The sequence below is a fragment of the Cynocephalus volans genome, unplaced genomic scaffold, assembly GCF_027409185.1.
Source record: "Cynocephalus volans isolate mCynVol1 unplaced genomic scaffold, mCynVol1.pri scaffold_199, whole genome shotgun sequence".
NCBI classification, from domain to species: Eukaryota; Metazoa; Chordata; class Mammalia; order Dermoptera; family Cynocephalidae; genus Cynocephalus; species Cynocephalus volans.
Window position 1 is genome coordinate 118452 of NW_026902449.1, and position 72089 is coordinate 190540.

Consider the following 72089-nt stretch of genomic DNA (forward strand, 5'->3'; position numbering starts at 1 on the left):
TATATATTACAAATACATAGACCTTAGAACAAATCTATCTACATTACTATATTAAATGAATATTTAAGTATATGGGCTAGCACCTTATATTTAATAGTCAGTGGAATTGAAAGAAATTAATGTACATTATAAACTTTTACCTAATGGCAATTATTTCTGGTAGATAAAACAAATATGTCTGTTCCCATTTAACAGATGAGAAAACTGAAGCAAAGACAGATTCAAGGATAAGACTGAGTTCATGTAGTCACTTGGAGTGGAAACAAGAGTGTAATACCAGGCTCCCTGACTACCTGTGTGATCTTATTATTAACTCTTTACAGTCTGCCGTCTCTTGAGCCCCACAGAGCCAGGCTATGCATACCACTGTAGTTTCCAGTAAAAAAAAATATTTTGCATAGTTACCCAGGGCACACTCACACAAACAAGAGTTGTATGAAACAATATTTAACTTTGCCAAAAGTCATAAACTCTGAAATGTTATTTTCTTGTTATATTATTCTATTCTACTCTATTTTACTCTAGTCTACTCTAGACTATTCTAGTTCATTTAAAAGAAGTGCTGGTCATGCCCCACTAAATTGATTTCTTGACTGTATTAATTTCCTATTGCTGCGTGACAAATTACCACAAATTTAGCAGCTTAAAACAAAACCCATTTATTATCCAACAGTTTTGTAGGTCACAAGTCCAGGCAGAATGTGGCTGGAGTCTCTAGAGTCTCAAAGGCTGGAATCATGGTATAGACCAGGACTGTGGCTGGTGAAAGAATCAGTTTCCAGGCTCATACTAGTTCTTGGTTAAATACCAATCTCTGCATTTGTAAGACTGAGGTCTCTGTCTTCTTCCTGACTGTAGGCAGGGGATCACTCGTAGCTTCCAGAGGCTGCCCACCATTTCTCTACCACATGACCTCCTTTACGTTCAAAGCCAGCAGTGGAGAATCTCCTTTGTGTGGAATCCTCCTCACAGTTCAAATCTTTGACTTCAGGAAAAGCCCATTCCCTTTTAAGAGATAAACTGGTTAGGTCAGGCTTACCCTGGATAATCTCCCTTTCTTAAAGTCAACTCTGCCTTATTACATAACCTAATCACGAGAGTGATGTCTTTGATGATGAGAATGTTGCATCTTTTTGTTGTTGTTGCTTTCTAAATGTCTTTCTTTTAAAAAAAATTTTAAATTTATTTATTTATTTATTGAAAAATAATTGATTGTACATATCTGTGGGCTACTGTGTTGAATATCAATACCTGTGTGCAATATGTGATTCTCAAATCAGGATAATTAGTATATTCAACATTACACAACTGTGAAGGTTAATTCTGGGTGTCAACTTGATTAGATTAAGGAATGCTGAGAAACCTGGTAAAGCTATCTTTTTAGGTGTGAACCACACCAGAGGGTGTTTCCAGAAGAGATTAACATGACAGCCTGAGTCGACTGGGTGAGAAAAATCCACCCTCAATATGGGCAGGAACCATCCATTCTGGGGGCCTGAAGAGAACAAAAAACAGAGAAAAAAGGTGAATCTATCTACTGGATCTGGGATACACTCTTCTCTCCTGTCTGTGGACTCTTCAGCTTTTGGGTTCCAGAAATTACACCAAGGACACTATCGGCTTCCCTGGTTTTTGAGGCCTTTAGACTTGGACTGAGCCATGTTAACAGCATCCAGTTTGCAGACAGCCTATCATGGGACTTCTCTTCACAATTGTATGAGCTAATTCCCCTGATAAATCCCTTCTCATATATTTATAACATATCCTATTGATTCTGTCTCTCTGGAGAACCCTGACTAATACAATAATGTAATCATTTTTTGTGGCCCTTTACCAATTTCTTGCTAACCCCCTTTCCCACCTGTGCTAACCTCAGTTCTGTTCTCTCCTTTCGAAAGTCTAAGAATGTTGCATCTTTCACATAAGAATTTTATCTTATGTTTTTAAGAAACAGCGCGAAGGTCATAACGATCTTTTTGCACCTGCTGCTTTTCATGTCCTTTTAACTTAAATAGTCAATATGACAAAATGTTATATATTTTTGACTCCTTCAAAGGCAATATAAGCTGTTACTGTTTACTCCTCAAACTTCTTCCAGCCTCTGGCCACTGCCTGATTCCATAACCATAAACACATTTTTAGATATTTGTTACAGCAGCACTCCAATTCCAGGTACCAAAATTTGCATTAGTTTTCTGTTACCAAATAACAAATTGCCAGAAACTTAGTAGTTTAAAGTAACATCTATTTCATATCTCACAGTAGATCAGAAGTCTGGGCACAATATAGCTGGGCTCTGCTCAGGTTCATGAGGCTTAAAGTCAAAGCAACAGTCAAGGATATAATCTCATCTGAGGTTTAGGGTCCTCTTTCAAGCTCACTGCTTTGTTATTGTTGTTACTACTTTTGTTTTGATAAATTCAGTTTTTTGTTGTTTTAGGATTCAGGTTCCAGTTTTCATGCTGGTTGTCAACTAACTGGTGCATATTCTTGACTCCTGAGGTCACCCACTGTCCCTTGCCACATAGCCCTTTCTAAAGCAATGGCAATTTTCTCCTTCAAGACCAGCAGGAAAATGTCTCTGGCTTTTAAACTCTTCACCATAAAGAGCCCAGTTGGGCTAAGCTGATTAGGTTAGGCTCGACCAGATAATCTCCTTATTGTAAGGTTAACTAATTTGGGACATTATTTATACATGCAAGATTACTTCACAGCAGGACCTAAATTAGTGTTTTAGTAAATAACTTGGAGAAGGTGTGTGTACACGAGTGTCCAAGAATCTTGTGAAACATCTTAGAATTCTGCCTACAACAATGACTGCAAACTATGGTTTGAAAAGTACTGATATACAAGATTAGGTGGGGAAGAGAAAATATGACATAGCAGAGAAAAGCAGCAGTGAAGGAGGAGAGGGAAGGGGGAGAATGGACATTTAGAAAAAAGTTTTTATGGTAGAAAGCCATAGATAAAAAAGAGTTCCCACCAATTGTATCAAGTGATACTTAATGATGGTACCCATTATCCTTGGGTTTCAGTCCAGTGATTAATAAGTAAAAAAAATTTTTAAACCTACTAGACTTGGGCTAAGTATACAAGGCATAAAACAAAAACTACAGATAAGGCTCAGGACAGCTTTAGTGGGTATTTCATTTTTTCCTTACATCCCATACCACTATTTACTAATTTCACTGCAGGTAGAAGTTATATTTTAGTTTGAAGTTACAGCCTATTGTGTTCAGGAGTAAACCAAAATTTTAGTTTGACATTGACTTGTACTGGAATGATAAAATACACTTCATCCTCTTACTAAGTTCTGTTGATGTTATTTATGCATTTATGTTTTTCTAGTATAGAAATTCTAGCATAGACTTTTAGATTTCTAAAAAGATGTACAGTGGTGGAACTAGTAATGCTGACTCTACTGGAAATTTTCTTTTAAAGTCTATTTTCATAATACTCGCTTCTAAAGACTTACAACTAGAAAGTCAGCTACTTAGGTTTTTCATCAAGCATTTCTGCATTTAAAAAATATTATCATTTGTGAATAAGACTATACAGTTAATATTCAAAATGGCAAGGATACTCCAGACCTATCCTGGAGTTGTGATTTGCACAAAACGAAGAAGGGTTTAGAAATTGTGGATTCACAGGGGTAGATAAGAAAAGTTTAGAAAGCAAATAAAATAATTTGCAAGTAATAGATACACACAACATTCATAATTGTAAATTAATGAAGACAAAATCCATTTTCTTAACCTTAATCAGGTATGATATGACTTATTTGTTTTCTTTCTGATTTTTCATCCCCCAGCCAATTTCTTTTTGTTTCTTTTTCCTTAGTTTTTATTGGAGTTTAGTGATTGCACGTGTCTGTGGGGTACAGCCTTGAATATCAATATCTGTGTGCAATATGTGACGTTCAAATAAGGATAATTAGTTTATTCCTCATTTACAATGTAATAGATCTTTGTGACCTTTTACCAGTTCCTCACTTTCCCACCCCCATGCCCTCGCCCCCTCTATTTTTCCTACCTCTGGAAAACTCAGTTCTGTTCTTTTCTCTTGAAAGTTCAATGTATCATTGTGATTGTTGTGTCTTTCTTTCTTTATTTATATAGTTCCTTTTTTTTTTTTTTAAATCTCCCACTTATAAGTAAGGACATGTGGTATTTCTTTTTCTGTGCCTGGCTTATTTCAGTTAACATAATTTTTTCTAAGTTCATCCATATTGCTGCAAATGGCAGTATTCATTTTTTTTTTATGGCAGAGTAGTATTCCATTGCATAAATATACCACATTTTCCTTATCTACTTGTCTGTCAAAGGACATTTAAGTTGGTTCTAACTCTTGGCTATTGTAAGTAGAGCTATAATAAATATGGGAGTACAGGTATCCCTCTGCCATAGTGATTTCCATTCCTTTGGGTACATACCCAGTGGGGTTGTTGGGTCATATGGCAATTCTATCTTTAGTTGTTTGAGGAACCTTCATAACATTTTCCATAATGGCTGCACTAATTTACAGTCCTACCAACAATGTAGGAGGGTTCCCCTTCTCCCCATCCTCACCAGCATTTGTTATTCTCTTTTTGATAATAGCCAGTCTATCTGGAGTGAGATATCTCAATGGAGTTTTGATTTGTACTTCCCAGATGCTGTGTGGGACTGCATTTTTTCATGTGTCTCCTGGCCATTCATATATCTTCATTTGAGAAATGCCTATTCAGCTCCTTTGCCCATTTTTTAATTGGGTTTATTTATTTATTTATTTATTACTATTAAGTTGTTTGAGTTCCTTGTATATTCTGGATTTGAATCCTTTGTCAGATGCATAGATTGCAAATAATTTCTCCCACTCTGTAGGTTGTCTTTTCACTCTGTTAATAGTTTCTTTTGCTATGTATAAGCTTTTAAGTTTGATATGATCCTATTTGTTTATTTTTCCTCTTGTTGCCTGTAGTTTTGGGTTCTTATTCATAAAGTCTTTGCCCAGTCCTACTCCCTGAAGTGTTTCCCCTGTTTTCCTTTAAGAGTTTATAGTTTCAGGACATATATTTAATTCTTCAATCCATTTTGAACTGATTTTCATATATGGTGAGAGGTATGGGTCTAGTTTCATTCTCCTGCATGTGGATGTCCAGTTTTCCCAGCACCATTTATCAAAGAGTCAGTCTTTTCCTCAATGTATGTTCTTGGTGCCTTTGTCAAACATCAGTTGGCTATATGTGTATGAATTGATATCTGGGTTCTCTATTATTTTCCATGGGTCTGTTTTTATGACAATACCATGCTGTTTTGGTTACTATAACTTTGTAGTATAATTTGAAGTTAGGTACTGTTATGTTTCTGGCTCTATTTATTTATTTATTTTTGCTCAATAGTGCTTTGGCTATTTGAGGTCTTTTGTTGTTGCATGTGAAAATTACAATAGTTTTTTTTCCATTTCTGTGAAGAATGTCATTGATATTATGATGGGGATTGCATTGAATCTGTAGATTGTTTTTGGTAGTATGGACATTTTCACAATGTTAATTCTTCCAGCTGAAGAGCGTGCAATGCCCCTATATTTTTGTGTCCTCTTTAATTTCTTTCAACAGTGATTTGTAATTCTCATTGTGGAGATGTTTCCCATCCTGGGTTAACATTATTCCTAGGTATTTTATTTTGGGGGTTGACTATCATACACAGGCTTGCTTCCTTGATTTCTCTTTCTGGCTTATTCGTTGCTGAAGTATGATAATGCTACTGATTTTTGAGTGTTGATTTTGTATTCTGCAACTTGCTGAAATCGTTTATTGACTCCAAGACTAATTCTTTTTTTTTTTTTTTGTAGAGTCTTCAGGCTTCTCTCTATATAGCATCATGCCATCTGCAAATGAACAATTTGACTTCATCTTTTCTAATATGGATGCCCTTTATTTCTCTTGCCTCACTGCTCTGGCTAGTACTTGCAATAGGAGTGGAGAGAGTGGGTATCCTTGTCTAGTTCCCATTCTTAAGGGAAAAGCTTTCAACTTTTCCCTATTTTGGATCATATTGGTGTGGGTTTGTCATAGATAGCTTTGACTTTGTTGAGATACTTTCCTTCCATACCCCATTTATAGAGTGTTTTGCTCATGAACAAATGTTGAATTTTGTCAAATGACTTTTCAACCTCTATAGAGATGATCATATGTTTTTTGTCTTTGATTTTGTTGATGGGGTTTATTGATTTGCATATGTTGGGCCAATGTTGCATCCTTGGGATGAATCTCACTTGATCATGGTGTATAATTTTACGTATGTGTTACTGGATACTACTAGCTAGTATTTTATTGAGAATTTTTGCATCTATATTCATCAAAGATATTGGCCTGTAGTTTTCTTTTTTTGTTGTATCTTTGTCTGGTTTTGGTATCAGGGGTTTTGGTTTGCCTCATAGAATGAGTTTGGGAGAATAGCCACTGTTTCAATTTTTTGGAATAGTTTGAAGAGAATTGGTATTAATTCTTCTTTGAAGGTTTGGTTGAATTCTACAGTGAATCCATCCAACCCTGGGCTTTTCTCTGTTGGGAGACTGCTGATAACTGCTTCAATCTCTTTGGTTGTTATTAGTCTTTTCAGATTTTTTGTGTCTTCTTGGCTCAGTCTTGGTAGTTTGTGTTTGTCCAGAAATTTATCCATTTCCTCCAGATTTTCCAATTTCTGTGTGCATAGTTGTTTATGGTGGTCTCTAATGATTCCTTATATTTCTGAGTTATCAGTTATAATACCACCTGTTTCATTTCTAACTTTTGTTATTTGTGTCTTCTCTCTTCTTTTTTTAGCAGGCCTAGCTAATGGCTTGTCTGTTTTATTAATCTTCTCAAAAAAACAACTTTTTGTTTCATTGATCATTTGTATTGTTTTTTGGGTTTCTATTTCATTTAGTTCTGCTCTGATCTTAATCATCTCTTTCCATCTACTAACTTTGGGTTTTGATGGTTCTTGTTTTTCTACTTCTTTAAAGTGAAGTGGTAGGATTTTTACTTGCCATTCTTCTGAAGTGAGCATTTAATGCAATAAATTTACCCCTTAGTACTGTTTTGCAGTATCTCATAGGTTTTAGTATGATGTGTCTTTATTTCCATTAGTTTCAATGAATTTTTTGATTTCCTGTTTAAATTCTTCTTGGACCCATATGTCATTAAATAGAATGTAATTTAATTTCCATGTATTTGTATAGTTTCCAGAGTTTTGTTTGTTATTGGTTTCTAGTTTTAATAAATTGTGGTCTGAAAAAATACATGGAATAATTCCGATTTTTTGAATTTGTTGAGACTTGATTTATGACCTAACATGTGATCTATCCTGGAGAATTTTCCACGTGCTGATGAGAAGAATGAGTATGCTGAGGTTGTTGGATGAAATGTTCTGTAGATATCTGCCAAGTCCAATTGTTCTAAAGTGTTCTTTAGATCCTGTGTTTGTTGATTATTTGCCTAGATGATCTGTCCAGTGTTGAGAGAGGTGAGTTCATGTCCCCTACTATTATGGTAATAGTGTCTGTCTGTTTCTTTAGATTTAATTTTGTTTTCTTTACATTTCTAGCTGCTCTGATGTTGGGTGCATATATATTTATGATTGTTATGTCTTCTTGTTGGATAGATACATTTATCATTATACAGTGGCTTTCTTCATCTTTTTTATGGTTTTTGGTTGAAAGGCTATTTTATTTGATATATGAATAGCTATTTCAGTGTGTTTTTTGTTTCTGTTTGCATGGAATAACCTTTTCTACTTTTTCACTCTTAGTCTATATATGTCTTTACAAGTGAGGTGAGTCTCTTCAAGGCAGCATATTGTTGGGTCCATCTTTTTAATCCAGTTAGTCAGTCTGTGTCTTTTGAGTGGGGAATTTAATCCTTTTACATTAAGAGTTATTACTGAAAGGTGTTGATTTACTCCTGGCACTTTATTGATTTTTGTTTGGATGTCTTAAGTACCTTTTGTTCCTTTCCTTCTGGTTTACTGTTTTTCTTCTGTGTTTGTTGGTTTCTTGGGAAGGTAGATAAACTTTTTTTCTATTTATTATAAGCATTTTTATTTTGCTGGTGGGTATTGTTCCTTCTTGAGTATTTATGGCAGTGATGGTTGCTTTTCTGGTAGCAGACCCAGAACACCCTTGAGTATTTCTTCTAAGGGCAGTCATGTAGTAGTGAACTACTGCAGCTTTTGTTTGTCTGGGAAATATAGTATTTGTCCTTCATTTCAGAAGGATAACCTTGCTGGGTACAGTAGTCTTGGCTGGAAATTTTTATCTTGTAGCATTTTCAATATATCATCCCATTCTCTTCTGCCTCTTGGGTTTCTGATGAAAAGTCTGATGTTAGTCTGATAGAGGATCTCTTATAGGTGACTTGGTACTTCTCTCTTGCAGCATTTGAGATTCTCTCTTTGTCTTTGAGATTTGCCAATTTGACTAAAATGTATCTTGGAGAGGACTTTTTTGGGTTGAATATGTTTGGGGATTTTTGAGCCTCCTGAATCTAAAGATCTGTGTCTCTCCCTATACCTGGGAAGTTTTCTGCTATTATTTCATTGAATATGTTTTCAGTGCCATTTGTTTTTTCCTCCCCTTGTGGAATGCCCATGATTCAGATATTTGAGTGCTTAAAGTGGTCTGTTATCTCTCTTAGATTTTCTTCAATTTTTAAAATTCTTTCTTCTTTTTTGTCTCTTCCCGTGTTATTTTGAATAGGCTGCCCTCAAGGTCAGAAATTGTCTCTTCTGCTTGTTCTAGCTTGCTTATTAAGCTCTGTTGTGTATTTTACTTTGTTGAATGAAATCTTCAGCTGCATAAGCTCTGCTACATTCTTTATCAGGGCATTGATTTATTTGTACATTTCCTCTTTTGGGTCCTGTATACTTTTTCTCATTTCATTTTGTTGTCTAACTGAATCTTCTTGCATCTCGTTTAGTTTCCTTAAAATTGGTCTTCAAAATTCTTTGTAAGTCATTTCAAGGACTTCCTGTTGTATAGGATCTAGTATTTGAGTGCTATTTTATTCCTTTGGTGGTGTCATACTTTCTTGCTTTTTCACACTTCTAGTATCTCTCTGTTGGTGTTTAGTCATTGTGGCAGAGTCTTTCGTGGTCCACTCGTTCCACCCTGGTGTCTGAAGCAGTGGCAGGGAGTGTTGCTGATGATCAGTTGCCTATTGCTGCCTTGGGGCCTGAGGGGGTTGTTGGTGCAGCCCTCTCGGGGGTGGGGTCTCACCTGGCCTGGATACCGTGGGGGTTGTCAGGTCAGTGCTGCTGCCTCAGGGCCTGTGGGTCAGCAGGGAAGGCCTCTCTGGGGCATGGTCTTGCCTGGTCTGGATCCCCTGGAGGGTACCATGTTGGCACTGCTGCCTCAGGGTGTGAAGATTGTTTAGATCTTGTGTTTCTCTGTTGACTTTTTCCTAGGTGATCTGTCCAGTGATGAGAATAGTGTGTTCAGGTCTCCCACTATTATGCTGTTAGTGTCTGTCTCCTTCTTTAGATCTAATACTGTTTGCTGTGTAAATCTGGCTGCTCCAAAATTGGGTGCATATATATATATATATATTTATGATTGTTATGTCTTCTTGATGGATAGATCCCATTATCATTATATAGTGACCTTCTTTATCTCTTTTTACGTTTTTTGCCTTAAAGCCTATTTTATCTGATAGAAGAATAGCTACTCCAGCTCATTTTTCATTTCTATTTGCATGATGTATCTTTTCATTCTTTCACTCTTTGTCTTACCTTTCAGTCTTAGTCTATGTGTGTCTTTACAGGTCAAGTGAGTCTCTTGAAGACAGCATATTGTTGGGTCCATCTTTTTAATCCAGTCAGTCAATCTGTGCCTTTTGAATGGGGAATTTAATCCCTTTACATTCAGAGTTATTATGGAAATCTGTTGACTTACAACTAGCATTTTACTGATCTTTGTTTAGATGTCTCAAGTATCTTCTGTTCCTATCTTTCTAATTTTCTGTTTGTCTTCTGTATTTGTTGGTTCCTTGGGGTGACTGTTGGTTTCTTGGGTTGATAAACTATTTTTTTCTCTTTGTTAGCATTTTTGCTCTGCTGGTAGGTATTGTTCTTTCTTGAGTATTCATGGCAGTGATAGTTATTTTTGTGGTATCAAATGCAGTACTTCCTTGAGAATTTTTTGTCAGGTTGGTCGTGTAGTAGTGAACTCCTGCAGTTTTTGTTTGTCTGAGAAATATACTATTTGTCCTTCATTTTGGAAGGATAATCTTGCTGGGTAAAGTATTCTTGGATGGCAATATTTGTCCTTTAGTGTTTTGAATATATCATCCCATTCTTTTCTGGCTTTTAGTGTTTCTGATGAAAAGTCTGATGTTATCCTGATTGGGGCTCCCTTATAGGTGACTTGCAGCTTTTCTCTTGCAGCTTTTAAGATTCTCACTTTGTCTTCGAGTTTTGCCAGTTTGATTATCACATGTCTTGGAGAGGATCTTTTTGGGCTGAATGTCTTTGGGGATCATTGGGCTTCCTGAATCTGGAGATCTGTGACTTTCCCTATTCCTGAGAAGTTTTCTACTATTATTTCATTGAATATCTTTTCGACGCCATTTCCTTTTTCTCCCCCTTTTGGAATACCCATGATTCAGATATTTGAGCACTTAAGTTTGTCTGTAGTCACTCTTAGATTTTCTTCAATTTTTTTGGTTCTTTTTTCTTCTTTCTGGTCTGCCTGTGTTAATTCAAACAGCCTGTCTTCAAGTTCAGAAATTCTTGTCCTTTTTCACATCTGCTGGTTAAACCCTTTGTTGTGTTTTTTTATTTCATCAAATGAATCCTTCAGCTCCACATGCTCAGCTACATCCCTTTTCAAGGCATTGATTTCTTTGACATTTCTTATTAAAGATCCATTATATTTTTTCTCATTTCATTGTTGTCTAACTGAGTTTTCTTGTATCTTGTTTAGTTTCCTTAGAATCGTTACCCTAAATTTCTTGTCTGTCATTTCAAAGACTTCTTGTTCTATAGGATCTAGTGCTTGAGAGTTATTATTTTCCTTTGGTGTCAATGTACTTTCTTGAATTTTTTTATTTCTGGTGTCTTTCCTTTGCTGTTTTGTCATTGTGTCATGGAGTACCACAGTCCTTTCATTTCACCCTGATATCTGGCTTGGATCCTGAAGGGACTGCCACTTTTGGTAATCAAGAACTAGCCTGGGCTGGGGTTCCCATTACCCCTGCCTGTTCTGGGACCACTGCCTTGGTGTGTGGGGGCCCTGAGGCTCTGAAGTCTCTCCTGGGGTCCTCGGCCTGGGCCAGAGGACCCACACCGGCTGCCTTCTCTGGCATGGCTAGCTCAGGGAGTGGGGGCCCCGAGCCTCTTAATTCTCTCCCAGCATTGGGGACAGGCTGGGCTGGAAGTCCTGCCCTGCCTGCCTTCTCTGGGATGGCTAGCTCGGGGTGCAGGAGCCCTGAGGCTTTTAAGATTAAGACTCTGCCAGCAACAGGTGTCGGCCTGGGCCAGAGGTCCAGACCAACCTGTTTTCTCCAGCATGGCTGACGGGGTGTTGGGGCCCCAGAGCCTCTTAAGTCTCTCACAGCATTGGGGACCCGCTGGCCTGGAAGTCCCACCCTGCCTGCCTTCTCCAGCCTGGCAGGCTGGGGGCATGTGGGACTAGAAGCTCTAAATTCTCTCTACGCAGAGGAGAGCAACCTGAACTTTGGTCCCACGGTGTGTGGTTCCTGCCTATTCCAGCTCAGATCTCTAGCCTTCTGCCCTTGCTCCTTAACAGCTGCAAATTGGTCATTCTGTGGGAGAGAGCCACAACAGGAACCCATCACTCCACCATCTTGACTGGAATCCTCCATGCTACTACTAAAATACTGCAACCTGAGCTGGAGGTAGGAATTACAGTTGGTTATTAACTAATCGATGTTGACACAAAGCTCCAGGATGACCAATTTCTTGGCAAACAATTTCTAAGGCATTTACACTAAGATCCAAACACTGGAGTTTTACAAGGGACCCAATGGCTTCCAGAACCACAGCTATGTTATTTGAGTGAAGGTACAATTCCACAAAGTTTGAAAGCTTCTGAGCAAGGTTTTCTGGCAAGGTTGTAAGGGAGTTCCTTTTCATATAGAACCTTTCCAAGTACTGCAGTCCCTCCTCTTTTAGTAACTCCAATGGAAAATGGTGCCGATTCCTAAAACTTAAAAACAAATTCTTGTGCTTTTCCAGCCTTGCCACAGAGATTGTCTTACAAAGTTCAGATACCATGACTGAACATATCCCATCAGGCACACTGCAGCACTACATTTTGTCAAAATTAGTCCATTTCCCAGTGCCAGTGGATCGAATGCTCCAGAGCTCAGGTGGCACTGGACAGCAAGCCCCAAGCCCATGATTTTAAACCGGGCTCTTTGTGGATTCAAAGCCCAAACCTGGACCCTGCTGGGGGAGAGACACAACTACCACCGTGAATTACCACAACAAGCAGGCACTAGTTCTGTCACACCCAACAGTTTAATAAGTGCTTTCCACAGCCTCAAAGCCCACCACCAGATCATGCCTACAGATGGAAGCAAATCTGTCATGCATACATTATTTTTTAGCATAGCAGTTGGTTCATCCATCCTGATCGACTTACCCATGGGAGCACTCCTGCAACCTGTCCAACTGTTGTACTAAAATTGTAGTACCTTGTGGTGAGAGGATGCACCCTGTTGGCCCACCCAGATCAGAGGTGATGTTGTGCCCATCATTCAGTCCAGCATGATTGCAGGACTAAACAAGTGGACTTTCTGGATAGCAAACCTAGCCAGCAGCTTCACATGAGTTCAAAGCAAGGGCAGATGCCCAATCGTCTACAGACCTGAAAGAAAGCTCAGCCTTCCCAGGGTCTCCAGCTGGCTCATCCAGAATCATAGTATAGACTAAATAGTAAAGATCTATTCTTGCCAAACAAACCCCCGAAAATTGAGAAAAAGTGGTTGTCTCTGCAAACATGCAAACACCAGTGCAAGGACACTAAGATTACAAAAACTCAGAAAATCGTGATATCTCCAAAATAAACTAGTAAAGCTCTAACAATGGACCACAAAAAAGGGTGATCTATGAAATTACAGGAAAATAATTCAGAATAATTCTCTTCAATATGGTCTGTGAACTCCAAGAATATATGGATTAAAAAATGAACTGAAATTTGGAAAATAACACATGAACAAAACAAGAAGTTTGATGAAAAAATAGAAAAAATAGCAAAACAGAAATTCTAGAGATGGAGAATACAATGACACAACTGGAGAATGCAATAGAAAAATTTAAGAGCCAGCTTAGACAACCTGAAGAAGAAGTCAGGGAGCTAGAAGACAGAACATCTGAAATCATATAATCAGAGAAGTGAAAATAAAAATAAAGATTAAAAAAGGAAGAAGAAAGACTATGGGAATTATGAAACACTTTTAAAAACCCTATGCTACAGATAACAGGAATGAAAGAAGGAGAAAATGTAGAGAAAGGGCCAGAAAGCATATTTTTAAAAATAATGGATGAAATCTTCCCTAATCTGAGGAAAGAAGCAAACATCCAGGTACAGAAAGTGTGGAAATCTCAAATAAAATTCCTCCCACAAATAAGTTCACCATGGCATGTAATAATCAAACTATAAAAAATTAAATACAAAGAAAAAATTATAACAGTAGCAAAAAAGGAGAAATATATCACATACAGTGGAGTCTCAGTACTGTTATCAGCAGCCTTCCCAAAAATAATACTTGCAGGCCAGGAGAGAGCAGGATGATCTATTCAAAGTGCTAAGGGGGAAGAAAGTGCCAGACAAGAATGGTCTACAAAGCAAAACTGACTTTCAGAAATGAGGAAAAAATAAAAGCTTTCCTAGACAAATGAAAACTAAGGCATTTCATCAGTGCTGGGCCTGCCTTACAGAAATTGCTAAATAAAGTTTTTAAAACTGAAACTAAAAGGCTATTAATAAATAACCTAAAACCTACATAGCACAAGACAAAATGGTATAAGTAATACTGAGCATGAGTAAGAATACTCTAGAAATGTAATAGTGGTGTGTAAAAGTAATTTGATGCCTAACACAAGGGTTAAAGGACAAAATTATTAATGAAAATTATAGCTAAAATAAACTATTAAGAGATAAATATTACAAAATGATGTAAATCCATACATCAGAAAAATAAAATGAGGGTTTGGAGTAAAAATGTAGAGTTGCTGTATGCAATCAAAGGCAAGTTGTTATAAGCTTGAAATATACTATTACAAGTGTAAGATTTTCTTTGTAAGCACTTGGTAACAAAAAAATCAAATATATATATACACAAGATGCACAAAACAGCAAGAAGTTATAAACAGCATACCACTACAGAAAATCATCACACCATGAAGACTGAATGACACAAAGAAGCAAAGTATCTATGAAAATACAGAAAACAATTAATGAGATGGTAGTACTAAGTCCTTACTTCCAATAAATACCTTCAATTTAAGTGGATTAAATTATCGAATGAAAACACATAGAGCGAAGGAACAGATAAGAAAAGAAACAACATCCAACTATAAGCTCCCTACAAGAGACAGACTTCACTTTTAAGGACCCGCATAGACTGAAAATAAAGGGGTGGAAAAAAATATTCCATTCAAATTGAAACCAAAAAAGAGCAGGAGTAACAATACTTACAGGGTACCCCAGAGAATTCATGGAGAAATGTAATTAAATAATAATACAAGTCTTTCCATGAACTTTTTACAATACCCTTATATATATACTCCTAACAGTGGATCACTTAAATATGTAGAGCAAATATTAAAGTACTTGAAATGAGAGATAAATTGCAATACGATAATAGCAACAGACTTCAGTACACCACTTTTAATATTGGAAAGATCATCCAGACAGAAAATTAATAAGTAATATTTGACTTGAACAGCAATTTATGCCAAATGGACCTAACATATATAGAACACTTCATCCAACAGAAATCAAACACACATTCTTCTCAAGTGTACATGGATATCCTCCAGGATAGATCATATGTTAGGTCACTAAACAAGAATCAGCAAATTTAAGAAGACTAGAGTCATGTTGAGTCCCTTTTCCAACCGCAATGATATTAAACTAGAAATCAATAACGGGGGAATTTCAAAAAATTCAAAAGTACATAGAAATTAAACAATCGTGCTCCTGAAACACCAATGGGTAAACAAAATAAATTAAAGGGAAAATTTAAAAATACCTTGAGACAAACAAAAATGGAAACATAGTGTAAGAAAACTTATGGATGCAGCAAAGTTATATGAAAAAGTTTTATAGCAAAAATGCTTACATCAAAAGAGAAGACACATTACAAATAAACAACAAAGACCAATGTTAGTAGAAGAAAATAAATAATAAAGATCAGTGCAGAAATAAATAGAATAAGGATGAGAAAAACAATACAAAATATCAACAAAACTAGGAGTTGTTTTTTTGAAAAGATAAACAAGATTAATAAACCTTTAGCTAGACCAACCAGGAGAAAAAGAAAAACGATTCAAATAAAATCAGAAATGAAAGAGGAGACATTACAGCTGACACCACAGAAATACAAAGGATAAAAAGAGACTACTATGAATAGCTGTATGCCAAAAATTGTATGACAAATTCAACATCACAACATAGAAAAAATAGGTAAATTCCTAAACGTATACCACCTGTAAAGACTGAATCAGGAAGAAATAAAAAATTTGAACCAACCAATAATGAGTGAGTAGATTGAATCAGTAATAAAATATTTCCCATCAAAGAGCAGCCCAGGATCTTCTGGCTTAACTACTGAATTATACCAAACATTTAAAAAATAATAATACCCATTCACCACAAACTATTTCAAAAAATTGAAAAAGACAGAACACTTTCAAACTCTTTTAATGAGGCCAGCTTGCCCTGATCCTTAAGCCAAGCCAAACAAGGACTTAACCAAACAACTGCGTGCTGAGAGGCCCCAGAGGGAAGCACCCACAGCTGCAGCAGGCACCGAGGTGGGCTGAGAAACAAACAAACAAAAAAAAATCCAAAAAAATTCTTGAAACTAATGAAAATAAAGACAGATAATGCCAAAACCTGTGGGATACTGCAAAAGCAGTACTAAGAGGGAAACTGATTGCAATAAATGCTGACATGAAAAGAATGGAAAGACTTCAAATAAATGAGCTAATGCTACACCTCCAAGAACTAGAAAAACTACCACAAACCAATCCTAATGTAGTAGTCAGAAAGAAATAACTATGCTCAGAGCAAAACTAAATGAAATAGAGGTCCAAAAGATGACGAAAAAGATCAATAAAACGAAAAGTTGGTTTTTCAAGAAGACAAATAAAATAGACCAACCATTAGCTAGGTAAAAGGAAAAAAAAGAAGAGAGAAGACTCAAGTAACAAAAATCAGAAATGAAAAGGGAGACATTACACGTAATAAAACAGATATACGAAGAATCATTAGAGACTATTACAAACTACTGTATGACAACAAGTATAATAACCTGGAAGATATGGATGAGTTTCTGGACACATACCAACTACCCAGACTGAACCAAGGAGAGATAGAAAACCTGGACAGATGAATAACAAGCAACGAGGTTGAAGCAATTAAGAAAAGCCCAGGTCCAGATGGCTTTACAGTTGAACACTATCAAATCTTTAAAGAGGAATTAAAACCAATTCTCCTGAAACTATTCCAAAAATTGAAGCAGAAACTACTCTTCCAACCTCGCTCTACGAGGCCAACATAACTCTGATATCAAAACAAGACAAAGACACACAATAAAAAGAAAACTACAGGCTAATATCCTTGATGAACATAGATGCAAAAATCTTGAACAAAATATTAGCAATCAGAATACAGCAACACATAAAAAAATTATACACCACGATCAAGTGGGATTCATCCCAGGGATGCAAGGATGGTTCAGCATAGGAAAGTCAATAAACGTGATACATCACATCAGCAAACTCAAGGATAAAAACAATATGATTATCTCAATAGATGTGGAATAACATTTGATGAAATTCAACATTCCTTCATGAAAAAGACTCTCAACAAATTAGGTATAGAAGGAAAGTATCTCAACACAAAACCATCTATGACAAGCCCACTGCCAGTGTCATTCTGAACAGGGAAAAACTGAGGGCTTTTCCCTTAAGAACAGGAACAAGACAAGGACGCCCACTATCACCACTTCTATTAAACATAGTAATGGAGGTACTAGCCAGAGCAATCAGGCAAGTGAAAGAAATAAAGGGAATACAGGTTGGAAAAGATGAAGTCAAGCTGTCAATATTTGCAGATGACATGATACTATATATAGAAAAACCTAAAGACTCCATTGAAAAACTCCTAGAGCTGGTTAATAATTTCAGTAATGGTGCAGGATACAGAATAAATGCCCCCAAATTAGTTGCATTTATGTACTCCAATAATGAACTAACAGAAAGAGAAATCATGAATGTAAGCCCATTTACAACAGTCATGAAATAAATAAAATACCTAGGGATCAATTTAACCAAGGAGGTGAAAGATCTCTACAAAGAGAACTACAAACCACTACTGAAAGAAATTAAAGAAGACACAAAAAGATGGAAAGATATTCCATGCTCTTGGAGTGGAAGAATTAACATTGTGAAAATGTCTATACTACCCAAAGTGAACTACGGATTCAATGCAATCTGCATCAAAGTACCAATTACGTTCTTCACAGAAACAGAAAAAACAATCTTTACTTTCATATGGAACAACAAAGGACCCCAAATATCCAAAGCAATCTTGATCAAAAAAATATATATATAGCCTGAGCAAAAAAAAAAAAAAAAAAAATACACCTGACTTCAAATTATACTACAAAGCTATAGTAGCCAAAACAACATAGTACTGGCACAAAAATAGACCAGTGGAGTAGAACTGAGAAACCAGAAATCACCCCTCAGGCTTACAGCCACCTGATATTGATATTGGACAAAGACAACAAAAGCTACATTGGGGGGAAAGACTGCCTCTTCAATAAGTAGTGCTGGGCAAATGGCATATCCATTTACAGAAGAATGAAACTAGATATGCACCTCTCACCACATACTAAGATCAACTCAAAATGGATTAAAGAAAATGTATAGGACCTGAAACTGTAAAATTATGACGGGAAAATAGAGGTGAAACACTTCAGGAACTAGGTCTGTGTACAGACTTTACAAACATGAGCCCAAAAGCCCAGGCAGCAAAAGAAAAAATAGACAAATGGGACTATATCAAACTAAAAAGCTTCTGCACAGCAAAGGAAACAATCAATAGAGTGAAACAACAACCTACAGGGTGGGAGAAAATTTTTGCTAACTATGCATCTGACAGAGGATTAATATCCATAAGATACAAGGAACTCAAGCAGTTATACAGTAAAAAACCAAATAACCGAATTTGAAAATGGGCAAAGGAACTGAATAGACATTTTTCAAAGGAAGACATACAAATGGCCAACAGGTACATGAAAAAATGCTCAACATCGCTAGTCATCAGGGAAATGCAAATTAAGCCACATTGAGATATCATCTCACCCCAGTTAGATAGGCTACAATCAAAAAGATGAAGAACAACAAATGCTGGCAAGGGTGTGGAGAGAAGGGAATGCTGCTACACTGTTGACGGGACTGTGAAGTAGTACAACCACTATGGAAAGCAGTATGGAGGTTTCTCAAACAACTACAGACAGATCTTCCGTACAATCCAGCACTCCCACTTCTGGGATTGGAAATCAGAGGAATGGAAATCATCATGTCAAAGGGATACCTGCACTCCCATGTTTATTGCAGCTCTGTTTACAATAGCCAAGACATTGAACCAACCTAAATGTCCATCAATGGACAACTGGATAAGGAAAATGTGGTATGCATAAACCATGGAGTACTACTCTGCCATAAAAAAAGAATGAAATTCTTCCATTTGCATCAACATGGATGAGCTTGGAGAAACTTATGTTGAGTGAAATAAGAAAAGCACAGAGGCATAATTACCACATGTGCTCACTCATAAGTAGGAGCTAAAGGAGAAAGAAGGAAGGAAAGAAAGACCTCAGTGGTGTGTTGGACTTGCAGAGGGAGAGAACATACCTAGGGATGCAAAGTGGAGTGGGGTAAAGGAGGATGGGAAGGGACTTTGGGGATAATTGTGTGGGGAACACGGGGTACAATTGCAATTTCTGGCAATGGGTATGCTGCCAGCATGGTGGCCTTCACATCTTGGGCGGGAGGAATGACAATCAGCTTTGTATCTCATGAATATTCCTAACCAGTAAAAAAAACCCAAAAACTACATGCCAATATCTTTGATGAATATAGATGCATAAATCCTTAATAAAATACTAGCAAACTGCCTTGGGTTGAGTTTCCCCCAAAAACTTAATCCTCACTGTGACTGTTAAGATGGTGGGAAATTCTATTATGGCAATTGCAAGGCAGAGCTTTGAAGAAGTTATTAGATTCTGAGGACCATGCCCTAGTGAATGGGTTAAAAATGCTGATCATGTGCATGGTTCTGAGGGCTTTAAAAGGAATGTGCATGAGGAGCTAGCTCTCTGCTTTCTCTGCTCCACCATTTTCTGACGTGTGAGACCCTGCATTACTGTAAAAACCACCATCAGAGAAGACTCACTGGATGTGTTCCCTGGACTTTGGACTTCCTAGCCTCAGAAACCGTAAGCAATAAATTTTGTTTTCTTACAAATTACCCAGTTCCATGTATTTTGATAAAAGTAACAGAAATGGACTAATATACAAACCAAAGTCAACATCACATTTAAAGGATCATTCACTATGATCAAGTGAGATTTATTTCTGGGATGCAAAGATGGCTCAACATTTGCAAATTGCTAAATGTGATACACCACACTAACAAATTAGAAGTCAAATACCATATGATGATCTCCTTATATGCAGAGAGAATATTTGACAAAATTCAACCTCCTCTCATGATAAAAACTCTCAACAAATTATGTATAGAAGAAATGTACCTCATCAACACATTAAAGGACTTATATGAAAAACCCACAGAGAACATCATACTCAATGACAAAAAGTTGAGAGATTTACCTCAAAGATCTGAAAAAAGACAACGATGCCAACTTTCACCACTCCTATTTAAAATAGTACTGGAGATCCTAGCCATAGCAGTTAGGTGAGAGAAAGAAATAAAAGGCATTCATATTGGAAAGATAAAAGTTGAATTACTCCTGTGTGCAGACAACATAATTTTATATAGAGAGAACTCTAAACATTTCACCAAAAAACTGTGAAAACTAAAAAGCAAATTCAGTAAAGTTGCAGGGTACAAAATCAATATGCAAAATCAGAAGTATTTCTCTACAATAATGACAAACTTTCTTAAAAAAAAATTTAAAAACTCAACTTACAATAGCTGTGAAAAATAAAATACTTAGGAATAAATTTAGGAAAGTAAATGAAAGACCTGTACACGAAAACCTATAAAACATTAATTCAAACAAATTAAGATGCAAATAAATGAAAAGGTATCTCATGTTCGTGGGTTGGAAAAACTAATGTTAAAATGTTAATTCTACACAAATGTGATGTACAGATTTGGTGGAATCTGCATTAGTTCATTTGTGTTGCTTAAAACAAAATATCTGAAACTGGGTAACTTACAGGTAAATGAAATTTATATCTTACAGTTTTGGAGACTAGGAAGTCCAAAGTCCAGGGAGCCCATCTGGCAAGGTCATTCTTCTGTGCGGAAACTGTCCAGAGCAATGCAGGGCATCACATGGCAAAAATGGGCTGAGCAAGAGAGAGCTAACCTCCTCATTTGCTCTCCATTTAAACCATCAGAACCACACCTATGATCACCTATAACGGTCATGGATTTATCCATTCATGAGGGCACAGTCCTCACAATCTAATCACCTCTTAAAGGCCCCACCTTTTCATTACCTTAATAAGATTTCCCACCCTCTTAACACTGTTACAATGGAGATTAAGTTTCCAATACATGAACTTTGCTGTGGGGGGGAGGGGGGTCACATTTAACCCATAGCAGAATCCTTATCAAAATTCTAGTTATTTCTTGTAGATATATATTTAAAAATCCTAAAATTCACATGGAACCACAAATAACCCTGAATATCTAAGGCAATCATGAGCAAAAGGAACAAAGCTGGAGGCATCACCATACCTGATTTCAAATTATACTAGAAAATAATAGTAATTAAAACAACGTGGTACTGGCATAACAGTAGAAACATCAACCAATGGAACAAGTTAGAGAGACCAGGAAAGAACCCACATGAATAGTCAATCGATCTTTGACAAAGGTACCAAGAAAATATAATGGGAAAAGAACATCTCTTCAATAAATGATGCTGCGAAAACTGGATATCCATGTTTTTTAAAAAAGAGAAAGAAAAAAAGAAATTGAACCCTTATCCCACACCATCCTAAAAAACGACTAAAAAATAGATTTAAAACAAATATAAGACCTAAAACAAATATAACAAGTAATAAGAAAATCAACACAATATTGTTCTGGGCAATGATTTTTTAGATTCAACACCAAAAGCACAGCAAAAAAAGCAAATATAAACAAATGTGGTTACATGAAACTATTAAGCTTGTGCACATCAAATGAAACAACAGAGTCAAGAGAATAGCTATGGATTTGGATGAAATATTTGCAGGCCGTACATCTGATGAGATTAATATCCAAAATATGTAATAAACTTAAATGACTACATAAAAATGCAAATAAATTGATTAAGAAATGGGCAAGGGACCTTAATAGACTTTTCTCAAAAGAAGACATACAAATGTCTAACAAATACACGAAAAAATACTCAACATTTCAGTTTTGGGAGCTTGTGTGTGTCCAGAAATTTATGCATTTCCTCCAGATTTTCAAATTTGTTGGCGTATAGTTGTTTAGAGTAGTCTCGAATGATTCCTTGTATTTCAGATGAATCAGTTGTAATATCGCCTTTTTCATTTCTAATTTTTGTTATTTGAGTCTTCTCTCTTCTATTTTTTGTTAGCCATGCTAATGGTTTGTCAATTTTATATATCTTTTCAAAAAATTTGAACAGACCAATAACAATAAAGGAGATTGAAGCTGTTATCAGAAGGCTCCCAACAAAGAAAAGCCGAGGACCAGATGGATTCACAGCAGAATTTTACCAAACATTCAAACAGGAATTGACACCGATTCTTTACAAACTATTGCAAAAGATTGAAATGGACGCAAATCTCCCAAACTCATTCTATGAAGCAAACATCATCCTGATACCAAAACCAGGTAAAGATATAACCGAAAAAGAAAACTACAGGCCAATATCCTTGATGAATATAGATGCAAAAATCCTCACTAAAATACTAGCAAACAGAATACAGCAACACATACGAAAAATTATTCATCACGATCAAGTGGGATTCATCCCAGGGATGCAAGGTTGGTTCAACATACGCAAATCAATAAATGTGATACACCATATTAATAAACTCAAACACAAGGACCATATGATCATCTCTATAGATGCTGAAAAAGCATTTGATAAAGTTCAGCACTCATTCATGACAAAGACCCTCTATAAGTTAGGTATAGAGGGAAAGTATCTCAACATAATTAAAGCCATATATGCCAAACCCACTGCCAATATCATCCTGAATGGGGAAAAGCTGAAAGCTTTTCCTTTAAGAACAGGCACTAGACAAGGATGCCCACTCTCACCACTCGTATTCAACATAGTGTTGGAAGTACTAGCCAGAGCAATCAGAGAAGAGAAGGAAATAAAGGGCATCCAGATTGGAAAAGATGAAGTCAAACTGTCCCTGTTTGCAGATGACATGATCCTATATATCGAACAGCCTAAAACCTCTACAAAAAAACTGCTGGAATTGATAAATGATTTCAGCACAGTAGCAGGATACAAAATCAACACACAAAAATCAGTAGCATTTCTTTTCTCCAATAGTGAACATGCAGAAAGAGAAATCAAGAAAGCCTGCCCATTTACAATAGCCACCAAAAAAATAAAATACTTAGGAATTGAGTTAACCAAGGAGGTGAAAAATCTCTATAATGAGAACTACAAACCACTGCTGAGAGAAATTAGAGAGGATACAAGAAGATGGAAAGATATCCCATGCTCTTGGATTGGAAGAATCAACGTAGTGAAAATGTCCATACTACCCAAAGTGATATACAAATTCAATGCAATCCCCATCAAAATTCCAAAGACATTTTTCTCAGAAATGGAAAAAACTATCCAGACATTTATATGGAACAATAAAAGACGATGCATAGCCAAAGCAATGCTGAGCAAAAAAAAAATAAAGCTGGATGCATAACACTACCTGACTTTAAGCTATACTACAAAGCTATAATAACCAAAACAGTATGGTACTGGCATAAAAACAGACACACTGACCAATGGAATAGAATAGAGAATTCAGAAATAAACCCACACACTTACTGTCAGCTGATCTTTGACAAAGGCACCAAGCCTATTCACTGGCGAAGGGACTGCCTCTTCAGCAAATGGTGCTGGGATAACTGGATATCCATATGCAGGAGAATGAAACTAGATCCATACCTCTCGCCGTATACTAAAATCAACTCAAAATGGATTAAGGACTTAAATATACACCCTGAAACAATAAAACTTCTTAAAGAAAACATAGGAGCAACACTTCAGGAAATAGGACTGGGCACAGACTTCATGAATACGACCCCAAAAGCACGGGCAACCAAAGGAAAAATAAACAAACGGGATTATATCAAACTAAAAAGCTTCTGCACAGCAAAAGAAACAATTAAAAGAGTTAAAAGACAACCAACAGAGTGGGAGAAAATATTTGCAAAATATACATCTGACAAAGGATTAATATCCAGAATATATAAGGAACTCAAACAACTTTACAAGAAGAAAACAAGCAACCCGATTAAAAAATGGGCAAAAGAGCTAAGTAGGCATTTCTCTAAGGAAGATATACAAATAGCCGACAGACATATGAAAAAATGCTCAACATCACTCAGCATCCGGGAAATGCAAATCAAAACCACATTGAGATACCATCTCACCCCAGTTAGGACGGCTAAAATCCAAAATACTATGAACGATAAATGCTGACGAGGCTGCGGAGAAAAAGGAACTCTCATACATTGTTGGTGGGACTGCAAAATGGTGCAGCCTCTATGGAAAATGGTATGGAGGTTCCTCAAACAATTGCAGATAGATCTACCATACGACCCAGCTATCCCACTGTTGGGAATATACCCAGAGGAATGGAAATCATCAAGTCGAAGGTATACCTGTTTCCCAATGTTTATCGCAGCACTCTTTACAATAGCCAAGAGTTGGAACCAGCCCAAATGCCCATCATCAGATGAGTGGATACGGAAAATGTGGTACATCTACACAATGGAATACTACTCAGCTATAAAAACAAATGAAATACTGCCATTTGCAACAACATGGATGGACCTTGAGAGAATTATATTAAGTGAAACAAGTCAGGCACAGAAAGAGAAATACCACATGTTCTCACTTATTGGTGGGAGCTAAAAATTAATATATAAATTCACACACACACACACACACACACACACACACACACACACAAATGGGGGGGGAGAAGATATAACAACCACAATTATTTGAAGTTGATATGACAAGCAAACAGAAAGGACATTGTTGAGGGGGAGGTGGGGAGGGAGAAGGGAGGAAGGTTTTGGTGATGGGGAGCAATAATCAGTCACAATGTATATCGACAAAATAAAATTTAAAAATAAATAAATAAATAAATAAATAAAAATAAATAAATAAATAAATAAATAAATAAATAAATAGAAAAAAAAATACTCAACATTACTATGAATTAGAGAGAAACTATTTAAAACCACAATAAAACATCACCTCATACCTGTCAGAATGGCTATTATTTAAAAAAGAAAATGTGGGGGCTAGGATGTGGAGAAGAAAGAACCATTGTATGCTGTTGGTAGGTGGCACGGTCCACGCCATGGCAGGATCCTAAAGGAATCAGCTTGGCCTGCCCTCTCCGAGTTGGCAAGGCCACCGGAGAGAGAGCTGTTGGCAAGGCCACAGCTATGAGCACTTGCTGCAACCATAAGGGCTCCTGCCTCAGCTTCGCGGTACTGCTTTTGCTTTCTCTTTCAATGTTTTGGTTAGTGTGGCAGTTCTCTAAATTCCCAAATGATTTTTAAAATAACACAAATGATTTTGCGGTCATTGAACTAAACATTCCCACAGAGGATCCGGGTAAATTGGATAATTCTAAATTATCCCTTTATGACAAATTGACCACACCAACATATGCTTCAAAAGCACCGCTCATGACTAAACATGAGCTGCAGCCCATACAGGCGAAATTACTTCAAAAAAGAAATCCCCATCCTCTCCCTACCATCTAATAGACATAGGTCATAGGATAGTATCGTCTACCACTTTGTAACCACAATAACCACCATCCTGTTAATAGGGTAGATATTAACCACAGCTTGCCAACAGGAAAAGGTCACAGGTTAACTTCAGGACAATGAGAAGATGGTTCCGATCTGATAAGCTGATACCAAGAAAAGGAAGCACGAGTTAATCACCCGAGATGTGCTGACAAAGGGAAAGAACTGGCTGACCACCAAAAAAGTTTCCCCCGTGCCTTTTGAATTATTGACTCAAGCTTGCTGATGTCATAAAAATGGTACCCAAAACCCCCTACAGAGCTGTAAATTTAAATAAAAGGCATTGTCTCATGCTCTACTGTGCTCCAGCTCCAAAGCGCTGACAGCCCACAGAGAGAGAACGTGCATAGTGATGCATTGAGGTCTCCGTCTATGTTTGTTATTTTCGCCGACCCTCCTCATCCCTTTTCGGGTACCCACCCTTTGCTGAAGCTGGACTTCGGCAGGTGGGAATGTAAATTATTACAACCATTATGGAAAACAGTATGGAGTGTCCTGAGAAAACTAAAAATAGAATTACCACCTGATTCAGGAATCTCACTTCTAGTTGTTTACCTGAAGTATTTAAAATCAGCATCTCAAAGAAATATATGCACTCCCATGTGTATTGCAGCACTATTTACAGTAGTCAAATTACAAAATCAACCTGTGTTTATCAAGGTATAAATTATAATGAAAATGTGATATATACATACACAATGAAATATCATTCAGCTTTAGAAAAGAAAGAAAATCTGCCATTTGCAACAACATGAATGAAGACCATAACGCTAAGTGAAATGTGCCAGGACCAGAAAGACAAATACTGCATGTTCTCACTTATGTGTGGAAACTAAAACAACTGAACGCATAAAAGCAGATAGTAGAAAGGTGGTTATCAGCCACAGGAGGATAAGAAAAATCGGGAGATTATAGTCAAATTGTACAAAGCCTCAGTTAGGAGAAATAAGTTTGATTGGTTTTATTAAAACTTTTTTTCGAATACAATTGCACAGCATGGCAATAATAATTGAGTACTGTACATTTACATTTTTTGTGAGTAAATTTCAAATTTCCTTATGACAAAAGTGTTAAATATTTGAGGTGATGAATATGTGAATTAGCTTGATTTAACCATTCTATATTCTATTCAAAAATCATAACACCACTTTGTACCCCATCTATATATACAACTACAATTTGTCAATAAAAAAGAGCAAAGGAAACTCTGAAGGTTAACACTCATTACAAACAAGCTTCAGGAAATATTGTGAATGGGCTATTTATGCTATATAAGGTAAGTCCTCAAAATGGTTTTATTTGATTATCTCCAGCAATACCTGAAATTAAAAGCTTTACCTTCCAAAAAAAAGAAAGAAAGAAATGAACAAAGAGCACCTCAGCTCAACCACAAAGGTTACACCAAGACCCAGCTCAGGAATGGAGATACCCATCAGAGAACATTTAGCTAAAGCACTAGGACTAGAAAAACTCGGCAGGAGTTAAAACAGTGGCCCACCTCAGCCTCAAAGCACACCCCTCGTCCACACATCAGGCAGGAAGGCAAAACTCAGTTACGAATTTCTACCAAGCATAGTAGCTGGTTCTGACCATCCTGAGCAGCTTCTTCACCTTAAACTTCATATCCAACCTGCAGCCATGCTCAATTGAAGAACCCAAATAGTTGTACTGCCCAGCTAGGAATACACCCCATGTCCTGCCCAATCAGAGGTAATCACAGCAGTCAATCAGCAGCTCCACCTAATTGCAGAGCCCCGCCAGTGGTCCAACCAAATAGCAGAGAAAATCCAGCAGTATTATCCAACCTCAGAGCAAGGACAGTGGCCCAGCCACTAAAGAACCCAACAACAAGCTTTGCCTGCCTGCTGTTCTTTCCAGCTGGTTCATCTGGAATCACAGGCTAGACTTAGTGAAGGTCTATCTCTACCAAAGAATGCCTGAAAAGGCCAGAAGAGGTGGCTGTCTCTTCAAATGTGCAGACCAACATAAGGACTCAAAGATTAAGAAAAAATAGGGACTCATGAGACTTTCAAAAGAAATTAATAAAGCTTCAACAATGAATAATAAAAAGTATATATTAAATGACTCACAACAAATTTAGAAACCCATTAAAAAGTTCAGTGAGCTACAGAAATATATAAATAGAAAATTAAATAAAATTTTTTAAAAATGAAAAGTTTGACAGAGAGATAGAAACAATAAAAAAAGAAATCCTAAAGATGAAGAACACAATGACTGAAGTGAAAAAATTAATGGTAAGCTTCAACAGCTGGCTTGATAAAACAGAAGAAAGAATAAGTGAGCTTAAGAAAGAACGTTTGAAATTATCTGGTCAGAGGAGCAAAAAGAAAAAGAGAATAAAGAAGAATGAAGAAAACCTATAAGAATTATTGAGCACCAGTGAGATACCTAATTTTGAATAAAAGGACTTCCTGAAAGGAAATAAATAATTGGCTGAAAACTCAAATCTGAGAAAAGATGCTGCTGTCGTTTGGATGTGTTTCCCAAAGTTTATTTGTTGGAAGCTTAATCATTAATGCAACGGTGTTGAAACGTGGCATCTTTAAGAAATGATTAAGTCATGAGGGCTCTTCTCTTATAAATGAATCAATGTCATTATTGTGGTGGTAGGTTTGTTATCATGAGTGTGGGTTTGTTATAAAAGCAAGTTCAGCCCTTTCTTGTTCTCTCTCACACTCTCTTGCCATTTTTCCTTTTGCTATGAGATGACTTAGCAAAACGGCCCTTGTAAGATGCCAGTACCATGCTTTTGGACTTCCCAGCCTACAGAATCATGATAAAAATAAATTTATATTCAATACAAATTATCCAGTTGGTGGTAATCTGTTATAGCAGCATAAAATAGACTATGATAGTTGTCACCATCCAGGTTACAGGAAGTTTAGAGGTCTCCAATCAAATTCAACCCACAAAGTTCACCAAGACACATAATAATCAATGCATTAAAAATCAAAGACAAAAGAAAATAATTGTGAATGCAGCAAGAGATAAGAAACATATCACAAAGAAGAGATTGCCAATATGGTTATCAGTAGGTTTTCCAGCACAAACCCTGAAGGCAAAAAAAGAGGGAATGATATATTCAAAGTTTTTAAAGGAAGAAACGAAGAAGGAGAAGGGAAAAAAAAAAAAACAGGAATGCTTTACTTGACAAAGCTGTCCTTCAGAAATGAGTAGGAAATAAATAATTTCCCAGACAAAGAAAAGTTAATAGTATTTATAACCACTAAGTATAACTTACAGAAATTACTAAAGGAAGTTTCCTAAGGTGAAACAAAATTACACTAATAACATACAACATATGAAAGCACAAAACTCAAGGGTATAAATAATACAGAGCTGTATTCAGAATTTTCAATGACTATAATGGTGATATGTAAAGCACTTTTAACTCTAGTCCAAATTAAAGGACAAAAATATTAAAAACTATAGCTAATATAAATTATCAAGGAATAAAAATTGCAAATTGATGTAAAATTTGACATTAAAAACAAAATTGGGGGGCAAAAAGTTTTGAGTTGTATGGAATCAAAGTTAAGTAATTATCATCTTGAAATAACCTGTTAGAAGCACAAGATGTTTTATGTAAGTAAGCCTCTTGGTAACCGCAAAGCAAAAATCCAGAGAAGATGCACAAAACATAAGTAGAAAGGATTCAAAACATACCATGATGGCGACAAATCAAATCACAAAGGATGATAGTAAGATGGGAAGAAAGAAACAGAGGATCTACAAAACAACCAGAAAACGAATTATAAAATTATAGTAGTAGATCCTTAACTATCAATAAATACTTTGAATGTAAATGGATTAAATTCTCCAATCAAAAGATATAGAGTGGCTGAGTGGATAATAAAAACAAGACCTGACTACATGCTGAAGAAATGAGGCTCACATCACCTTTAAGGACACACATAAACTAAAAGTAAAGAGGTGGAAGAAGATATTTTATGCAAGTTGACATCAAAAGAGAGCAGTTGTAGCTATACATATACTGAAGAAAATATACTTTAAGTTACAAAACGTAAAATGAGTTAAGAATGTTGTTATAATAAAGGGGTTAATTGATCAAGAGGTTATAACAAGTATAAATATATATGCCCCAACATTGGAGCACTTAAATATATAAAGCAAATATTAATAGATCTGAAGGACACACAGACTGTAACACAATAATAGTAGAAAACTTCAATATCCCACTTTCCTCAATGGGCCGATCATCCAAACAGAAAATTAATAAGAAAACATTGGACTTGAACTACACTTTGGACCAAATGTGCCTAACAGATATAAACAGAACATTTCATCCAAAAGCAACTGAACACATATTATTAACAGGCACACATGGAACTTTCCTCAGAATAGACAATATCTTAGGCTACAAAACAAGTCTAAGAAAATTTAAGAGCATTGAAATCACATCAAGTATCTTTTCTGATCATAATGGCTTGAATTAAAAATCATTAACAGAGAAATCTTGGAAAATTCACAAATATATGAAAATTAAACCACATGTTCCCAAAATGATCAATGAGTCAAAGAAGAAATTAGGAAGGAAAGCAAAAAGAAAAAAAAAAGAAAAAGAAAAGATTGAGACATACAGAAATGGAAATACAACATACAAAAACAATAGGATGCAGCAAAAGAAGTTTGATGAGGGATATTTATAGCAATACATAAATAAATGTCTATATCAAAAGCAAAGAAGTATCTTGAATTAACAGCCTAACTTTATACCTCAAAAAACTGGGAAAAGAACAAATTAAATTTAAATTTAGCAGGAAAAAAAAAGACGTAACAAAGATCAGAGCAGAAATAAATGAAATAAAGACTAAAAAAAGTAGAGAAAGTAAGAAAAAAGAGTTCTTTTTTAAAAAAAGATAAACAAAATGGACAAACCCTTAACCATACTAGGAAAAAAAGAGACAGGACTCAAAGAAATAAATTCAGAAATGGAAGGGGATACATTAAAACTAATACCATAGAAATGCAAAGATCATAAAAGATTATTGTGAACAACTATACACAAACTTCAAAATCTAGAAGAAATAGATAAATTCCTAGATATACATAACCTACCAACACCAAATCAAGAATAGGGACTAAATAGACTAAGGAGATTGAATAAGGAGATCCAATAAGGAGGTTTAATCAGTAATAAAAAGTCTCTCATCAAAGAAAAGCCTAAAACCTGATGAGTTCCATATTGAATTCTACCAAACATTTAAGTAAGTTGATATTAGTTACCAATAACATTAGTAATACCAATAACATTGGTATTATGTTTGTCAACTCTTCAAAAAAATTGAAGAAGATGAAATACTTTCTAACTATATTGTGACAATGGTATTACCTTGATACCAAAGCCAGGCCAGGCACTATGTCCTTAGCCAGACAAGGCTAATGTCCCGAATGAGCACAGATGCTAAATTCCTCCACAAAATACTAGAAAACGGAAATTAACAACACATTTAAAGGACCGTTTACTGTGACCAAGTGGTATTTATACCAGGGATGCAAAGATGTTTCAACATATGCAAATCCATAAATGTGATATACCACATTAACAGAATAAAGAACAGAAAGCATATAATCATCTCATTAGATGCAGAAAAATCATTTGACAAAATTCAACATTATTTCATCATAAAAAATCTCAACAAATTAGGTATAGAAGGAATATACCTCAAAATAACAGAAGCCATAATAAAAGCTCACAGCTAATGCTATTCTAAATGGTGAAAAGTTGAAAGTTTTTCCTCCAAGGTTTCTCATACAGTTTCACATAGATCTTCCATATGATCCAGCAATCCCACTTCTGGGTATATACCCAGAGGAATGGAAATCATCATGTCAAAGGGATACCTGAACTCCCATGTTCATAGCAGCTCTGTTTACAAAGCCAAGATATGGAACCAACCAAACTGTCCATCGACAGACGACTGGATAAGGAAAATGTGGTATATATACATCACGGAATACTACTCTGCCATAAAAAAAGAATGAAATTCTCCCATTTGCAACAACATGGATGAGCTCGGAGAAACTTATGTTGGGTGAAATAAGCAAAGCACAGAGGGATAAATACCCCATGTACTCACTCATGTGTGGCAGCTAAGAGAGAAAAAGGAAGGAAAGAAAGACCACAGTGGTGCGTTGGACTTGTAGAGTGAGAGAGGATTCCTAGGGATACAAAGTGGAGTGGGGGAAAGGGAGATAGGGAAGGAGGTTGGGGATAATTGGATGGGGGACATGGAGTATAATCACAATTTGTGGTAATGGGCATGCTGCTAGTATGGATCTGACCATCACGTCATCACACGTTGGGCACGAGTGGTGACAATCAGCTTTGTATCCCATGAATATTCATAACCAATAAAAAATAAATGAATAAAAAATAAGATTGCCATTACGTTTCAAAAAAAAAAAAAAAAAAGAAAGAAAGAAAGAAAAGAAAGCCTTTCCTCCAAGATTAGGAACAAGACAAGGATACACATTCTCACCTTTTCTATTCAAATATAGTGCTGTAGGTCCTTCCCATAGTAGTAAGTCAAGAGAAAGAAATGAAAGGCATTCAAATAATAAAGAAAGTAATGAAGCTGTCACTGTTTACTGATGACATCATCTTATACATAAAAAACCTGAAGACTGCCACAATCTGTTAGAAATAATAAATGAATACAGTAAGGTTACAGGATATAAAATTAACACACAAAAATCAGTAGCATTCTTATACACTAAGAAGGAACTAAAGAAAAAAATAATTGAAGAAAAGTCCGATTTATAATAGCTAAAAATATATACAAATAAATTTAACCAAGGAGATAAAAGATTTGCACAATAAATACTGTAAAACACTGAAAAAGACAAAATAAATTGAAAAATAGACCATGTTCATGGATTGGAAGAATTAATATTGTTAAAATTTTCATACTACCCAAAGCGACCTGCAGATTCAATGCAATCTCTATTAAAATTCCAGTGTCATTTTTCAAAAAATATAAAAAAGCTATGATCAGATTCATATGGGACAAAAAATGGAACCAAATAACCAAGGTATTCTTGAGCACAAAGAACAAAGCTGCAGGCATCACACTACCTAAGGTCAAACTAGATCACAGGGCTGTAGTAATTAAAACATCATGGCATTGTCGTAAAAATAAACAGATCAACCAATGTAACATAATAGAAAGCCAAGAAACGATTCCACAGTATTGCCATTAATTAATTTCTCACAAAGGCCCCTTTTTCACACAATGAAAAAAAGACAGTCTTTTTTATAAATAGTGACGGAAAAGCTGAATATTCATATGCAGAAAAATGTAATTAGACCTTTATCTCACACCATATCCAAAAATAAATTCAAAATTGATTAAATAATACAGTGTAAGACCTGTGACTGTAAAATGACTAGAAGAAAACATAAGAGAAAAAGTACACAACATTAGACTGGGCAATAATTTTTTAGATTTGATCCCCAAAGCACAGGCAACAAAAGCACAATTAAAGAGGTAGGACTACATCAAACTAAAAAGCTTCTACACGTCAAAGGGAACAATCAACAGAATAACGGGACAACCTATGGATTGGAAAAAAAAAAACAATATATAAGGAACTCAGAAAGCTCAATAACTAAATTAATAATAATAATAATAATAACATCAACAATAATAATAATAACCCAATTAAAAATGAGCAAAGGACCTGAGTAAACATTTCGCAAAAGACATACAAATGTCCAACGGATATATGAAAAAATGTTCAACATCACTAATCAATAGACAAATGCACATTAAAACTACAACGAGATATCCCCTCACACCTGTCAGAATGGCCAGTATCAAAAAGACTAAATATAGAAGTTTCAAGATGGCCGCGGCTGCGGCGGCTGCGGCGGCTGGCGCGGAATAGCTGAGGTGGAAAAGGTGGCCACTGGGCCTCAGGCAGCCGGGAAACTTGTGGACCTTCCTCTGGCCATCTCTTAAGGGAGGACTGCTGCTGCTGGCCGGTCGTGGGGGCTCAACGCCACTTTGCCCCCGGCAGGAGAGGCTGCCTCATTTACAGGCAACAGCTTTGAAGTGTGGAGCAGGAAAAGAACTGATTCTTAGCTGCAAAAGCGAGTCTTGAAACAGGGAACACGGCGCCAGGGCTGCTGTGGATGCAGCCAGGTTCCCGGAGGCTGGGGCCGCACTGAAGGCGGCCAGCTGCCCTATTCAGGATTCGAGGTTTCAGGCCGGCATTAAAGAAGATTCCTGGGAGCGCCTGAGCGGCGCCGCGACTGAACAGCCCGAGGCGGCAGCGCCGAGAACACGGAAGGCAACAAACCAGAGACAGAGTGAGCGCCCGACCTGGCACAGCACTGTGAGTGATCCCTGGCACAGCTCTGTTCGGGGGGTGGATGCCCACGTGGCTCCCGCCTGCATCACCAGGCCACTCACTGCCCCGGTGCTGCCTCCATTTTCCCAGGTGCGGGCAGCTCCGCCCTGCTCGGCCATCACTGAGCCCATTTGCTTGGCCTGGCGCGGGGCTTTCCGGACCCTGCAGGCCGGCCTCCTCTCCCACTCCCTCCGCGGTTCTCTGGCAGGGCTGGGGGTGTAGGGCGTCCCGACCAGTGTTGGGAGGGTTAGGAAGTACGGGCGGGCCGACTGTCACTCCACCACACCCTGGACTCCGGCCCCGATAAACTTCCTGTTACTGGGAGGCAGATACCATCTCTGCGACCACCAGTTTGGAAAAAAGCCTAACGAATTTCTGGTTGGGAATAGTGTGGTAGGAGAGTTCCCAGGTCCGCTTGAACCTGCCGGAGAGCAGGCTGCAGGCGGGCACTAGACTCGGTTTATACCGGGGGGATACAAAGGTGAACAAGACCCGAGAAAGATCTACACAGTGCTACAAAGGCACCCAGAGAGACCGGTCGTCTGTGCCTAGCAGAAACCTGGTAGACTTCCTGGGCGAGGCGGTGCTGAGCAGGGTCTTGAAGGCCCAGCTGATAGACGAGGGGTGCAGAAGACACACCCCAGCCCAGCACAGTGTGCACAGAGGGGGGAGACGTGCGGCCAGGGAGGCGGAGAATCGACAGAAACCACACACCTGGTGGGGTCGCCACTGCACGATCTAACAGCCTGGGCGAGAGCACACGGAACGGGGAGAAGTCCTGTACAGAAAGTGAAAGCTCAACAGAGATCACACACCCTGTGGTACGTGATCCACCAGCCCAGCAGAGTCCAAGCTGACCAGAAAGGTGGATCCCCGGAGAAGCCCAAGACCCGAGGCAACCACACACACAAGACACTAGAGGCCAACTGAGCAGTCACGGTGGGAGCCATACCAAATTGGCAACCACAGCAACATCCTAGTTAGTCATTAGTCTCAAACCGGTGGACTGTGAAACCCCCTGCAACAATGAATAAACACCAAAAAAAAGACACCAGAAATACAAAAAAATCAAGAAAGTACACCACCAAAAGTTAATAAATCTCATACTCTAGATCCTATAGAACAAGAAGCCCTTGAAATAACTGACAAGGAATTTCGAGTGATAATTCTAAGGAAACTGAATGAGATACAAGAAAACTCAGCTAGACATCATGATGAAATGAGGAAAAGTATACAGGATCTGAAAGAGGAAATATACAAGGAAATCAATGTCCTGAAAAAAAATGTAGCAGAACTTGCTGAACTGAAGAAGTTATTCAGCGAAATAAAAAACACAACGGAGAGTTTAACCAGCAGGCTTGTCGAAGTTGAAGAGAGAACCTCTGAACTTGAAGATGGGCTGTTTGAAATAACACAAGCAGACAAAAAGAAAGAAAAAAGAATCAAGGACATGGAAGAAAATCTGAGAGAGATATCAGACAACCTCAAGCGCTCAAATATCCGAGTCATGGGTATTCCAGAAGGGGAGGAAAATGGAGATTCCATTGAAAACATATTCAACAAAATAGTGGCAGAAAACTTCCCAGGTATAGGAAAAATCACAGATCTTCAGATCCAGGAAGCTCAACGATCTCCAAACGTATTCAACCCAAAAAGGCCTTCTCCAAGACATGTCATAGTCAAATTGGCAAAACTCAGAGACAAAGAGAGAATCTTAAAAGCTGCAAGAGAGAAGCGTCAAATCACCTATAAGGGAGCCCCAATCAGGTTAACATCAGACTTTTCATCACAAACCCTAAAAGCTAGAAAGGAATGGGATGATATTTTCAAAATACTAAAAGACAAAGGTTGCCAGCCAAGAATACTCTACCCTGCAAGGCTATCCTTCCGAAACGAGGGGCAAATAGTATATTTCTCAGACAAACAAAAACTGCGGGAGTTCACTACCCCAAGACCACCCTTACAAGAAATCCTCAAGGGAGTACTGGGTTTGGTTCCTGAAAAATAACTACCACTGCCATAAAAACCCAAGAAAAATCTAAACCCGCTAGTACAATAAAAATGGCATTCATGAAGAGAAAACAAGCTAACAAAAACACTATCTACAACCTAAGGAACCAACAAACAAAGAAACCAAACAGTAAATCAGAAAGCAAGGAACAAAAGACACCTAAGACAACCAAACAACCAATAAAATGCTAGGAATAAATCAACACCTTTCAATAACAACTCTTAATGTTAAAGGCTTAAATTCCCCAATTAAAAGACACAGACTGGCTGACTGGATCAAAAAGCAGGACCCAACTATATGCTGCCTACAAGAGACCCACCTCACCCATAAAGATTCACACAGACTAAGAGTGAAAGGATGGAAAAAGATTTACCATGCAAACAGAAAAGAAAAACGAGCTGGAGTGGCTATTCTTATATCTGACAAAATAGACTTTAAACTAAAAACCATAAAAAGAGACAATGAGGGACACTACTTAATGATAAAAGGACTGATCCATCAAGAAGACATAACAATCATAAATATGTACGCACCCAATGTTGGAGCAGCCAGATTTATAAAACAAACTCTATTAGACCTAAAGAAGGAAATAGACACTAATACCATAATAGCAGGGGACCTGAACACTCCACTGTCAATATTAGACAGATCATCTAGGCAAAGAATCAGTAGAGAAACACAAGATCTAAACAAGACTCTAGACCAATTGGAATTGGCAGATATCTACAGAACATTCCACCCAACAACCTCAGAATATTCATTCTTCTCATCAGCACATGGATCATTCTCCAGGATAGATCACATATTAGGTCGCAAATCAAGTCTCAATAAATTCAAAAAAATTGGAATTATCCCATGTATCTTCTCAGACCACAATGGATTAAAACTAGAAATTAATAACAAACAAAACTCTGGAAACTATACAAACACATGGAAATTAAACAGCATTCTACTTAATGACATATGGGTCCAAGAAGAAATCAAGCAGGAAATCAAAAAGTTTATTGAAACTAATGAAAACAATGATACATCATACCAAAACCTGTGGGATACTGCAAAAGCAGTATTGAGGGGATAATTTATTGCATTAAATGCTCACTTCAGAAGAATGGAAAGATGGCAAGTGAACAACCTAACACTTCACCTTAAAGAAATAGAAAAACAAGAACAATCCAATCCTAAAGTTAGCAGGCGGAAAGAAATCATTAAGATCAGAGCAGAACTGAATGAAATTGAAAACCAAAAAACAATTCAAAAGATCAACGAATCAAAAAGTTGGTTTTTTGAAAAGATAAATAAAATTGACAAACCATTAGCATGGCTAACAAAAAAAAGAAGAGAGAAGACTCAAATAACAAAAATTAGAAATGAAAAAGGCGATATTACAACTGATTCATCTGAAATACAAGGAATCATTCGAGACTACTATAAACAACTATACGCCAACAAATTTGAAAATCTGGAGGAAATGGATAAATTTCTGGACACACACAAGCTCCCAAAACTGAACCGTGAAGATGTAGAAAATCTGAACAGACCAATAACAATAAAGGAGATTGAAGCTGTTATCAGAAGGCTCCCAACAAAGAAAAGCCCAGGACCAGATGGATTCACAGCAGAATTTTACCAAACATTCAAAGAGGAATTGACACCGATTCTTTACAAACTATTCCAAAAGATTGAAACGGACGCAAATCTCCCAAACTCATTCTATGAAGCAAACATCATCCTGATACCAAAACCAGGTAAAGATATAACCAAAAAAGAAAACTACAGGCCGATATCCTTGATGAATATAGATGCAAAAATCCTCACTAAAATACTAGCAAACAGAATACAGCAACACATACGAAAAATTATTCATCATGATCAAGTGGGATTCATCCCAGGGATGCAAGGTTGGTTCAACATACGCAAATCAATAAATGTGATACACCATATTAATAAACTCAAACACAAGGACCATATGATCATCTCTATAGATGCTGAGAAAGCATTTGATAAAGTTCAGCACTCGTTCATGACAAAGACCCTCTATAAGTTAGGTATAGAGGGAAAGTATCTCAACATAATTAAAGCCATATATGCCAAACCCACTGCCAATATCATCCTGAATGGGGAAAAGCTGAAAGCTTTTCCTTTAAGAACAGGCACTAGACAAGGATGCCCACTCTCACCACTCCTATTCAACATAGTGTTGGAAGTACTAGCCAGAGCAATCAGAGAAGAGAAGGAAATAAAGGGCATCCAGATTGGAAAAGATGAAGTCAAACTGTCCCTGTTTGCAGATGACATGATCCTATATATCGAACAGCATAAAACCTCTACAAAAAAACTGTTGGAATTGATAAATGATTTCAGCACAGTAGCAGGATACAAAATCAACACACAAAAATCAGTAGCATTTCTTTTCTCCAATAGTGAACATGCAGAAGGAGAAATCAAAAAGCCTGCCCATTTACAATAGCCACCAAAAAAATAAAATACTTAGGAATTGAGTTAACCAAGGAGGTGAAAAATCTCTATAATGAGAACTACAAACCACTGCTGAGAGAAATTAGAGAGGATACAAGAAGATGGAAAGATATTCCATGCTCTTGGATTGGAAGAATGAACATAGTGAAAATGTCCATACTACCCAAAGTGATATACAAATTCAATGCAATCCCCATCAAAATTCCAAAGACATTTTTCTCAGAAATGGAAAAAACTATTCAGACATTTATATGGAACAATAAAAGACCACGAATAGCCAAAGCAATGCTCAGCATAAAAATAAAGCTGGAGGCATAACACTACCTGACTTTAAGCTATACTACAAAGCTATAATAACCAAGACAGTATGGTACTGGCATAAAAACAGACACACTGACCAATGGAATAGAATAGAGAATCCAGAAATCAACCCACACACTTACTGCCATCTGATCTTTGACAAAGGCACCAAGCCTATTCACTGGGGAAGGGACTGCCTCTTCAGCAAGTGGTGCTGGGATAACTGGATATCGATATGCAGGAGAATGAAACTAGATCCATACCTCTCACCGTATACTAAAATCAACTCAAAATGGATTAAGGATTTAAATATACACCCTGAGACAATAAAACTTCTTAAAGAAAACATAGGGGAAACTCTTCAGGAAATAGGACTGGGCACAGACTTCATGAATACGACCCCAAAAGCACGGGCAACCAAAGGAAAAATAAACAAATGGGATTATATCAAACTAAAAAGCTTCTGCACAGCAAAAGAAACAATTAAAAGAGTTAAAAGACAACCAACAGAGTGGGAGAAAATATTTGCAAAATATACATCTGACAAAGGATTAATATCCAGAATATATAAGGAACTCAAACAACTTTACAAGAAGAAAACAAGCAACCCAATTAAAAAATGGGCAAAAGAGCTAAGTAGGCATTTCTCTAAGGAAGATATCCAAATGGCCAACAGACATATGAAAAAATGCTCAACATCACTCAGCATCCGGGAAATGCAAATCAAAACCACATTGAGATACCATCTAACCCCAGTTAGGATGGCTAAAATCCAAAAGACTATGAACGATAAATGCTGGCGAGGCTGCGGAGAAAAAGGAACTCTCATACATTGTTGGTGGGACTGCAAAATAGTGCAGCCTCTATGGAAAATGGTATGGAGGTTCCTTAAACAATTGCAAATAGATCTACCATACGACCCAGCCATCCCACTGTTGGGAATATACCCAGAGGAATGGAAATCATCAAGTCGAAGGTATACCTGTTCCCCAATGTTCATCGCAGCACTCTTTACAATAGCCAAGAGTTGGAACCAGCCCAAATGCCCATCATCAGATGAGTGGATACGGAAAATGTGGTACATCTACACAATGGAATACTACTCAGCTATAAAAACGAATGAAATACTGCCATTTGCAACAACATGGATGGACCTTGAGAGAATTATATTAAGTGAAACAAGTCAGGCACAGAAAGAGAAATACCACATGTTCTCACTTATTGGAGGGAGCTAAAAATTAATATATAAATTCACACACACACATACACACACAAACCAGGGGGGGGGGCGAAGAAGATATAACAACCACAATTATTTGAAGTTGATACAACAAGCAAACAGAAAGGACATTGTTGGGGGGGAGGGGGGGAGGGAGAAGGGAGGGAGGTTTTGGTGATGGGGAGCAATAATCAGCTACAATGTATATCGACAAAATAAAATTAAAAAAAAAAAGACTAAATATAAAAATTCTTGGTAAACATATGGAGAAAAGAGTGGAAATGTAAATTAGTACATCCATTAGGGAAAACTGAATGGAGACTCCTCAAAAAAACTAATATAACTACAACATGACCCAGCAATCCAAATTCTGGTTGAAAATTTTAAGGATCAAAATCAGTACCTTGAAGGGGTATCTATACTCCCATGTTCATTACATCATTATTTACAATAATCAAGTTGTGGAATCAATCTAAGTGTCCATCAACAGATGAATGGATAAAGAAAAGGTGATGTATACTACTCAGCCTTTAAAAAGAAGGAAATTCTGTCATTTGAAACAAAATGGATGAACCTGGAGGACTTTAAGTTGAGTGAAATAAGCCAGGCACAGAAAGACAAATACCCCATGTTCTCACTTATACGTGGGATCTAAAACAATCAGATTTTAAGAAGCAGAGAGTAAATGGTGGTTGCCAGAAGCTGATGATTGGAGGAAATGAGGGGATGCTGGTCAAGGTGTGCAAAATTCCAGATACACATTATGATAGCATTTAAGGTGATGGATATATTGATTACCTTGATTCCACCATCCCACACAGTATACATATAACATAACATCACTTTATACCCCACAAGTATATACAAGTGTAATTTCCATAAAGTATAAAAATAAAGATAAACTATAGGAAAATGTAGATGAAAACTCTGGTTTCTTTTCTTAATTATCTGCTTTTCTAAAGTGGGCTTGGGAGAACAAAAAGTTATTTAAATCTGATCTCAGCTCTTTTCAAACATTTGTTATTAAGGTCTGACTCTTTCATCAATGGAAGGCTTTCCTACTTATCTTCTGGCAGGTATTAACGTAGGCAGGAGAGAGAAAATACAGATGAAAGCAATTTGAACTCATCCTGAGGGATGGAAGATAATTTTTGCTTTTGTTTGCTTATTTGTTTGTTGAGCTTTTGTGGGGGAAGGCATCTGAAGAAAGAGCTTCTTCTATCCTGGGTGAACATAGAAAGCAGTTTTAAAAGTTTCACTCTCAGAATAATGAAAGAGTTTGATGTTTAGTGTTCCAGGTAGAAAATGAATTCTTCACTATTTCTAGGATATTGCACATTTTGGGTCATGGAATATTTTAGTCTTGAAGAGAAGTGCCAGGGCTGGTGAGATAGGGAAGTGTATTGGTTTAGAGTCAGCAATGGAAGAAAGGAAAGAGGGGACCACAGGAAATTCTAATGGGGTAGATCTCCAGCTGGTTATTTATTTATTTTTATTATTAGCACATTTGTTATTACAAATCGTGATTTTTCTTTATACCTTTTACCCGGCCTGTCCCTCCTCAAATCCCTCCCTCTCTCCTCCCCATATCTAGTAACCTTAGATTTGTTCTGTTCTTCTGAAAGTTCAGTAAATTGTTGTGGCCTCTCCTCTCTCTCTCTCTCTCTCTCTCTCTCTCTCTCTCTCTCTCTCTCTCTCTCTCTCTCTCTCTCCTTTCCTTATTTCTTAGCACCCAGTTCTAAGTGAGAACACGTGGTATTTCTCTTTCCTAGTCTGGCTTATTTCATTTAATATAATTTTCTCCAGACTCATCCATGCTGCTGTGAATGGCAGAATTTCATTCTTTTTTATGGATGAGTAGTATTCCACTGTGTATATATACCACATTTTCCTTATCCATTTGATGGAGTTTGGATGTGTTGTCTCCCCAAAACTCATGTGGAAATTTGATCTCCAATGTGGCAGTGTTGGAAACTGATTGAGTCATGGGGGTGGATCCCTTATGAATAGATTAATGCTCTCCCTGGGGAAGGGGAGAGTAATGAGTGAGTTCTCACTTTATTAGTTCCCGTGAGAGCTTGTTATATATAGAACCCTGGCGCCTCCTCTCTCTCTCTTGCTTCCTCTCTCTTGTTTCCTCTCGCCATGTGATCTGCTCATACTCACTGGCTGCCTGCCACTTTCTGCCATGAGTAGAAGCAGCCTGAGGCCCATGCCATATGCATGTCCCAGAATCATAAGCCAAATAAACCTCTTTTCTTTATAAATTACCCAGTCTCAGGTAATTCTGTTATAGCAACACAAAACGGACTACAACACCAGTCATCTGTTGAATGACACTTCGGTTGGTTCCATATTTTGGTAATTGTACATAGAGCTGTGATGAACATGGGAGTGCCGGCATCCCTTTGACATGATGATTTCCATTTCTTTGGATATATACACAGAAGCGAGACTGCTGGATCATGTGGTAGTTCTACCTGTAGTTGATTGAGGAACCTCCATACTGTTTTCCATTACAGCTGTGCTAATTTACAGTCCCACCAACAGTGCAGAAGAGTACCCCCTTCCCCACATCCTCACCAGCATTTGTTATTCTCTGTCTTTTTCATAATGGTGAGTCTAACTGGGGTGAGATGATATCCCAACGTGGTTTTGATTTGCACTTGTCTGATGACTAGTGATTTTCAGCATTTTTTTTTTTCATGTACCTTTTGGCCATTTGTGTGTCTTCCTTTGAAAAATGTCTATTCATCTCCTTTGCCCATTTTTTTAATTGGATTTTTTTTTTTTTTTACTGTATAGTTGTTTGAGCTTTTTGTATACTCTGGAATATTAAACCCTTGTGAGATGTATAGTTTGCAAGTCTTTTCTCCAAATCTGTATGTTGTCTTTTCACACTGTTGATTGTTTCCTTTCCTGTGCAGAAGGTTTTTGGTTTGATATGATCCCATTTATTCATTTTTTTCTTTTGTTGCTTGTGCTTTTGGGGTCTTATTAATAAAGTCTTTGCCCAGTCCTACTTCCTGGAGTGTTTCCCCTATGTTTTTCTTTAGTAATTTTATGGTTTCAGGCCTTATATCAGCTATATTTATTCTTTTATATTTGCTCTGGATTGATTTGGCTATTAGGAGTCTTTTTTTATTCAATATGACCGTTAGGATTGCCTTTTCTATTTCTGTGAAGAATGTAATTGGTATTTTGATGGGGATAACATTGAATCTGTAGATTGCTTTGGGTAGAATGGACATTTTCATGATGTTAATTCTTTCCATTAAAAAGTTGGAATGTCTTTCCACCTTTTTGTGTCCTTTTTAATTTCTTTCAGCAGTAGTGTTTTCTAGTTCTCATTAACTCATTCTATGAGGCCAGCATCATCCTATTACCAAAACCAGATAAAGATACACCAAAAAAGAAAATTAAAGACCAATATCTTTGATGAATATAGATGCAAAAATCCTCAGCAAAATATTAGCAACCAGAATAAAATAACACATCAAAAAAATTATCCACCATGATGAAGTGGGATTCATCAGAGTGATACAAGGCTGGTTCAACATATGCAAGTCAATAAATGTGATACACCACATCAACAAAACAAAAACCGCATGATTATCTCAATAGATGCAGAAAAAGCATTCAACAAAATTCAACATCATTTCATGATAAAGACTCTCAGAAAATTAGATGTAGAACAAAATGATCCCAACACAATAAAAGCCATTTATGACAAACCAGTTGTGATATCATCCCAAATGGGGAAAGGCTTCAAAGGATCGAGACAAGATTGCCCACTCTCACCACTCCTGTTTAACATAGTATTGGAAGTACTAGCCAGAGCAATCAGACAAGAGAAAGAAATAAATTTCATCCGGATTGGAAAGGATGAACTCAAATTGTCTCTGTTTGCAGACAACATGATCTTATATACAGAAAAACCTAAAGACTTTACCAAAAAACTCTTAGAGCTGATTAACAATTTCAGTAATGTTGCAGGGTACGAAATCAATACCCACAAATCAGTAGCATTTTTATACTCCAGTGATGAACTAGCAGAAATAGAAATCAAGAAAGCAAGCCCATTTATGATAGTGGCCAAAACAAACAAACAAACAAACAAAAAAACCTAGGAATCAATTTAATCCTGCTGGTTTTAAAGCCCCTATAATACAGCTCTGGTGTCCCAGTCATTTTCTGTATCTCCCAGGAGGGGGGTGGGGCTTAGGTTGATAAGCCTGAGAGCTTTTACTGTACTGTATCCAGGGGGGCACCAATCAAAATGAGGCTCGTATCACTAGCCCACTTTTGGGTGCACTCACTGGGACCCAAGCCACATAGACCCTTAGAGCCAGAGAGCTATCCTCAGACTTCTCCACCCTGATCTTCTGCCTGCAACAACTACAACTGTGACTGTTCAAGCCTTGCAATTTGGCAGTGAGTTTTAGAGGCTTATCCTTCCCAGGACGCTATCCCTCTCTGGGCTCTCACCTACATCGACACTCTAGGAGTTTAGACACCCACCTGAGACTAATGGGGTATTTGTGCTGAGTGTGGATACCGTCCTCAAAGCTTCTGCTTTCCTCCCTCCGAAATGGAGCCAGTCTATCTGTATAAGGTGTGCTTTCAGGGGAGCAGTGGCAGGAGGAAGTTAAGTACTGTTGCTGCTGCTTTGAACAGAGAGACAGTGAATCCTGATTTCTTGTCTTACTTGGTCTCTTAGAATGAAAAGCTTTGGTCAGTGTCCCAGCCAGTGTACCAGGAGTGCCACTGTGCCTCATAAATACTCTTGCAAGGAATAAATTAATTTAGGCCTTGAATGCTACTCAGCTTTTTTTATGGGCTCACCTGAGCTAAAAACAAAGAGGATGTTCTTGGAGTTCATTTAAAGTCATGTCTACTTCCTCCCTTCTGGCTACTGAGGAAACAGCTGAGTGGAATTCCTTCAGAGAACCTCTGTAGTGAGAACAGAATTGAAATGCTGTTTATCCACACCCTTAGTGTTCTCTTCAGAATAAGCTTTGACAATTTTTGCCTGAGCAAATGTCCTATGGCTGGAGTAAAGTCTTACTGGGAAAGGAACAGAGTACCTGGAAGTGATGTGGATCCTCATGGACCAGGCAGGAGGTTGTTGCTGTCATCCAGCTGTGATTATGATGATGACAGTGAGGATAATCATAACAATGACAAGTGTAATGACGGTGACTAAAAGGGAGAGAGAGAAGTGCATCTTTAGCTTGAAGACTAGAAAAGGTTCAAAGTCTCCATTCAGTGACTAGAGAAGTCAAGTCATTTTGATGACTCTTGTGTCAGTAATGGCTACAGATTTATAAATTTACCCTGTGTGACCATAGGTAGAGCAAATTTAACTATACTATTTTAAGATAGTTGCAGCATGAGAAGTTGTAGTTCCCTGGTAAACTACACTCATAGAAATTAGCTACTTTTTAAAAGCATTTTTTGAGAACATGTTATGTAAAGTTAAGAATTAGGCTTTATATGCAGAATTAAAAATGATTTTTATACTATGCATGGTAAAAAAAAATTAGGAGATTTTTGTCTATATCACAAAAACATGTTTTATGAATTTGAAAATGTGGAGAGTAGAAATCAAAGAGTGTAATTAGTAATATACGCATAGCATATAACTGTACTACTTCAAACTCTTAAGGCATTCTAATTAGAGAGAATGTCTTAAAAAGCAAATGTCATTTGGAGTCTCTGAATCTTACACATTTCAAGTGGCAAGATTTTCCCACTTTTATCCTCTTCCCTTAAAAAACCAATTAATTTTATTATTTCTCACAATGTTATTCACCATTATAAATCAATCATTTCTCGATATGTCATATACTAATTTAATATTTATATATGTACTTTAGCTCAGACGTTTTTGAAAATGTTATGTTCCATAAATATATTTAATTATATCTTTCTACAACAAATATCATCACTTTTTTAACATTCAATGTCTTCCCCTAGACTTCAAATCACACTCAGAAATACTTCATATTTCTTGAAACCAGTTTCTAAATTACTGCATCTCCAGTGATCACTATTAACCATGGACCTAATGTAAATCATTTCACCATCCTGGAGCCTCTTTGAAAAGAGGTGGCTTTATTCTCTGCATACTACTTGAGTGCATTTAATGGAAAAAAAAAAAAAGACACCAAACAGCAGTTTCAGGTTTATATTAATGCACTTGGTAGACTATTTGACAGGCAATTAATGTAGTTTTTTTTTTTTTTTTTTTTTTTAAATCAGGATCTCGACCTAGGTATTAAAAGGGTCTTTCAATGTTAAACCTTTTCAAGTGATATTGCAAATAAATATTTGATCCTACAAATGTATTTTTTTTCTGTATACCTTGCCAGAGAAACTACTAAAAATAAGGCCAAGTAGGCATCTGATATTTGCTTCAGAAATCCCTCTTATACAACCAAGACCCAAGGCAGTCAGTGAACATGTGCTAGAAAACAAAACAAAATAAACCAAAGAAACCCTCAGCTACAGGGTGAGTTGATGGAGATAGAGTGGGATGGTGGCTACTAATTCAATCAAACACCAATTAATTTTAAAAATACAACTAGCTGCCAAACAGTTGTTAAAGCCAATCCTTACCCATATGTTCATGAGAGTTACTTTACATACTTAGAGGGATCATTTAGGGTAGATACATATTAAGGATCTTTATTCATGGCAAATTCTTTTTTAATCTCATATGTTTACCCATCATCCTTACTAATGTTTCCTAGTTTGAATTATCTTTATGAAATTGATTTTGTTACATGGTCTTTTATATAATTATTATCTATTTAATAATTTCCATCTCACTATAGTATACACACATGTGTGTATATCCCACAATATCATGTAGGTGATCTTTAAAGAAAGAGAGAGAGAGAGAGAAGAAAAGAAAGAAAGAAAAGAAAGAAAGAAAAGAAAGAAAAAGATCACAATAATACATCGAACTTCCAGAAGGAGAGAACAAACCTAAGGATACTAGAGATGCGGGGAGGGAGGAAAGGGGGTTGGGGAGTGATAGGTCAGTGGAAGACATGGGGAAAGATTACGATTTTTAATGATGAATATATTACTAGTAACAAAAATTAAAATTAAAAATTAAAAAAAATAAAAAAATAAAAATCCAATTGTCAACTTTCCTTTTAATTTCCTCTTTGATCCATAAGTTATCTAGAAGTGTTTTTTCCTTAATGTTAAAAAAAAAAAAAAAGGAAATGTTTTTCTTCGGATTCAATTCCTTGATATTTTGCTCAATTAAAAATTTTTGTCATTAATTTTGTTGGATTATGAACACAGGATGTATATAATAAATTCTCTAGTTTGATAGATAAAATTTACAAATGATAAAATGTGGAGATTTTAAATATATTGCTTGGTTAGTTTTACTAAATATACACACCTATGAATCACCACTCCGATAAAGACATTAGATATTTCCATCACTACAAAATTTCCTCATGAATTTTTCTACTTTTAAAAACTAAAGGTTCTTTATGGCTAAACACATAATTGATTTTTGTAAATTTTCCAGGACAATATCAAATTTTAAAGATGAATTTTTCAGTTCCTTTATTCTCTCATTTATTTTATGACCACCAGATTTGACCTATGTTAGAAAAGTGTAATTAAATGTTCTGCCAGAAATTGTATTATAAACAGTTCCTAAAGTTAAATTAATTTTGCTTTACGTATCAGTTTCTCTGTTATTGGCAAGCGCAAAATCATGCCCTTGTCATTACCTATTGTCATACTTTACAATCTATCACAGTATTTTTGTTCGTTTGTTTTGTTTTCTTTTACTTTATATTCCCCTTGTTCTATTATTAATTCTGTTTGGGCTTCGTGTTCATTCACCTGAGTTCTCTAAAGCCATTCTTTATTTTCACTTTTGTTCATTTTATTTTATTTCATTAAACTACTTTGTTTTATATTAGCATGGCAAATTACCACGAACAGTGGCTTAATACAAGACAAATTTATCTCACAGTTCTGCAGGTCAGAGTTTCAACAAGCTTCTCACGGAACTAAAATCAAGACATCACAGGGATGTGTTGCTTTCTGGAGGTGGTAGGGGAGAATCTCTTTCCTTGCTTATTGGGATTGTTGGCAGAATACAGAAAGAACAGCAAAGTCAGAGAGAAATACCAAAGGCATAGGGTGCCTGGATCTCACAGGTTATGACTTTCTCAGCTACCTCCAGATGCTCCTTTACCAACTGTGTCTCCCAAAGCCTTTGTGCCCAGAGTGGGCATCACATTCATCCCTGAGGCCTACTGGGATGGTCTGCCATGGTTCATAAAGAGCCTGCTGGAGCAACCTGGGAGGTTGTGGCTAGGGTTTTGGCCACTCCAGTGGGGCGATGGCTCTACAGTCAATGTCAGACTTCTCTAGGTAAGGTAGAATGGGTCACCGCTAGTTTCTGCCCACCCACAGGATGGGTGCCCCGGAAAGACAAATATGAGTTTGTTAGTGTGCCCAGAGCAGAGCCCTGCATGAAGAAGATATGCAATGGCAGTTTGTAGACTGAACCAAGATCAGATTTTGGTGCAGCACCAGCCCTGAGCAGCAGTGGAAATTTGGGGATGGAAAGGGAAGAAATATGGGAGACTAGAGGCTTTTTCTCTTTCCTTATCTCAAGGTTTCTAGAGCCTCTTTTATCTCAGGAGCCTGGAAGCTGAGGCTGAATCATCCTACTGAAACACCCACGGAAGAAAGAGAGAGCTCAATGTGAAAAAATGACGGTAAGGTCTAGATGCTCACAACATAACATTAATATATATCCTTAATTCTAATTTGGGTCTACTTACATTACATGCTTTCAGTTCAGACAGTAACCAAATGTATAGTATATTGAAGATGGCATAATGAATAATTTATTAGTTTATTATTTAGTGCTCATTTAGATAAAAACAATATTAGTAAAATAAATATTCTTGTCAAAATTAGATTTTTTAAGAGCAACTCATTGTATCACTTTTGTGATAACAGCAATTATGACAAAATGCAAAATTGTCAATGAATATATGGCATATTTGAATCTCTGGAAATCTATGTGAGATTGCACTACGACTCAATGGTTAATATGTCCTCTATCTATAAGGGAGCATGCCTAATTGTATTGCAAAAATATTGATTACCCTTTAGATTTCAAACCTTGTGGTTTTAACATTTGTTATTGTAAAGCACAAATAATATTTAAGTTATATAGAAATATAGAAAATATTTCACTAAAATTTGTGGATATTATTGCCCTGTGTGATAGTATTCTGATTACTTTAATAGCACATGAACTTTATGAATTTGTGTCCCCAGTTTGGTTGTTTTATGAAAACCATAATTTGATTTCAGTTATATAAAATGAAACTATGCTAGTCAGCTTGAGTTGCCATAAAAATTAACATAGTCTGAGTAGCTTAAAATGCAAAATTAATTTTCTCACAGTTCTGGATGCTGGGAAGTCTAAGATCAAGAATCAGCTGATTAAGTTCCTGGTGAGGGCTCTCTTCCTGGCTTGCATATGACTGCCTTCTATTTTCTCACATGGGGTTTGCTCAGTGCTTGCACTACAGAGAGAGAGAGAGAGAGAGAGAGAGATCTAGTCTCTCTTTTTATAAGGGCACTAACCCTCTTGTGAGAGTCCCACCCTAATGGCCTTATCTAACCTTAATTACTTCTGTAAAGTCATGTCTTATTATTCCACTTACTGCTATTTTAAAAATGCCTTAGAATGGGTAATTATATTAGTTCATTTCTGTTGCTTATAACAAAATACCTGAAACTAGGTAATTTATAATGAAAATGAAATTTATTGCTTACAGTTTTGGAGACTGAGAAGTCCAAAGTCCAGGGAACACATCTGGTGAAGGCCTTGGTGGTGACAGTGACCCAGGGGTCTCGAGGCAGAATGGTGGAGCAGAGAGGGAGAGAGACTCTTACATGCTCTCCTTTTAAAGCCCTCAGAAATATGACCATGACCACCATTATTAATCCATTCATTAGGGAATGTTTCTTAGAACCTGTTCATCTCTTCAGGGCCCCACCTTTCAATTGCCATAATAGGATCTCCCCCCCCCCCAACAATTACAGTGGGGATTAAGCATCTAATACATAAAACTTGCGGGACACAATTCAATCCATATCAGTAATTTATAAAACAATAGATATTTATTGCTCACAGTTCTGGAGGCTGGAAAGTTCAAAATCAAGTCACTGCAAGATTTGGTGTCTAGCGTGGGCCTGTTCTTCACAGATTACACCTTCTCGTTGTGCCTTCACATGGCAGTAGGGGCAAACAGGCTCCATCAAGCATCTTTTATAAGGGCACTAATCCAGTTTATGACCTCTTAATGCCACCAGCTTGGGGGTTAGGTTTCAATATATGAATTTTGAAAGGACACAAATGTTCAGACCGTAGCATTCCACCTCTGTTCCCCCAAAATTCATGTCCTTCTTACATGCAAAATGCCTTCATTTCATCTCAGTAGCTCCTAAAAACTTAACTCATTCCAACATCAACTTAAAAGTCTAAAGTCCAAAGTCTCAACTAAATATGATTTAAATCAGATATGGGGGAGACTCAAGGTATGGTTCATCCTCAGGAAAATTTCATTCCAGCTATGAGCCTGTTATATGCTTCCAAAATAAAATGGTGAAACAGGCATAGCGTAGACATTCCCATTCTAAATGGGAGAAATAGGAAGGAAGAAAGAAGAAACTGATCCCAAGTAAGTCTAAATTCCAACAAGGCCAACAGCATTAAATCTTAAAGCTTGGAAATAATCTTCTTTCACTCTATGTCTTGCCTTTCAGACACACTGGAGCAGTCTTTGGACCTGCAAGGCTTTGGGCGACCCCGCTTCTGTGGTTTCTCTTGGCAAAGCCCATACTTCAGCTCTCATGGGTTGGAGTTGAGTGCCTGTGGCTCTCCTAGACTGGAGTCACACTCTGGTGGTTCTACCCATCTGGAGTTTCTGGGGCAGCCCCTCACACACAGCTCTCCTAGGCATTTCCCTAATGGAGGCTATTTGCAGTGGCCCCACCCCTACAAATTTGCTGAGCACTTCCATAGTGGGAGCTCTATGTGATGGCACCACTACTGTGGCAGTTCTCTGCCTGGGCTCTGGGGCTCTCTGGGGCATCCTTTGAAATCTAGGTGAAAGTAGCCATGCCCCCACAGCTCATGCATTCTGTACACCTGTAGAAATGTCACTGCAGGGATGCAGTATTATTTACCACCACTGCCTTTAAGAGGGGTGGTCCATGCATCCAAGTAGTGCAGCACTGCAATGTGGGAAGCAAAGACTGGAAATTGTTCTATCCCCAATGGCTCTGGTATTTTGGGCCTGTGCTGAGAGAGGCAGCCCCAATGATCTCTGAAATACCTTTGGGGTGATTCATTCATTATCTTGATGAATAGCACTAGGCTCCAACCCATTCATACCCATCTCTTTATGAAAAGTTGCTTGGCCACACCCTTGGTGTTCTCTCCTAAACACACTTTTTTAATTCTTTACTACATGGCAAGGCTGAGAATTTTCCAAATCTTTAAGTTCTTCCATTTGATTATAAATTTCCTCTTTAATATGCTTCTCTCTTATCGCATTTTACTATAAGCAGTCAAGCAAAGCCATGCCACACCCTCAACACTCTGCTTTCTTCTGCCAAATATCCTATTTCATTGCTCATGAGTTCTACTTTCCACAAAGCATTAGAACACAGACACAATTCAGCCAATCTCTTTGCCACCTTATGACAAGAATGGGCTTTCCTTCAGTTTCCCATAACTTGCTCCCCCTCTCTGTCTGAGTCCTCATCAGAATGGCTGTTACTATCCATAACACAAGATTAATAAATATTCACAATTTTTACTGAAGGCTTAGATATCTCTTAAGGACTGACCAGATTCCCCTATCTATACCCACTGCCAGGAATGTCTGTTCAATTTTTTAAAGTTTTAGTACTCTTGGTAGGGGAGGAGGTGGGCCTCATATAGTCGGATGAACTTGGCGTTCATAACTTTTCTAATGTCTTTGAAATCAAAGAAGGTAATTTCTAATGCGCCAGATTCCAGTTTTTAGTCAACACTTAGATTGACCCCTTTTACTGCAGAGTTGGAAGACAGTTATGTTGATTCATTAGCTCCAGAAAAGCAAATAAAATGTCCTTATAATATGAAAAATGTAAATGACACTAGGCCTATAGTTTTTTTTTTCTCCTTATCAGTATAGCAAGTGTTATCCTGATAACAGTAGCAGTGGCTGACCTACCAACAACACATTCAAGAGAGCTAAGGACAAATTGTCTTCAGGTGTTTGGGTGCCTAAACCTTTGACCTGTGTTCTGTCATGAAAAATAAAGAGTGCACAAGAACTGGGTATTTAGCTCATGAGTTGCAGGTACCAGATCCTAGGTCACACTTCTGTCATGCCTCCATCAGTGGACTGCTGAATTTTCTCCTAAATTTATTCACTCGTTTGATATAAAGACCCATGGCTAAAAAAAAAAAAAAAAAAAAAAAAAAAAAGAATTTCCCCCCCAAATTACTGTCCATTATAACATGATTTAATAAAGTCCCAAACCCAGTTTAGATTGGAGATACATAGTGACTTACAGTTGTTCAGAAGCCAGCTTAAGAAGGAAAGAAACAGAGTTTGCAAACACTCTCATGGAGTAATCTTATCTTTGTTGCCCTCTGACATTCAGGAACTAAATATTTTTATTAATAACTCAGCCCACCCTTAAAAACCAGCATATATCAAGAGCATTTGTACCATAAAGCTATCCCATTTCTTCTTCAAAATCTTTTAGAAAATTATGCTGCATGAATACTTTATACCTATACTTGTTAGGTTTTAATTTTTGTATTTTGTTAATATATGTATACATATAACATTAACTTTGCCATTTAAAACATTTTAAGTTGTACAATTCACTGGCATTAATTACATTTGCAATGTTGTGCAACCATCACCACTATCCATTTCCAAAACTTTTTCATCATTTCAAATAGAAATTCTATAAACATTAAGCAATAACTCCCTATTCTCCCCTCCCTCAATGCTGGTAAACACTAATCTACGTTCTGTCTCTGTGAACTTGCCTATTCCAGATATTTCATGTCAAGTTTCATCTACCTTGCAGCATGTCAGAACTTTCTTTTCATGGCTGAATAATATTACAATGTATATATACAATATTTTGTTTATCCAGTCATCTGTTGATGGACATTAGGTTGTTTGCACCTTTTAAATACTGTAAGTGACCCTGGGATTAAGAGTCCCATGCTCTACCGACTGAGCTAGAGGGAGGAGGGAGGGAGGTTTTGGTAAGGGGCAACAATAATCAACCACAATGTATATCGACAAAATAAAATTTAAAAATAAAAATAAAAAATATAAAATGACAATAAACAAACAAACAAATAAATGAATGAATAAATAAATACTGTAAGTGATATTGTGATGAACATTGGAATATAGGCATACCTTGGAGATATTGCAGGCTCAGTTCCAGATCACCACAATAAAGTGAATATTGCAATATAGTGAGTCACACCCTGTTTTTGGTTTCCCAGTGCATGTAAAAGTTGTGTTTACACTATACTGTAGTCTATTAAGTGTGCAATAGCATTATGTCTAAAAAAATGTACATACTTTAAATAAAAAGTGCCTTATTGCTAAAAATTGCTAATGATCCTCTGATCCTTCAGTGACTTGCAATTGTTTTGCTGCTGGAGGGTCTTGTTTTGATGTTGATGGCTGCTGACTGGTCAGAGTGTTGGTTGCTGAAGGTCGCGGTGGCTGTGGCAATTTCTTAAAATAGGATGACAATAAAGTTTGTCACATCAATTGACTCTTTCTTTCACAAAAGGTTTTTCTGCAGCATGTGATGCTCTTTGATAACATTTTACCCACAGTAGAACTTCTTTTGAAATTAGAATCCGTCCTCTCAAACCCTGCTGCTGCTTTATCAACAAAGTTTATTTAATGTTTTTATTTGTTATCATTTCAACAATGTTCAGAGCATCATTGCCAGGAGTCGATTCCATCTCAAAAAACACTTTCGTTGCTCATCTATAACAAGCAATTCCTCATCCATTAAAGTTTTATATAACATTGCAGCAATTTAGTTGCATCTTTAGACTTAATTCTAGTTCTCTAGCTATTTTCCACCATATCTGCAGTTACTCCTTCCACTGAAGTCTAAAGCCTCTCAACATCATCCATGAGTGTTGGTATCAACTTTTTCAAGCCTTCTGTTAATGTTGATATTTTGACCTCCTCCCATGAATCACAAATGTTCTTAATGGCATCCTGAATGGTGAATCCCTTCCAGAAGGTTTTAAGTTTACTTTGTGCGGATCCATCAGAGGAATTACTATCTATGACAGCAATAGACTTATAAAATGTATTTCTTAAATAAAAAGGCTTGAAAGTGAAAATGATTTCTTGATCCATATGAAAACAATATTAAGCTCCTTGTACATCTCTGCCAGAGCTCTTGGGTGACCTGGTGCATTGTCAATGAGCAGTAATATTCTGATAGGGTTTTTTTTTTGGGGGGGGGCGGGGGAGTAGTACGTCTCAACAGTGAGCTTAAAATAGTCAGTAAACCATGCTGTAAACAGATCTGCTGACATCCATGCTTTAGTGTTCGATTTATAGAGCATAGGCAGAGAGAGCCCTAGGGTTTTCAGAATGGTAAATAAGAATTGGCTTTAACTTAATGTTACCACCTTCATTCTCCACTAAAAGGGCATCAGCCTGTCCTTTGAAACTTTGAAGTCAGGCTTCGACTTCTCTCTAGCTGTGAAAGTCCTAGATGGCATCTTGTTTTAATAGAAGCCTGATTCAACTGCATTGACAATCTGTTGTTTAGTTTAGTCACCTTTATCAATTATTTTAGCAAGATCTTCTAGATAATGTGGTGCAGCTTCTACATCAGCAATTGCTGCTTAACCTTGTACTCTAACATTATGGAGATGGCTTCTTTTCTTAAACCTCATGAACCAACCTCTGCTAGCTTGAGACTTTTCTTCTGCAGCTTTCTCATGCCACCTCTCTCAACTTTTTTAAAATTGAAGAGAGTTTAGGGCCTTGCTCTAGATTAGGCTTTGGCTTAAGGGAATGTTGTGGCTGTTTTGGTCTTCTATCCAAATCACTAAAACATTCTCCATATTAGCAACTGGCTATTTTTACTTTTTTGTGTGTGCGTGTGTGTCTGGCTGGCATGGGGATCTAAACCCTTGACCTTGATGTTGTAACACTGCTCTCTAACTAAATGAGCTAAACAGCCAGCCAGGTTTTGCTTTCTTATCATTTGTGTGTTCACTAGAGTAGTGCTTTTAAATTTCTTCAAGAACTTTTCCTTTGCATTCATAACTTGGCTAAGTGTTTAGTGCAAGGGGCTTACCTTTCGGCCTATCTCAGCTTTCGACATGCCTTTCTCTCTAAGCTTAATTATGTCTAGATTTAGATTTAAAAAGGAAGACATCTGGCTCTTTCACTTGAACACTTAGATGTCATTGTAGGATTATTAATTTGCTTAATTTTGCTACAGTTGTGTCTCAGGGAATAGGGAGGCCCAAGGAGAGGAAGAGAGATGTGGGAATGGGCAGTCAATGGAGCAGTCAGAACACACACAACATTTATCAATTAAGTTTGCCATCTTATATCAGCACAATTTGTGGCAAGCCAAAACAGTTACAGTAGTGACATCAAAGATCACTGATCAAAGATCAAAGATCACAATAACAAATATAATAATAATGCAAAAGATTGAAATATTGTTAGAATTACGAGATGTGACACAGAGAAATGAAGTGAATGCATGCTTTTGGAAAAATGGTGCCAATAGCCTTGCGTGATGCAGGGTTGCCGCAAACCTTCAATTTGTAAAAAACGCAATATCCGCAAAGCACAATAAAGTGAAGCCCAATAAAATGAGGTAGGCCTTTATACATATGTATTTAAATACCTATTATTAAATATTTTGTGCATATACTTAAAAGTGAAATTGTTTTGCTTCTTAGAAACTGCCACAGTGGCTGCACCCCCAGCACCAATGTATGAGGACTCCAATTTGTTCCCATTTTTGCCAACACTTATTTTTCTTCTTTTTTTGTCATTATTGTCATCATCTTAGTAGGTACAAAATGGAATTTTATTGTGATATTGATTAACATTTCCCTAATGACTAATGACATTAAACATCTTTTCTTGTACTTATTGGCAACTTGTATATATTCTTTGGAGAAATGTCTATACAAATCCTTTGCCATTTTAAAATTATTCATCTTTTTTATTGTTTGTTTTAGGAGTTCTTTATTTATTCCGAATATTAAACTCATTAGATATATGATGTTCAAATATTTTCTCTCATTCTATATAGGTTGTTTTTCACCTTTATTTAATTATTTTTGGGGGAAACATAATTGTACATATCTGTGAGGTACACTGTTGAATACAGATACCTGTGTGCGTTATGTGATGATCAAAGCAGGATAATTAATATATTAAACATTACACAATGTGATCATTTTTTGTGTCCCTTTACCAATTTCCTGCTAACCCCCTCTCTGTCTCCCACTTTTCCACTTCTGGTAGTCTCAACTCTGTTCTCTCTTTTGGAAAGTTTAATGAATTATTATGATCTTTGTATCTGTCCTTCTTTTCTTAAAATTGTTTATTTTTTTTTTAAACTCCCACTTATGAGTGAGGCCATGTGGTATTTCTCTTTCAGTGTTGGCTTATTTCACTTAGCTTAACTTTCTCTAAGTTCATCCAGGTTGCTGCAAAAGGCAGACTTTCATTCTTTTTTCTGGCGGAATAGTATTCTATTGTGATTATATACAACATTTTCCTTATCCAGATGTCCACTGATGGACATTTGCGTTGGGTTCCAACTCTCAGCTATTGTAAATACAGCTGCAATAAACATGAGAGTGCATGGATCCCTTGGACATGATGATTTCCATTCCTTTAAGTAAATACCCAGCAGTAGGATTGCTGGATCATATGACAGTTATATCTGTAGTTGTTTCAGGAACCTCCACAACGTTTTCCATAGTGGCTGCACTAATGTACAGTCCTACCAGCAGTGTAGTAGGGTTCCCCTTTCTCTGCATCCTCTCCAGGATTTGTTATTCGGCATCAGTTTGAAAGTGACCAGTATAACTGGGATGAGATGATATCACAGTGTGGTTTTGATTTTCATTTCCTTGATGCTTAGTGAAGTTGAGTATTGTTTCATGTGTCTGTTAGTCATTTGTATGTCTTCCTTTAAGAAATGCCTATTCAGCACCTTTGCCCATTTTTTAATTGGGTTGCATGATTTTTTATTAAGTTGTTTGAAATTGTCCTGGATATCAATCACTTGTCAAATGCATAGTTTCCAAATATTTTCTCCCATTTTGTAGGATATCTTTTCTCTCGGTTGTTTCTTTTGCTGTGAAGAAGCCTCTACTTACATATAATCTTATTTATTTATTTTTCCTTTTGTTTCCTATGCTTTGGGGGTCTTATTCACAAAGCCTTTGTCCAGTCCTCCTCCTGGAAGTGTTTCCCCTGTTTTCTTTTAGTACTTTTATGGTTTAATGCCTTACAATTAAGTCTTTAATCCATTTTGAGTTGATTTAGATATATGGCAAGGGTTGTGGGTATAGTATCATTCATTTACCTACTTATGTCTAGTCCAGCACCATTTATTGAAGAGGCAGTCTTTTCACCAATGTGTGTTCTTGTTGCCTTTGTCAAAGATCACTTGACTGTAAGTATGTGGGTTGATTTCTGGGTTCTCTATTCTATTCCATTAGTCCGAGTGTCTGTTTTTATGCCAGCACCATGATGTTTTGGTTACTATAGCTTTGAAGTATAGTTTGAAGGCAGGTAGTGTTATGCCTCTGGCTTTATTTTTATTTTTATTTTTTTACTCAGGATTTCTTTAGCCATTTGGACTCTTTGTTTTTCCATATAAATGTTGAAATTTTGGGATTGTTTTTTCTATTTCTGTGAAGAATGCCATTAGTATTTTCATGGGGATTACATTGAATCTGTAGATGACCTTGTGTAGTACGGACATTTTCACAATGCCTTTCCATCTTTTTGTGTCCTCTGTAATTTCTTTCAACAGTGATTTTTAGTTCTCATTGTAAAGATCTTTCTCCTCTTAATTAAATTGATTCCTAGGTACCTTACATTTTTGGTGACTACTGTAAATGGTCTTGCTTTCTTCATTTCTCTTTCTGGTAGTTTGCCATTGGAGTATAAAAACACTAGAGATTTTTGCATGATGATGTATCCTGCAACCTTACTGAAATTGTTTATCAGCTCTAAGGGTGTTTTTGTAGAGTCTTTAGGTTTCCGTATGTATAGGATCATGTCATCTGCAAACAGGCACAGTTTGACTTCATCTTTGCAATCTGGACGCACTTTATTTCTTTCTCTTGCCTGATTGCATGACTAGTACTATCAATACTGTGTTAAATAGGAGTGGTAAGTGTGGGTATCCTTGTTTGTGTTCTTAGCTTTTCCCCAATTAGAGTGATATTGGCGACTGGTTTGTCATAAATGGCTTTTATTGTGTTGAGATACATTCCTCCTATACCTAATTTGCTGAGAGGATTTCTCATGAAGGTATTTTGAATTTGTTCAAGTGCTTTTTCTGCATCTATTGAGATAATGGTATAGCTTTATTATTGATTTTGTTGATGTGGTATATCACATTTATTGGTTTGTGTATGTTGAACTGTCCTTGGTTTCCTGGGATGAATTCCACTTGTTCATGGTGTATAATTTTTTTTCATGTCTTCCAATATTCTGTTTACTATTTTTTTGTTGTTTTGTTTTGAGGAATTTTGCATCTATGATCATCAGAAATGTTGGCCTGCAGTTTTCTTTTTTGTTGTTATATCTTTGCCTGGTTTTGGTATCAGGGTCATGTTGGCCTCATAGAATGAGTATGAGAGAATGTCTTCTCTTTCAATTTTTTGGTATAGTTTGAAGAGAATTGGTATTAATTCTTCTTTTAAGAAGGAATTTTAATTTTAATCCATTGTGGTCTGAAATGACAATTGGAATGATTTCAGTTTTTTAAAATTTGCTGACACTTGATTCATAACCTAACGAGTGGTCTATCCTAGAGAATGTTCTATGTGCTGATGAGAAGAATGTGTATTCTGTAGTTGTTTGATGAAATGTTCTGTAGATGTCTGCCAAGTCCAATTGGTCTAAAGTGTGGATTAAATCCTGTGGTTCTCTGTTGATTTGTTGCCTAGATGATCTGTTCAGAGAGGTGTGTTCAGGTCATCCACTGTTATTGTATCAGGGTCTATCTCTTTTTTTTTCTTGTAGGTCTAAGAATGTTTGCTTTACATATCTGGGTGTTCCAGTATTGGGTGCATACATATTTATGACTGTTATGTCTTCTAACTAGATAGATCACTTTATCGTTATATAATGGCCTTCTTTGTCTTTTTTCATGGTTTTGGGGTGGAAGTCTGTTTTATCTGATATAGGAATAACTACTCCTGCTCATTTTTGGTTTCCAATTGCATAGCATATTTTTTTCCATCCCGTAACATTTAGTCTCTTTGTGTATTTATAACCGAGGTGGATCTCTTGAAGACAGCAAGTAGTTGGGTCTACCTTTGTAATCTAATCAGTCCGTCTGTGTTTTTTCAGTGGGGAGTTACATCCATTTACATTTAGGTTGCTATTGACAGGTATTGCTTTACTCCTGACATTATATTGCTTTTAGTTTAGGTGTTTTAAATATCACTTCTCCCCTTCTTCTCCTTTCATTTTCCATCTCTAATGCTATTAAGATATTTAAGGTGACATGATTTAGCTTCTTTTGCTTTCTCATTTGCATTTTGATTTTAACAATTGAGTTTTGCTCTTTCTTGTAAATCTGTGATAGTGATTATCGCTTTTCAGATTGCAGATGCAGGACTCTTTGAATATTTCTTGCAAGCAATCAATAATAAGTAAAAATTCTGGAAACTATACAAATGCATGGAAAATAAACAACAGACTCTTCAATGACATATGGGTCCAAGAAGAAATTAAACAGGAAATCAAAAACCTTCTTGAAACTGATGAAAATAAATACACATCACACAAAACCTGTGGAATACTGAAAAAGCAGTACTAAGAAGGAAGATTCCTGCAACAAATGTTTACATCAAAAGAATGGAAAAACTTAAAATAAATGACCTAACACTATGCCTCAAAGAACTAGAAAAACAGCAACAATACAATCCCAACAGTAGTAAATGAAAAGAGATAATTAAGATCAGAGCAGAACTAAATGAAATAGATACCCCCAAAACAATACAAAAGATCAATGAAACAAAAAGTTGGTTTTTTGAGAAGATAAATAAAATAGACAAACCATTAGCTAGGTAAACAAACAAAAGAGAGAGAAGACCCAAATAACAAAAATCAGAAATGAAAAGAGAGACATTACAACAGACCCCACAGAAATATGAAGAATCATCAGAGACTATTATAAACAACTATACACTAATAAATAAGAAAACCTGGAGGAAATGGATCATTTTCTGGACAAATACAAACTTCCAAGACTGAACCAAGAAGAAATAGGGAACCTGAACAGACCAATAACAAGCAAAGAGATTGAAGCAGTAATCAGCAATCTTCCAACAAAGAAAAGCCCAGGACCAGATGGCTTTACAGATGAATTTTATCCAACCTTTAAAGAAAAATTAACACCGCTTCTCTTTGAACTTTCCCAAGATATTGAAACAGAAGTCATTCTCCCAAACTCACTCTATGAGGCCAGCATCACCCTGATACCAAAACCAGAAAAAGACATGACCAAAAAAGAAAATTACGGGCCAATAGCATTGATAAACGTAGATGCAAAAATTCCTCAACAAAATATTAATACAGCAACACATCAAAAAAATTAGACACTTTGATCAAGTAGGATTCATCCCCGGAATGCAAGGATGTTTCAACATACACAAGTCAATAAATGTGAAACACCCCATCAACAAAGTCAAGGACAAAAACCATATCATTATCTCATTAGATGTAGAAAAAGCATTTGACATAATTCAACATCTCTTCATGATAAAGACTCTCAGCAAATTAGGTATAGAAGGAAACTATTTCAACACAGTGACAGAGATTTCTGACAAACCAATTCCCAATATCATCCTAAATGGAGAAAAGTGAAAAACTTTTCCCTTAAGAACAGGAGCAAGAAAAGGATGCCAATGCTCACCACTCTTATTTAACATACTATTGGAAGTACTAGCCAGACCAATCAGGCAAGAGAAAGAAATAAAGGGTATCTAGATTGGAAAGGACGAAGTTAAACTATCCCTGTTTGCAGATGACATGGTCTTATATAGAGAAAAACCTATAGGCTCTACTAAAAAAATCTTACAGCTGATCAACAATTTCAGTAATGTTGCAGGATACAAAATTAACACCCCCAAAATCAGTAGCATTATTATACTCCAGTAATAAATTAGCAGACAAAGAAATCAAGAAAGCAAGACCATTTACAGTAGTCACACACACACACACACACACACACACACACACACACACGCCTAGGAATCAGTTTAACCAAGGAGAGGAAAGATCTGTACAATGAGAACTACAAATCACTACTGAAAGAGATTAAAGAGGACACAAAAAGGTGGAAAAATATACCATGCTCTTGGATGGGAAGAATTAACAATGAGAAAATGTCTATTCTACCCAAAGTAATCTACAGATTCAATGTGATCCTGATCAAAATACCAATGTTATTCTTCACAGAAGTAGAAAAAGGAATCCTAACATTCATATGGAAGAAGAAAAGACTCCAAATAGCCAAAACGATCCTGAGCTTTAAAAAAAAATGCTTGGAGGCATAACACTACCTGACTTCAAATTATACTACAAAGCTATTTCAATCCAAACAGCAGAGTACTGGTATACAAACAGATACTCAGATCAATGGAACAAAATAGAAAACCCAGGAATCAACCCACATACATCCAGCCAACTGATTTTTGACAAAGGCAACAAGAACACACATTGGGGAAAAGAATGCCTCTCAATAAATGGTGCTGGGAAAATTGGACTTATATGTAGAAGAATGAAACTGGACGCGCACCTCTGACCCTATACCAAAATGGGATAAGACTTAAATGTAAGACCAAAACCCATAAAATTACTAAAGGAAAACATAGGGGAAATGCTCCAGGAAGTAGGACTGGGCAAAGACTTTATGAATAAGACCTCAAAAGCAAAAGCAACAAAAGAAAAAATTAACAAATGGGATTATATCAAACTAAAAAGCTTCCACACAGCAAAGGAAACAATCAACAGAGTGGAAAGACAATGTATGCAATGGGAGAAAATATTTAAAATTATACATCTGACACAGGATTAATATGCATTATATATAAAGAACTCAAGCAACTATACAGTAAAAAAACCAAATAATCCAATTAAAAAATTGGCAAAGGAGATGAATAGACATTTTTGAAAGGAAGACATACAAATGGCCTACTGGTATATGAAAAAAAAATGTTCAACATCATAAGTCATCAGACGAATGCAAAACAAAACCACATTAAGATATTATCTCACCCCAATTAGACTGGCCATTATTAAAAAGACCAAGAACAACAAATGCTGGTGAGGATGTGGGGAAAGGGGAACACTTCTACAATGATAGTGGGACTATAAATTAGCACAGCCGTTAGGAAAACAGTAAGAAGGTTCCTCAAACAACTACAGATAAAACTACCATGTGATCCAGCAATCCCACAACTGGGCATATATCCAAAGGAATGGCAATCATTATGTCATAGGGATACCTGCATGCCCATGTTCACCACACCTCAATTTACAATAGCCAAAATGTGGTACCAACTTAATTTTCCATCAATGGATGACTGCATAAGGAAAATGCTGTATATACACACAATGGAATATTACTCAGCCATAAAAAAGAATGAAATTCTGCCTTATGCAGCAACATGAATTAGTCTGGAGAAAATCATAATACAGTGGCCTTCTTTATCTTTTATTATGGTTTTTGGTTTAAAGTCTATTTTTTTCTGATATAAGAATAGCTACTCCAGCTTGTTTCTCATTTTCCTTTGGTGGTGTCACACTTTCTTGCTTTTTCACACTTCTAGTATCTCTCTGTTGGTGTTTAGTCATTGTGGCAGAGTCTTTCACGGTCCACTCGTTCCACCCTGGTGTCTGAAGCAGTGGCAGGGAGTGTTGCTGATGCTCGGTTGCCTATTGCTGGTGCCTTGGGACCTGAGGGTTGTTGGTGCAGCCCTCTCGGGGGTGGGGTCTCACCTGGCCTGGATACTGTGGGGGCTGCCAGGTCAGCACTGCTGCCTCAGGGCCTGTGGGTCGGCAGGGAAGGCCTCTTTGGGGCATGGTCTTGCCTGGTCTGGATCCCCTGGAGGGTAACAGGTTGGCACTGCTGCCTCGGGGTGTGAAGATTGGTAGGGCAGGTCTCTTGGTGGTGGTGGAGTCTTGCCTAGCCTGAATCCCATGGAGGGTGCCAGGTCGGCACTGCTGCCTCAAGCCTGAGGGGTCGGCAGGGCGGGCCTCTCTGGGTCAGTGTCTTTCCTGGCCTGAATCCCACAGTGGATGTCATGTTGGTGCTGCTGACTCAGTTGAAGGGGACCGGGCAACGGTGACACAGTCTCAAGCAGCCCAGAGCAGCCCCAAGCCCCGAGCGGGTCACACTAAGTTAAATTTATTTTTCAATAATAATACTAGTATTCAAGAAGGTGAATAAATTGTTGCTAAATAATTGTTGCTGAGCAATGGATGCTGGCTTTGCAGCAAAGAAGAAAAACTGGAAAATTAATGAATTGATATTTTGCTTCTACTTCTTACAAGATATAATCATTCTACCTAAGAAAACTCTGATCTCTTGCATACAGATAATGGTACAAGAAAATCCTGGTTAACCTTGAATCCCTGCTGTAAAAGACCAATGGTTTGAAATTCAAATATTGTACAACGTAGGGTATGAACAGATCCACAGATCCCCTGTCATTTACATTGACAGCATGGGATATCCCAGACTCCAATGAAAGTGTCACCCCTGACATGGACATTTTCTGCATGCTTTTTAAAACCACTTTATTGAGGTAAGATTGACATACAAAAGTCTGTATATATTTAATGTAGAAAACTTGATGAATTTGGTGATAACTGTACACCTGTAAAATCACCAGCACAATGAAAGCCATACATTTATAAATCACTTCCAATAATTTTCTTCTATTCCATTTATCCATCTAGATATTTATTTATTTAGAAAAATTTTCATTTCACTTCTGTGGTAAGAGCACTTAAGACCTACCCTCTTGGAAATTTTTATGTATACAATACAGTATTGGTAATTAGAGGCCCTATGTTGTTCAGTAGATCTCCAGAACTTATTCCTTCTTGCATAACTGAAACTTTGTGCACTTTAACTCACACCTTTCCATTTCCCCCTTCCCTCCAGCCCCTTGTAAACACTATCTACTACCTGGCTCTGTGAGCTTGATTATTTTAGAGTCTTCATAAAAGTGGGATCATGCAGTATGTGTCCTTCTCTGTCTTGTTTATTTCACTTAGCATGATATCCTCCAGGTCGGTCCATTTTGTCAATAATGGCAGGTTTTTTTTTTTTTTTTTTTTTTCTTTTTTAAAGCTGAATGATATTCATTGTATATGCTTACCACATTTTCCTTATCCATTCATCCCTCAATAGACATTTAGGTTGCTTCCACATTTTTGGCTATTGTGAATAATGCTGCAATGAACTTTGGAGTGCAGATATACCTTCGAGATCCTGATCTCAATTCTTTCAGGAGTGGGATTGCTGGATCAAATTTTAATTCTATTTTTCATTTTTTTAGGAATCTCCATACTGTTTTCCATAGTGGCTGCACCAATTTAGATTCCCACCAACAGTGTGCAAGGATTCTCTTTTCTTCACATCCTTGCCAACGGTTGTTATATTTTGTGATGTTTGTATGTTTTTTATAATAGCCATTTTAACGGGTGTCAGGTAAAATCTCGAACATTAAACCTGATTAAAAAAATCAGCAAAATACCTGAATAGACATTTCACCCAAGAAGACATACAAATAGCCAACAGGTATATGAACGGTGCTCAACATCACTAGCCATCAGGGAAATGTATTTATTCTTGCACTGTAGCGATGATATTGATCTGACCAAGCATCCACAATTTCCTGTTTCTTACCCTGTTTTGTCTTGACCAAACTTGAGTCAAGCTTCTCTTCTTCTTTCAGGCCCTTGAACTCTGCTTGCCCCTAAGCCTGAACATGCACTTGAAAGTGGATCATGCGCCTTTATCGGTTTCTTCTGGTAAATGGCTGACAACAGAGAGACAATTTTCTTAGACCCCATTGGTCATTTCCCCTTGCTTGCCCAATTTCTCTTTAAGTTTCTGCAGATCTTTGCTTTCCTCTTCTTACCCAACAAAAGAGAAGCCTTTTTCTGTTACATTTTCAGACCCTTGCAGATTTCTGTGATTGGGATGTTCTCTCTCTATTGCAATAGTTTTTCTTCTGAATAATGTCCTTCCCTAAGTCTAGAATTATTTCTTTTTGACTGTTTTCTGGTGTTGCAATTTGAATGGAGTCCTGACCACCCCTTGGATCCTTCTGCTTCCACCCAGGTATTCACGCAGTTTTGTGGACCCATGGTGTCCTTTTTGGTTGGTCATATGGGGATTCATGATGGCGAGTCACAACTCTTGATTCAGTGCTCTGGACTTCTGTCTGATGTAGCAAGAGAGGGAGTTACTTTAATTCTCTTAAATAGGGTACTTCCCAGTTATTTCTGTTTGAGCATAACTCTTCTTGGCTCTTTTCTTTTCAAACAAGACTGTTCCTGGATGGAAGTCTTCTTTGCTCTTTCCAAGTAGGAAATTACTCGCTGACTCTTGAGTCGGAAATTTCAGGCTCTTTAGTGTTCCTAACTCCTTGTCAAGGTAAGGATTGTGCAAGAGAACCCTTGGGCTTTCAGACAAAGATTATGCATAGAACTTTACAGTGAGAATTTTTTTCTGCCTGGCTCCTTTATATACTGGATTCTTCTCCCTCAGTGAGTAATTCTCAATCCCCTGGGCACCCCCATCCTCCATTTTTGACTGTATGCTCTGCCACTCATATGCTCTGTTACTCATTCTGTGTAACATCTTGAAAAATGGAAAATTTCACAAAGAATAATTTGGAATTTTGTTAAAATTTTTATTTATTTATGTATATATTTATTTATTTTTGATTTTGTTTAAATTTGATGATCAAATCAATATTAGCATATTCATTATTACACATCATAATGATTATATGTGCCCCTTACCCAATCTCTCCACAACCTTCCTCTGCCTTACCCCCTCCCACCCATAGTAATCATAGATCTCTTCTCTCTTTCTGAAAGTTCAATGTACTGTTGAGGTCTTTTTCTTCCTTCCCTCCTTCCTTCCCTCCCTCCTTCCTTCCTTCCTTCCTTGCTTCCTTCCTTCCTTCCTTTCTTTCTTAGCACCCACTTATGAGTGAGGACATGTGGTATTTTCTCTTTCTGTGTCTGGCTTATTTAATGTAACACAATTTTCTCCAAGCTCATCCATGTTGGTGCAAATGGCAGAATTTCATTGTTTTTTTTTTTTTTTTTTTTTTTTTTTTTTTTTTTTTTTTTTTATGGCAGAGCAGTAGTCCATTGTGTATATGTTCCACGTTTTCCTTACCCAGTGATCTGTTGATGGACATTTAAGTTGGTTGAAAATTTTTCCTACTGTAAATAGAGCTGCAATGAGCATGGGTGCGCAGGTATCCTTTCAACATGATGATTTCCATTCCTTTGGGTATATACCCCAAAGTGGGATTGTTGGATCATATAGTACTTCCATCCGTAGTTGTTTCAGAAACCTCCATACTGTTTTCTGTAATGGCTGTACTATTTTACAGACCCACCAATGATGTAGAAGAGTTCCCCTTTCCCCACATCCTCGCCAGCATTTGTTATTCTCTGTCTTTTTAATAATGGTCAGTCTAACTGGGGTGAGGTGATATCTGATACTAGTGATGTTGAGCATTGTTTCACGTACCTGTTGGCCATTTGTATGTCTTCCTTTGAAAAATGTCTATTCAGCACTTTTGCCCATTTTTTAATTGGATTATTTGATTTTTTTACTGTGAAGTTGTTTGAATTTCTTATATATTCTGGATATTAATCTCTTATTGGATGTATAGTTTTGAATAGTTTCTCCCCCTTCTGGAGGGTTGTCTTTCTGCTCTGATGATTGTTCCCTCTGCTGTGCAGAAGCTTTTTAGTTTGATATAATCCCATTTGTTGATTTTTTTCTATTGTTGCTTGTGCTTTTGGCATCTTATTCATAAAGTCTTTGCCCAGTCCTACTTCCTGAATTGTTTCCCCTGTGTTTTCCCTCAGTAGTTTTACAGTTTCGAGTCCTACACTTAATTCTTTAATCAATTCTGAGTCGATTTTGGTACATGGAGAGAGGTATGGGTCCAGTTTCATTCTTCTGCATATGGATGTACAATTTTCCCAGTACCGTTTTCTGAAGAGCCAGTCTTTTCCCCAATGCATGTTCTTGATGACTTTGTCAAAGATCAGTTGGCTGTAAGTATGTGGGTTGAATTCTGGGATCTCTATTCTGTCCATTGTTCTGAGTGTCTTTCTTTATGCCAGTACCATTCTGTTTTGGTTAAAGTCACTTTGCAGTGTAATTTGAAGTTGGGTAGTGTTATGCCTCTGGCTTTATTTATTTATTTATATGTGCTCAGGATTGCTTTGGTTATTCATGGTCTTTTGCAGTTCCATATGAATGTTAGGATTGCTCTTCTATTTTTGTGAAGAATGTCATTGGTATGTTGATGGGGATTGTATTGAATCTGTAGATTGCTTTGGGCAGTATAGACATTTTCACAATGTTAATTCTTGCAATCCAAGATCATGGAATGTCTTTCCACTTTTTCGTGTCCTTTTTAATTTCTTTCAGTAGTGCTATGCAGTTCTCAACGTAGGGATCTTTCAGCTCTTTGCTTAAGTTGGCTCCTAAGTATTTTATTTTATTTTATTTTATTTTATTTTATTTTTTGGTGACTATTGTAAATGGGCTTACTTTCTTGATTTCTTTTTCTGATCGTTCATTATTAGAGTATAAAAATGCTACTGATTTTTGCATGTGGATTTTGTATCCTGCAACACTACTGAAATTTGTAATGAGCTCTAAGAGGTTTTTGGTAGAGTCTTTAGGTTTTTCTGTGTATAGGATCATGTCATCTGTAAACCGGGCCATTTTGATGTCATTCTTTCCAATCTGAATGCCCTTTTTTTCTTTCTCTTGCCTGATTGCTCTGGCTAGTACTTCCAAACAATGTTAAATAGGAGTGGTGAGAGTGAGTATTCTTGTTCTTGTTCTTAAGGGAAAAGCTTTCACCTTTTCAACATTCAGGATGATATTGGTGATTGGTTTATCATATATGTCTTTTATTGTGTTGAGATACTTTCCTTCTCTACCTAATTTGCTTGGAGTCTTTATCACGAAGCGATGCTGAATTTTGTCAAATGCTTTTTCTGTGTCTATTGAAATAATCATATGGTTTTTGTCCCGGATGTTGTTGATGTGGTGGATCATTTTTATTGACTGGGATATGTTTGTTGAACCATCCTTGCATCCCTGGGATAAATCCCACTTGATCGTGGTGTATAATTTTTTTCATGTGCTGCCGTATTCTGATTGCTAATATTTGATGAGGATTTTTGTGTTTATATTCACCAAGGATATTGGCCTGTAATTTTCTTTTTGTTGTTGTGTCTTTGTCTGGTTTTGGCATCAGGGTGATGCTGGCCTCATAGAACGAGTTTGGGAGAATGGCCTCTGTTTCAATTTTTTGGAATAGTTTGAAGAGAATTGGAATTAATTCCTCTTTAAATGTTCTGTAGAATTCAGTAGTAAAGCCATCCAGTTCTGGGCTTCTTTTTGTTGGGATATTGCTGATTACTGCGTCAATCTTGTTGCTTGTTATTATTCTGTTGGAGTTCTCTACTTTTTCTTGGTTCACTCTTGCTAGTTTGTATGCATCCAGAAATGTACCCATTTCCTCCAGATTTTCAACTTGGGGGGAATATATTTGTTTAAAACTGTATCTCATGATTTTTTGTGTGTGTGTTTTTGTGTTATCGGTTGTAATGTCTCCTTTTTCATTTCTGATTTTTGTTATTTGAGTATTCTATTTTTCCTTTCCTTTCCTTTCCTTTCCTTTTCTTTTTTCTTTCTTTCTTTCTTTCTTTCTTTTTTTTTGTTAACCTAACTAATGGTATGTATATTTTAATTATCTTCTCAAAACACCAACTTTTTGTTTCATTGATCTTTTGTATCATTTTGGCGGGTTTCTGTTTCATTTAGTTCAGCTCTGATCTTGATTATTTCTTCCTGTCTACTACTTTTAAGATTAGATTGCATTTGTTTTTCTCTTTCTTTGTTGTGTGTCCTTAGGTCATTTATTTGAAGTCCTTCTAAAGTAAGCATTTATTGCAATAAACTTCCCTCTTAATACTTCTTTTTCAGTATCCCACAGGTTTTGGTATGATATATCTTTATTTTCGTTAGTTTCGAGGAAATTTTCATTTCCTGATTAATTTCTTCTTGGACCCATAGATCATTCAGGAGCCTGTTGTTTAGTTGCCATGTACTTGCATAGTTTCTAGAGTTTCGCTTGCCATCGATTTCTAGTTTTAACTCATTGTGGTCAAAAAGATACTTGAAGTGATTTCGATTTTGTAAATTTGCTGAGAACTTGTTTTGTAACCTAACATTTGGTTTATCCTGGGGAATATTCCATGTGCTGATGAGAAGAATGTATATTCTGTATTTGTTGGATGAAATGCTCTGTAGATATCTGCCAGGTCCACCTGGTCTAAGGTGTTGTTCAAATCTTGTGTTTTTCTGTTGATATGTTGCCTAGATAATCCATCTAATGCTGAGAGAAGGGAGTTCAGTTCACCGTTATTGTATTGGGGTCTATCTCTTTCTTTAGGTCTAATAGAGTTTCCTTTATAAATCTGGGTGTTCTCGTGTTGGTTCCATACATATTTATGATTGTTGTATCTTCTTGCTGGATAGATCCCTTTATCAATATATAGTGGCCTTCTTTGTCTCTTTTTATGGTTTTTGGTTTCAGGTCCATTTTCCTCGATATAAGAATAGGCACTCCTGGTCGTTTTTGGTTTAGATTTGCATGGTATACCGTTTGCCATCCTTTCACTTTTAGTCTGTGTATGTCTTTAGAGGTGAGGTGAGTCTTTTGGAGACAGCATATAGTTGTGTCTAGTTTTCTAATCCAAGCAGTCAGTCTGTGAGTTTTGAATGGGGAGTTTGATCAACTTGCATTTAGGGTTATTATTTAAAAGTATTGTTTTACTCCTGGCATTTTATTGCTTTTTGATTAGATGATTTAAACATCTTTTGGTCTTTTTTTCTCCTTTTATAATTTGCCTTCAATCTTTGTTGTTGTTGCTGTTTTTTCTTGAGGTGGGTGGTATGATTTAGTTTCTTTCTCTTTCTCATTTGCATTTTTGTTTTAACAGTAGGTTTTGTTCTTTCTTGTGTATTCTTAATAGTGATTATCCTTATTTGGATGCCAGATTTAGGACTCCCTTGAGAATTTCTTACAAGGCTAATCATGTGGTGGTGAACTCCCACGGTTTTTGTTTGTGTGGGTAATACATTATTTCTCCCTCATTTCTGAAGGATAGCCTTGCTGGGTACAAAATTCTTGGCTCACAATTTTTTTCTTTTAGTATTATGAATATATAATCCCATTTTCTTCTTGTCTGTAGAGTTTCAGTTGAGAAATCTGCTGTTAGTCTGACGGGGGCTCCCTTATAGCTGACTCGACTCTTTTCTCTTGCTGCTTTTGTGACTCTGTCTTTGTCTTTGAGCTTTGCCTATTTGATTATAATGTGTCTCAGAGATGATCTTTTGGGATCAAATCTGTTTTGGGATCTTTGAGCTTCCTGGATCTGAAGGTCCACATCTCTCCCTATACCAGGGAAGTTTTCCACTATTATTTCATTGAATATATTTTCATTGCCTTTTCCTTTTCTTCCCTTCTGGCACACCCATGATTCAGATGTTTGTGTGCTTCAGATTGTCTGCTAGCTCTCTTAGATTTTCTTCAATTTTTAAAATTCATATTTTGTTGTTGTTGCTGTTGTTTTTCTTTGTCCACCTGGGTTATTTCAAGAAATTAATTCTCCATCTTGTTCTAGCCTACTTTTAAGCTCTCAGTTAGGTTTTTTTTTTTTTTTTTTTTCCATTTCACCAAATTTATCCTTCAGCTCCATGAGCTCTGCTGCATTCCTTTTCAGGGCATTAATCACTTTGTACATTTACTCCTTGAGATCATGGTGTCATCAAATCCAGTCTTCTTGCATCTTGTTGAGTTTTCTTAGGATTGTTGCTCAAAATTCCTTTCCGGTAATTTCAAGGACTTCCTGCTCTATAGGGTCCGGTACTTGAGAATTATTATATTCCTTTGGTGGTGTCACATTTTCTTGTTTTTTCATATTTCTAGTGTCTCTACATCGGTGTCTAGTCATCTGGTAGAGCAGTTGCTTATTCTAGGACTCTGCAGTGGGCTTTGAGGAGAGGGAGTTCCTCTTATGGATGTGTTTTATACTGACCATTGAATGGGGTGTTTTAGTGTTGGTTCCAGGTGGATGCAGTGGTGTAGACTCCGTGTTGATACTTGGCCAAATTCAGTGTTGGAATTATGTGTGAGTGCCTGTGTGGCCTAGTTCCCAGGGCACTTAGTAATTCCTTGCTGAGGTTGGTGATGCTATGTTGGTTCACCAAGATTTGGGCAAATGTCACTTCTTGCTGTGTGATGGAGATGCAAAGATTACTCAGAGCCCAAATATTGATAGCAATGAGAAGCCTGAAGGGACTGCACCAAGAAAAGGAAGAAGGGAGAAACAAGACAAAGCCCTGAGTTGGTATTTGCTTCAGCTTTTATTGTAAAGGCAAGGAAATACAAGAGAAAAAAACAACTTGATCAATCATTTATAAAAGGAATGAAAAGAAATTGGCTATGGGGCATCCTCTGGAAAA